We start from the raw sequence: 72,089 nt of genomic DNA on the forward strand, positions 1-72,089 counted from the left end.
CAGTTATAAAGAAAAGAAAATTAAACTCCTTTATAACAAGAAAGTGCAAAGCAAAAATCTTCCACCAAATTTTAACCAGCCGTACTATATTATTAATTCATTCATCAATGTCCTCATCATCTTGGCAAAAACTTCCACTATATTTTGGAAAAATTGCGACATGTCTTCGTCATAATTTTGAACCAAAAGATACAAAGTCGTACTAATATATTTCCTTTGTAACATTTTGGGGTAAAAAAAAGTTTGAATTAATAACTTTTACACTATTAGATTAATCGAGTGGTCTCAGTTGGAACTGGAATTATACGTGTTTATGAATTGAACGAGATTCAAGCTGAATAAATGATCGAGTCTTGTCAACCGTATAAAAAAAATAGCCAAATAGGAAAGATTGTTTTCTTTGGCAGCGATACTACTATTAGAGAAGGAGATCTTCACTCGTTAATTCACAAAAGCATTACTCAGCATGCAAAGGAAGATTTGGAAAACAGGTAACACGATAAGGTGTCACAGTCTATTTTTGGTATCCTTGGAAAGAAAATGAAAGGAAGCAGCGGAGTAGAAGCAAGGGCATGTGAATCTTAGTTAGGGGCTATTATCACATCTTTACTTTACTCAGCATGCATAAGCTAAGCTACAGTCTTGATAAATGATAGGAACTTCTTGGGAACATAATCAAATCCTATATCTATTGTTATGGGTGTTCAAACCGAATTGAAAAACCTCATCAAACCGATTTAAAAATACGATTAGATTTGGTTTGGTATTGAATAAAAAAAAATCGAACCAAACCGATATATAGATATATAATTTTAAGACTTTATATGAAATTTTCTTTAAAAAATATCTAGAAATATTTGAGATCCTCTCATAGAATGTAATATTTAATCGAACTATGAAGTACATTCAATTTTACTTACGGTAATTAATGGATTGTATTACTTTCTTGTCAAGTATTATCGAAATGCATCAATCATCTTTTCAATTTTGTTCTTCCATATTCATATGTCAAGATTTCTTATATCTTTTTCGAATTTGAAATTGTATTTCGATAATTTAAAATAAAATAGAACACATCATTATTTAGGTATCATATTGATTTTTATGTTTAATTTTTAAATTCGGTTAACCTTGAAAGCGTACATCAACAAAAAATTTATTGTTAGACAACTAAGAAAATAACTATCATGTGTTACCAAAAATATTCCCCCATAAGAATATATTAATAGATCATATATTTGTTAATCTTTTCAATTGTTGTTAAACATATATTCACTTATCAAAACTTTATCTATAACTTTAATAAAGTAGGATTGAAATAATATTCATGTAACAAAAATACTTGAAAACCCATAAAACCCGACAAACTGAATCAATCAAAACCGATATAATTGGTTTGATTTGATTTTGATAAAAATCGAACTAATCCGGTCCATATACACCCCTATCTATTGTAGTATATACTGAGCATTTGCCCATGTACCCTACTTTTGCAGAGCGCATATATTCTACTCAACTTTCACAATCTTGCAAATTTTTTGGGGGTCGTTTGGTAGGGTGCATAAGATAATGCTGAATATGGTGTATTAGTAATGTTAGTATTAGTTATGCTTGCATTAGTTATGTTGGCATTAATTATGCTGACATATTTCTTATCCATTGTTTGGTTTGATGTATTAAAGTATTGCACAATTTCTAAAAGAATTGTTTGCTTACAAAAATGCCCTCAAAACCAGTCCATCACTCTATCTTTTTAAAAGAAACATATGTTGGGAAATGTTTTTATATGAAAAGGTTTTTAAAAAATTATTTGATTTGTCTACCTATATTGTAGTATAGAACTAAATATTTATTTATAAAAAAAGAAATATGCTAAGTATTTATTTATTTACTAGGGATATAATTTTATTTCTCACTATTTGGATTATTTTAAACTTGCATTAATATAATAGCATACTTTAATCAAGTATAAATTGTAAAGGACAATTTTGTCTTTAACTAAGCAAATGCATGTATTAAAATCCATTGCATTCCTAATACTATGATTTTATATGCATTAGTTATGCATAGGATAATACCAAATATGGTGTATAACTAATGCTTGCATACCTAATGCATGTATTCAAAAAGTATACCAAAGAAGGTATTATTAATATACAAAGCTAATGCATGCATTATTTTATCTAATGCATCCTACCAAACGACCCCTGGTACAAACTAGATGAGGTGTGGCCCATGCTCATCATTGGCCCAACATGTAATTGTAAAATAATTTTTTAAGTGTAATATTGCAATTGTTCTCTAAAGAGCACTCATGGTCACTTAATTAATGGAACTTTTACATGCAGATTTATTCAGAGTTAACCATTTGATTTCATATTTAATTTATGCTGGAATTAACATCAATATTCAATTATCACTATATAAACTCCAAATAGTGAAGTTATTGTGTGTAAGTCTTGTTAAACTTGAATTCTTTATTTGATGTAACCTTTTTCATCCTTATCCATTCATATATCTCGAGTATTTTGAGTTATTAGTATTATTTTTTCGAACAACTTTATCTTTTCGCTTGCATTTTTACAAACTGGAGTATTGAAGTTGTATTTTGTTAATATTGTCTCATTTGCTGCAAATTAAACTTGTTCATTAATTCATGTATTAGTCTATCTAATATGTAGTTATTTAAGTTGTTTCTATGGCAATTCTTCATTCCTTGTTTGGTTTTAAGACAAAACAATCGAGCACCACTATTTGTCACAATTAAATTTTATAAATTCACAGTTTTATTGCATGAACGTAATTCAACCTAAATGTTATCCTTTATCATGCGTTTTTCATTGTAATGAAATTCATATTTTAAGCTTCATCTTCAAGTAGTTCAAAATCACAAAATACAATTCTAACATGTTAAATTTTAGCATGAATGTCAAATCTGCACAAAACTTAAAGGCAAATGTTGAACCCATATGAAAGCTAAAAAAAAATAAAAAAAAATAAAAAAAAAGACTTTTTTTTCATTTCCTCTTCATAATAACTTTTTCCTTATATTATGTACTCGTGAATCGTTATCAAGAAAAACTTTGGAAGAAGTAGGTTAAACAAAAATGAAAAATATAGAAAAAAAAAATTCTAAAGAAGTGCTAGGTCGACGCTATCTTTTTTCGCATTAAGTGCCTAAATTAAAACCGTATGTATTAATAAGTGCACCTACATTTTTTTGCCTGGCATCTAAAATTATCATGAGGATTCAATTGGTTTGAAATCCATACAAATACCTACGGATTTGGCATAAAAATTGAAATTGCATAGTAATATTTAAGGATTAGTTTTATGCAAATAACTTGTGGTTTAGTTACTTGTTTATAATAGTTAATATTTTGCTTGTTCTTACTTTTAATATTAAATAATAAATTAAGACAAAAAATGTTTACACATTTAAATGGTATATTGTATACGGTTGAATCCGAGCCCACCCGATTCTACTATTTGACCGAGACCGGGAGGTTGCATCGAATGACGGCCTCGTAACGGAATAGACTAAATCACGAGGATAAGGTACCGAGTTTAGAATCGAGGTACCTGTCGAGATCGAGGCTAGTAGCGATCGAAGCCAAATGAGACAGACATCGAGCAAGATCGAAGATAGCACAATAACAGAAAGGCGAGATATCCGTGACTGATCTAGGATCATTGCGTAAATCTCGGAACGGATCAAATCAGAAATGGTTTTTTTAGCTAATCATGTGATTTCCTTTTGTAATTAAAATTATACCATAAGTGGGATTCCTTTACTATATAAAGGGGGGTTCTAATCATTTGTAAAGAACATTGTTCACAGCTATAAAAGCAACATAATTCTCTTTCTCGTTTATACTATTTTTCATCAACTCGCTATATTTTAATTGTTCTTGCATCAACCAGTTCAAGGGTATCCAAACTCGAGGGTTGGGTTCCATTCTAACACCGGTTTGCTTTACTTTATAGTTTATTTTTGTTATTAATCTTCATATTTATCAATTGGTATTAAGTGAAATCACGTGTCCTTAGAACCTCATTATAAGTTTAATTGTTATCCAATTTTAAGGGTAAATAATTTGGTGCCCACCGTGAGGCCAAGGATAATAGTGATTGCTTAATACTGATTCCGATAACACACATTGCTTTACACTTGTTCTCGTAAGAATCTTTGTTTTCAGGATAAACATGCCAAACTCACAAGCAATGCCTACACATGGTGACAACAACCTCGGATTTCACGGGAAAAATGACAATATAGCCGCCCCAACAATCGAGGTGCCTCAGGCTGACCTCGAGGGAGCACCAATTGCAAATCCCGTCGATGTCAGTTCACATGTCGCCCTAAATGCAAATTTGGGCATTGATCCCGAAGGTAGTGTACGCATGGAAGTTCGATCAGGTGGTCGAGGTACGCAGGGGGGAGAAGATGATGGAGTTAGCCTCCAATTAATATGCGAAATGTTACAGGCTCAACAAGCCGCTATAGCACAACTACAAAATCAATACCGAATACTGAGTAGGATCAAACCAGAAGTCGTCCACAGGACCGAGCCTGTGCCTGAAAGGTCGAACCCCAACGAATCGGGGACTGACCCCGCCATTATAAAAATGCTCGAGGAGCTCACTAAACAGATTGAATTGGGAGAAAAGAAAATCAAGGCAAATGACAAGAAAGTAGAGACATACAACTTCCGGGTTGACCAAATACTGGGGGCACCACCGATTCTAAAGGGTATGGATTCAAATAAATTCATACAGAAGCCTTTCCCTCCAAGTGCGGCTCCGAAACCTATTCCGAAGAAATCCTGAATGCCAGAAATTCCTAAGTACAATAGGACCACCGACCCTAATGAGCATGCCACTTCTTATACATGCGCAATAAAAGGGAATGACTTGGAAGACGATGAGATTGAATCTGTTTTACTGAAGAAATTTGGAGAAACCTTTTCGAAAGGAGCAATGATATGATACCACAATTTGCCGCCTAATTCCATCGATTCCTTCGCCATGCTTGCAGACTCCTTCGTAAAGGCACATGTCGGAGCAATAAAGGTTATAGCTAGGAAGTCGGACCTCTTCAAGGTGAAACAAAAAGACAACGAAATATTGAGGGAATTTGTATCTCGATTCCAGATGGAACGCATGGAACTACCACCGGTCACAGACGATTGGGTTGTTCAAGCCTTTACTCGGGGATTGAACGAACGAAGTTCGATGGCATCACGACAGCTAAAGCAGAATTTAATTGAATATCCAGCGGTAACCTGGGCCGATGTACATAATCGGTACCAATCAAAGATCAGGGTCGGGGATGATCAATTGGGGACCCTTTCCGGTTCCGTTTATCCAAATAGGCACGTCGGCAAAACTCAAAGGGATATTGACAGAGAACCCCGGTCAAACATAGATCGGTATCAACCATACAACGCAGATCGTAGAAACAACGGCCCAGGACGCAATCCCATCCTAAATAATCGAAGGAACGATCGAGGACAGAGCTCTCGAGGGCTCATGAGCAAAAGTGGCTTTGATAAACATGTTGATCCCATAGAAGCACCACGATTATCAGAATACAACTTCAGCATGGATGCATCAGGTATTGTGTCAGCCATTGGGAGAATAAAAAATACTAGATGGCCCAGACCCCTACAAATCGATCCATCCCAAAGAAATACCAATCAAATATGCAAATACCATGGTACACACGGTCATAGAACCGAAGACTATAGAACACTAAGGGAGGAGGTGGCTCATCTATTCAACGAGGGTCACCTTCGAGAATTCTTGAGCGACCGAGCTAAAAACCATTTCAGAGACAGGGATACAAACAGGAAAAACGAGCAGGAAGAGCCATAACATGTGATTCACATGATCGTTAGTGGGGTCGATATTCCACAAGGGCCCGTGTTCAAACGCACTAAAGTATCAATCACCAGAGAAAAATAAACTCGAGACTATGTGCCAGAAGGCACTTTATCATCCAATGATGAGGAAGCAGAAGGGATCTCACAACCCCCACAATGATGCTTTGGTAATCTCTATCCTTATGAATAGAATTCAAGTTAAACGTGTTTTGATTGATCCAGGAAGCTCAGCCAATATTATTCGATCGAGGGTCGTGGAGCAGTTCGGCCTACAAGATTAGATCGTACCCGCAGCTCGGATTCTCAATGGCTTCAACATGGCAAGTGAAACAACTAAAGGTGAAATCATCCTACCAGTAAATGTAGCCAGAACTATTCAAGAAACAAAGTTCCATGTGATCAAGGGCGATATTAGATACAACGCATTACTCGGAAGACCCTGGATTCACAATATGAGGGCGGTCCCCTCAACCATTCACCAAATACTAAAGTTCCCAACACCAGATGGATTAAAAACGGTATATTAGGGAACAACATGCTGCCAAAGAGATGTTTGTAGTCGGCAAAGTAATACCGGTATCAGCGCTTTCGTCAACAAAGGGATCGGAGTTCAAAGGAAAACAGGAAGCTAAATAGCAACCACAGCCACCAGCCTCGACTCAGTCGGAGAAGCAGGGAACGGACGAGGATGGTGACTACTGGATCCTTCGATCCTTCATAATCACCGAGGATTCCGACGCCACCAAATCGACAGTCGAAGAGCTGGAGCAAGTCATACTGATCTAGAATCTACCCGATCGAAAGGTATACCTGGGTACGGGGTTAACCCCTGAGCTCAGGGAAAAACGCATTAAATTTCTTATCAATAATATGGATTATTTTGCTTGGTCCCACCTAGATATGACAGGGATCCCGCCAGAGATCACTACACATCAAGTGAGCTTGGACTCGAAGTTCCGTCCGGTAAAACAAAAAGAAGGCCCAGTCCGAGGTAAAACATGCATTCATCAAGGACAAGGTAGCCAAACTTCTCAAAATAGGATCCATTTGGGAAGTAAAATATCCTGAATGGTTAGCAAACATAGTCATAGTCCCTAAAAGGGAAATAAACTTAGAATGTGCGTAGACTATAAAGATTTAAACAAAGCATGTCCTAAAGACTCTTTTCCTCTGCCGAATATCGATCGCATGATCGATGCCACGGCCGGCTACGAGATCCTTAGTTTTCTATATGCCTACTCCGGGTACAATCAAATACAAATGAACCTAGAGGATTAGGAAAAAGACTACGTTCATCACTAAGTACGACACTTATTGTTATAATGTAATGCCATTTGGACTAAAAAATGTTGGTGCCACTTATTAACGCTTAGTAAATTGAATGTTCGAAGAACAAATAGGTAAATCAATGGAGGTTTATATTAACGATATGCTAGTTAAGTCCCTGCAAGTAGAGGACCATTTGACATATTTGGAGGAGACCTTCGATATACTAAGGAAACACTACATGAAACTCAACCCGGAGAAATGTGCATTCGGGGTCGGCTCGGGCAAGTTCCTCGGCTTTGTGGTATCAAATCAAGGTATCGAAATCAACCCCGATAAGGTCAAGGCAATCGAAGACATCACAGTCGTGAACAATGTTTAAGGTCGTACAAAGATTAACAGGGCGCATAGCTGCCCTAGGCCGATTCATCTCGAGGTCTTCGGATAGAAGTCACAGGTTCTTCTCACTGCTCAAAAAGAAGAACAATTTTGCATGGACCCCGGAATGCCAACAAGCATTGGAAGAATTAAAGCAGTACCTCTCGAGCCCGCCACTGCTTCATACTCCGAAAACGGACGAGCAACTCTACTTGTAGTTAGCAGTCTCGAAAATCGCGATAAGTGGGGTCCTAGTTCGAGAAGAGCAAGGTACGCAATTTTCTGTTTACTATGTTAGTCGAACATTAGGTGAGGCCGAGACCCGGTACCCACACTTAGAAAAATTAGCGCTTGCCCTAATAAGCGCCTCTAGGAAATTAAAATCATATTTTCAGTGCCACCCGATCTGTGTGGTGACTACTTATCCCCTTCGCAATATTTTGCATAAGCCCGAACTTTAGGGCCGATTGGCCAAATGGGCCGTCGAGATCAGTGGGTACTATATCGAGTATCGACCCTGAACGGCCATCAAGTCTCAAATCTTAGCGGACTTTGTGGTCGACTTTACGCCAGCCCTCGTACCCGAGGTCGAAAAGGAACTATTATTAAATTCAGGTACATCATCGGGGGTGCGGACCCTCTTCACAGACGGCGCTTCGAACGTGAAGGGGTCCGGGCTAGGCATCGTTTTGAAGTCACCCACGGGTAATACAATTAGACAAGCTATCAAAACTTTCAAGTTAACTAACAATGAGGCCGAGTATGAGGCCATGATTGCAGGTCTCGAGCTAGCTAAAGGTTTGGGAGTAGAGGTAATCGAGGCCAAATGTGACTCCCTACTTGTGGTAAACCAAGTCAATAGAACCTTCGAGGTTCGAAAAGATCGAATGCAGAGGTACTTGGACAAGCTACAGGTGACTCTACATTGGTTTAAAGAATGGACCCTACAACATGTGCCTCGAGAACAAAATAGCGAGGTCGATGCCCTTGCAAATTTGGGATCATCAGTCGAAGACAACGAGATTAGCTCGGGGACTGTCGTACAACTTTCAAGGTCAGTAATCGAAGAAGGCCATGCCGAAATCAACTCCACAAGTCTGACCTGGGATTGGAGGAACAAATATATCGAGTACCTAAAGAACAGGAAGCTTCCATCGGATCCTAAGGAATCGAGGACTCTACGTACGAAGGTCGCGCGATTCACATTGGCCGGAGATAGAACACTTTATAAAAGGATGTTCGATGGACCATTGGCAATATGTTTGTGTCACGACCCAACTGGAGGGTCATGACTAGCACCCGGGCCATACTTGCCGAGCACCAACGTACATTTTCTAACCTTCCTTATTATCTTTAAGGGCCGACAAGACCAATATAAATGAAAGACATGGATCATGAACATCCAACAATGAAAGATAATGTCATGAACATACGTAACATGGGACGACAAGACTGTCAAGAAACTATATATAAGGTACGAGCTACCATGGTGCCATGAAAGACTATACAACAAAAATCAGCCGACAAGGCATTCCAAACCATACATGAGTCGACACCTGTCTATGAGCCTCTAAAAGAACATAAGTGCTACAACATTGCCGGAACAGGGCCCCGACATACCCATAATGTCTATAACAAAAATGCATACCAAGACCACGGCAAGTCCGGAGAAAGGATCTTGCCAATAACGCTGAACCGGATAGCCTACTGTGATGGGGGAGCTGCGTCTACCCGTCTATCAGGACCTGCAGCACGACATGCAGCATCCACAAATAAAAAGGACGTCAGTACGAATAAAGTACTGAATATGTAAGGCAGAATAGCATAAGTAAGAACAATAATGTAAACAGTGATAGGGAATATACAACCTGTGACATCTGGGTACCTCTGAGGGCTACTGACATGAAATACATGATACATACATATATATATATATATATATATATATATATATACGTAAACGTTTAAAACATATGCCTTTGTGGGCATCATCATCATCATATCGTACCCGGCCATAATAGGCTCGGTAAAACGTACCCGGCCATCATAGGGCTCGGTAGAATCGTACCCGGCCACGTGGAGCTCGGTAAAACCCAACTGATCAGTGGTTGCACAATAGGTGCCATACCCGGCCGACTATAGCGCAGCTCGGTAGAGTAAAATAGATACATATATATATGATGCATGCTGGACTCGTTGGAATCATAATTTGAACCTTTCGGAGTGACGTAAGGTCGGTATCCTTCGTACACGTTATTAGGATTAACTCTTCATCAAGAATCTTATAAGAATCAGGAACTACCAACAACATTGATAATATAAGAATAAGAGAAGTAACATCAATATCAATCGTTTCATAAGAAGGGCAGCAATGTAAGTACTGCTAGCTTCTAAGAGTAGAGTATCTTTGGGAGCTCGTTCATTACATTATGTACAATTGGAGTCGTGCAAAAGAATGAAGGGGATAGCCTCACATACCTTGTATATACTGCCCAACCTCAAGCTATGCAAATGTCACGACTCCTTAGTCTATAATAAGAGAAATGACACTATCATTATCGTTTAAGCGTCGTAACTATTATGTATCGACCGCAACCTATTTTACGATGAAACGGACAGCACCTCCCCTATTTATATGACTTCCCACAAGTCAATACAATCACCAAACAGCCCAAACAACATCATTAATAATCATATTGAGTCTCCAAAACAGTCCACCAACTAACAACATTACTACCAAGCCTTTCGATATATATTTCACAAGTTCTAGCATCAACGACTTAGCCACAACTTGGATAATCTTAAATATATATAGAGTAAGAGGTTCATTACCTTTAAACAGAAAGAACAACTCCAATTTGACCTTAATTTTCCTCGAAATATCCCTTCAATTCTGCCACAAGAACAAGGAAGCGAAACTAGCAATTAATTCGGGTTTTTCGGCACTAGAATTACTTTAGAAGACTTGAAATCACCTAGGGTTGATATTAAAAACTTGAAGGTGTATTTAGAGAACATAAAGCACTTAAAACAACCTCCCACACGAGCTGGAACAACACAAAAATCAGCAACAACAAGAAAAACAAGAAACTTACTAGCACCACGGGATTTCCGACATTTGATTTGTGTTGTTTGCCCTTTGTTTGGGTCTTGGATCATGAGAGAACCTTGAGAGAATGTTTTTAGGGTTATAAGGTCTGAATATACTGAAAAATAATGACTTAAAACGGGGTTGAGTTATCTTATATATGTCCAAATGTCTTAAACCGCCTTTGTGGGCCCCATAGAGAGCAGCTTGGCGCACTCTCGCGAAAACGTGAATATCTCTCTATTCCGAGATCGTATCGATGAACGGTTTAATGCGTTGGAAACTAGACTCATAGATCTTCAATTTGATAGGTAGATCACCCCATAATTCCAAGCATATTGGGAGTAAAATGCAGTAACATTTGACCTAAAGTTTAAGTAAAATTATAAACCTAAGTTGCGACAACTTTTATCGACTTTTATTTCATAACTCGCTTGACTTCAAGACTTATGATGCGGATATTATATGATTCAAATACATTAAAACAAGACCTCTTGGGACAGTTAATCACCTCTAGTGTTATCCAAAAATACGGGTTACAACATCCTTGATTAGCTTAACTTCAAATACTTGTTAACCACTCTTATACACCCTTGTATCGTTTAAGACCAATAGGATTAACTTATTATCATCTCAAAGATAATCTCTTCTTGGATTTACGTCGACTACCTTATGGCATGATCTATGATATGCGAATTTGGGTTGTAACATCCTCTCCCCCTTAGGAACATTCGTCCTCGAATGTAAGGGTTTATTGGGTGTCTAACTCATCGTGGATTCCGACGGAGATTTCCGGCTGAGTTTCCCTTATAAAATGGACACTAGCCAAACTTGCAAGCAGTTAAACCCAACCTATGGCCATACAAGACTATACAAAGCATTATGGATATGTACATTATCTGCATATCACCATTTTGTATTAAAAAAAAGAGTATTCACAAGCTATTGCTTACCTCATAGAGCCGTTTCACCTTATAATGCGTCCTTTTTTCCCCCGGTATCCTCGTTATTTTCACTCTGGAATAGGTAAGGGTATTTAGACTTCATCTCCTCTTCTGCTTCCCATGTCATTTCTTCTATATTCTTGTTCCTCCATAATACTTTCATGGAAGCTACATCCTTTGTTCTCAGCTTGCGGACTTGTCGATCTAATATAGCCACTGGCAGTTCATCATATGATAGATCCTTTGTAACTTGTACATCTTTGATAGGGACGACCCGAGAAGGGTCTCCAATACATTTCCTCAACATAGATACATGGAATACCGGGTGGACAAATTCCAATTTAGATGGCAATTCTAACTCGTAAGCAACCTGTCCAATTCGTCGAAGAATTTTGTACGGCCCAATATACCGTGGACTCAACTTACCCTTCTTCCCAAAACGCATAACACCCTTCATCGGCGAGATCTTCAGGAAAACCCAATCACCAACCTCAAATTCCAGATCACGACGTCGGACATCGGAATAAGATTTTTGCCTGCTTTGTGCCGTCCTCAGCCGCTCTTGTATCAGTTTCACCTTCTCAATGGCTTGGTAAATCAAATCTGGCCCATATAATTCTGTCTCACCGACTTCGAACCATCCAACTGGTGATCTACATCTCCTCCCGTACAGTGCCTCATACGGGGCCATTTTAATACTGGAATGGTAGCTATTATTGTAGGCAAATTCTATAAGTGCCAGATGGTCATCCCAATTCCCCTTAAAATCTAGAACACATGCTCGTAGCATATCTTCCAGCGTCTGGATGGTACGTTCAGCCTGTCCGTCAGTCTGCGGATGGAATGCAGTGCTGAGATTTACTTGTGTGCCTAAACCCTTCTGAAAAGACCTCCAAAAGTTAGCCGTAAATTGAGCTCCTCGGTCTGATATAATAGATACCGGCACACCATGAAGCCTAACAATCTCCTTGATATACAACTTCGCATAATCTTCAGCCGTGTAAGTTGTCTTAACTGGTAGAAAATGGGCAGATTTTGTAAGTCGATCAACTATCACCCAAATGGAGTCAAACTTATGATAAGAGCGAGGTAATCCAATAATGAAGTCCATATTAATCACCTCCCATTTCCAGGTCGGAATCTCTATATTCTAAATCAATCCACTGGGTTTCTGATGCTCGATCTTTACTTGTTGACAATTAGGACACTGGGCTACAAATTCTGCAATAGACTTCTTCATGTTGTCCCACCAATACTGCTCCTTAACGTCATGATACATCTTTGTCGAGCCAGGATGGATAGAATATCGGGACTGATGAATCTCAATCATAATCTTCTCTCGCAACCCTGCCACACTAGGCACACATAATCGGCCCTGGTATCTCAGTGTCCCATCTCCTCCGATCTTGAAAGCTGTAATCTTACACTGCTGAATTCCCTCTCTCAATCTTACTAAGGTAGGATCTTCATATTGCCGTGCTTTTACCTCGGCTACCAAAGATGATTCTGCTGTATTCTGTACAGTAACACCTCCGTCATCAGAGTCCAACAATCTGATTCTCATATTGGCCAGCTGGTGAAGCTCTTTGGTCAACCCTTGTCTACCTGCCTCAATATGTATTAAGCTTCCCATTGACTTACGGCTGAGAGCGTCTGCCACAACATTGGCTTTACCAGGATGGTACAATATCTCGACGTCATAGTCTTTCAGTAATTCAAGCCACCTACGCTGCCTCAAATTCAACTCCTTCTGCTTGAAGATGTATTGTAAACTTTTGTGATCTGTGTAGATGTCAATATGGACGTCGTATAAGTAGTGCCGCCATATCTTCAAAGCATATATTACTGCAGCCAATTCCAAATCATGAGTCGGGTAATTCTTTTCATGCTTCTTCAATTGTCGTGATGCATAAGCAATCACCTTCCCACGTTGCATCAATACGCACCCCAAACCTATACCTGAGGCATCACAATATACCACATAACCTTCTGTTCCTTCTGGGAGAGTGAGCACTGGCGCAGATGTCAATCGATTCTTTAGCTCCTGAAAACTATGTTCACAAGAATCAGACCACTGGAACTTGGTAGCTTTCTGTGTTAACTTAGTCAATGGTGCTGATATAGAGGAAAACCCTTCTACAAACCGCCTATAATATCCTGCTAGCCCCAGGAAGCTGCGGACTTCTGACGGTGTTGTAGGTCTCGGCCAATTCTTCACTGCATCGATCTTCTGAGTGTCGACACTAATACCCTCATCAGATATCACATGGCCAAGGAATGCTACTTAGTTCAGCAAGAATTTACATTTAGAGAACTTAGCATATAACTTATGATCCTGAAGGGTCTGGGCATAAGCCTGAATACGGGAAATATCCATGCCCTCTACCAAGGAGGCTGTTGTGCACTCATTTATCAGATGTGGTCCCAACCCGTTCACGAACAGGTGCACCCTATCACTCATCTCGGCCACGATATGGGGAGTATACCTTGCTAAAGAATCAAACTGTATACTATACTCTCGTATACTCATATTACCCTGTCGAAGGTTTAAGAACTTATCAGCTCTAGCTCGTCGTATCTCAGCTGGCAAGTAGTGACGAAGAAAGGCCTCAGAAAATTCCTTCCACACGGCTGGAGGAGCGTTCGGACCCCTAGATCTCTCCTAACTATCATACCATAAAATTGCTAAATCCCGTAACCGATAAGAAGCCAACTCTACTGCCTCTGTATCACTAGCATGCATAACCCGCAATGTACAATGAACCTGATCAATAAATGTTTGCGGGTCCTCCTTGGGGTTTTATCCGGTAAACACTGGAGGGTCTAGATTAATAAAATCATGAACTCTCGCACTAACCGGTTTATCAGCAGCACCAGTATTCTACCTCTGAGCCTGAGCAGCTACTAATCTACTCAACAACTGCACCTCACTGCGCATATCGTGGTCTGTAGTGCCAGACGGAGGAACTGGATGTACTGGGTGCCTCCTAATATCCTCTGGAGGAGACAGAGAGGTATGAGACGGCATCTCACTCTGAGGCTCACTTTGGCCTGCTCTGGCTGGAGGCACCTGAATGTTACCCTCTCCCACAGTTGTATCAAGCCGTTTACTAATCTCTTTCTTCCTAGTCGAAGGCATCGCTAAAAGAAAACAAGGTGAATATTAGATATGAACACTTATGACTCAACTCTACGCACGATCTAGATTCAGGAAGAAAGTAACAACCCTAGATGTCACGTAGCCTCCTGATTATAAATGTGGCGCGCTACACATCCATAATCAAAACTCTACTAGACACGGCTCATAGACAACCCCTAGGACAGACTTGCTCTGATACCAAGTTTGTCACGACCCAACTGGAGGGTCATGACTAGCACCCGGGCCATACTTGCCGAGCACCAACGTACATTTTCTAACCTTCCTTATTATCTTTAAGGGCCGACAAGACCAATATAAATGAAAGACATGGATCATGAACATCCAACAATGAAAGATAATGTCATGAACATACGTAACATGGGACGACAAGACTGTCAAGAAACTATATATAAGGTACGAGCTACCATGGTGCCATGAAAGACTATACAACAAAAATCAGCCGACAAGGCATTCCAAACCATACATGAGTCGACACCTGTCTATGAGCCTCTAAAAGAACATAAGTGCTACAACATTGCCGGAACAGGGCCCCGACATACCCATAATGTCTATAACAAAAATGCATACCAAGACCACGGCAAGTCCGGAGAAAGGATCTTGCCAATAACGCTGAACCGGATAGCCTACTGTGATGGGGGAGCTGCGTCTACCCGTCTATCAGGACCTGTAGCACGACATGCAGCGTCCACAAATAAAAAGGACGTCAGTACGAATAAAGTACTGAATATGTAAGGCAGAATAGCATAAGTAAGAACAATAATGTAAACAGTGATAGGGAATATACAACCTGTGACATCTGGGTACCTCTGAGGGCTACTGACATGAAATACATGATACATACATATATATATATATACGTAAACGTTTAAAACATATGCCTTTGTGGGCATCATCATCATCATATCGTACCCGGCCATAATAGGCTCGGTAAAACGTACCCGGCCATCATAGGGCTCGGTAGAATCGTACCCGGCCACGTGGAGCTCGGTAAAACCCAACTGATCAGTGGTTGCACAATAGGTGCCATACCCGGCCGACTATAGCGCGGCTCGGTAGAGTAAAATAGATACATATATATGATGCATGCTGGACTCGTTGGAATCATAATTTGAACCTTTCGGAGTGACGTAAGGTCGGTATCCTTCGTACACGTTATTAGGATTAACTCTTCATCAAGAATCTTATAAGAATCAGGAACTACCAACAACATTGATAATATAAGAATAAGAGAAGTAACATCAATATCAATCGTTTCATAAGAAGGGCAGCAATGTAAGTACTGCTAGCTTCTAAGAGTAGAGTATCTTTGGGAGCTCGTTCATTACATTATGTACAATTGGAGTCGTGCAAAAGAATGAAGGGGATAGCCTCACATACCTTGTATATACTGCCCAACCTCAAGCTATGCAAATGTCACGACTCCTTAGTCTACAATAAGAGAAATGACACTATCATTATCGTTTAAGCGTCGTAACTATTATGTATCGACCGCAACCTATTTTACGATGAAACGGACAGCACCTCCCCTATTTATATGACTTCCCACAAGTCAATAAAATCACCAAACAGCCCAAACAACATCATTAATAATCATATTGAGTCTCCAAAACAGTCCACCAACTAACAACATTACTACCAAGCCTTTCGATATATATTTCACAAGTTCTAGCATTAACGACTTAGCCACAACTTGGATAATCTTAAATATATATAGAGTAAGAGGTTCATTACCTTTAAAAAGAAAGAACAACTCCAATTTGACCTTAATGTTCCTCGAAATATCCCTTCAATTCTGCCACAAGAACAAGGAAGCGAAACTAGCAATTAATTCGGGTTTTTCGGCACTAGAATTACTTTAGAAGACTTGAAATCACCTAGGGTTGATATTAAAAACTTGAAGGTGTATTTAGAGAACATAAAGAACTTAAAACAACCTCCCACACGATCTGGAACAACACAAAAATCAGCAACAACAAGAAAAACAAGAAACTTACTAGCACCACGGGATTCCCGACATTTGATTTGTGTTGTTTGCCCTTTGTTTGGGTCTTGGATCATGAGAGAACCTTGAGAGAATGTTTTTAGGGTTATAAGGTCTGAATATACTGAAAAATAATGACTTAAAACGGGGTTGAGTTATCTTATATATGTCCAAATGTCTTAAACCGCCTTTGTGGGCCCCATAGAGAGCAGCTTGGCGCACTCTCGCGAAAACGTGAATATCTCTCTATTCCGAGATCGTATCGATGAACGGTTTAATGCGTTGGAAACTAGACTCATAGATCTTCAATTTGATAGGTAGATCACCCCATAATTCCAAGCATATTGGGAGTAAAATGCAGTAACATTTGACCTAAAGTTTAAGTAAAATTATAAACCTAAGTTGCGACAACTTTTATCGACTTTTATTTCATAACTCGCTTGACTTCAAGACTTATGATGCGGATATTATATGATTCAAATACATTAAAACAAGACCTCTTGGGACAGTTAATCACCTCTAGTGTTATCCGAAAATACGGGTTACAACATCCTTGATTAGCTTAACTTCAAATACTTGTTAACCACTCTTATACACCCTTGTATCGTTTAAGACCAATAGGATTAACTTATTATCATCTCAAAGATAATCTCTTCTTGGATTTACGTCGACTACCTTATGGCATGATCTATGATATGCGAATTTGGGTTGTAACAGTTTGGGGCCAAAAGATACCGACTACGTCCTACGAGAAATTCACGAGGGCACCTGCGGAAATCATTCTAGTGCCGAATCATTGGTTCACAAAGTCATCAGAGCAGGATACTATTGGGCCGATATAGAAAATGATACAAAAGAGTTTGTTCGAAAGTGCGACAAATGTCAAAGGTATGCGCCGATGAATCACCAACCCGGAGAGCAACTCCACTCAGTCTTATCCCCATGGCCATTCACGAAATGGGGAATGGATATCGTCGGCCCTCTACCATCGGCCCCAGGTAAAACTAAATTTATTTTATTTATGATTGACTATTTCTCTAAATGGGTGGAAGCACAGGCTTTCGAGAAAATTAGAGAGAAAGAAGTCATAGACTTCATCTGGGACCACATTATATACCGATTCGGGATGTCTGCTGAGATCGTATGCGACAATGAAAAGCAATTCATCGGCAGCAAAGTGACAGTTTCTCGAAGATCACAAAATAAAAAGGATCATGTCGACTCCATATCATCCTAGTGGGAACGGACAGGCCGAATCGACAAACAAGAACATCATTCAAAATCTAAAGAAAAGATTGACGACGCTAAGGGAAAATGGAGAGAAATATTGTCCGAAGTCCTTTGGGCGTATCGAACAACGTCAAAATCCAGTACGGGGGCAACACCGTTCTCTTTAGTATATGGCGTTGAAGCTCTGATCCCGGTTGAAGTCGGGGAACCTAGCGTCAGGTTTTGATATGCAATGAAAGAGTCAAATCACGAGGCTATGAATACAAGCCTCAAATTGCTAGATGAAAAATGAGAAACTGCCCTCGTTCGAATGGCCGTACAGAAACAACGGATCGAAAGGTACTACAATCGAAGAGCCAATCTTTGACACTTTAGTATCGGGGACTTGGTTCTGAGGAAGGTCACCCTCAATACTCGAGACCCAAACGAAGGAAAACTAGGCCCGAACTGGGAGGGACCGTATCAGGTCCTCGATATCATCAGAAAGAGATCCTACAAACTTGGCACGATGAACGGCGAACAATTACCAAACAATTGAAACATATCACTCCTCAAACGATATTACTACTATGGTACGACCTTCTCCATTTTCGTTTATATTTTATACTAACCATTTATATGTGTTTAATCGAAGACAGCAAAGGATTCTTCAAACACAAAGTCCTCAGGTCTGAAAGCACGCATTGCACTCTTTTTTTCTTGGACCGATTTTTGTCCCAAATGGGTTTTTCCGACGAGGTTTTTAACGAGGCAACCATTGTCCGTGCTAACTTAGAGCAATTCAACAGTATCTGAGGCTCCTTTAAAATCAACCTCGAATACTGGGGGACATCACCCTCAGATAGTTACAAGGAAAATACTTTGTGTCGACAGGGTCTCGATAGGAAAATTTTATAAAGTATCGAACGGTCAAATGAACCGTGTCCATGTAGATTACTCGAGCCCTAATGGCAAAACATGTACGCGTGTATAATCTATTAAAAGAAGTATTTTTACTTACCAGATGCTCCATGCCCTAGAGAAATTTATACTTTACAATTTCATACTTATGATGTATTGTGGAAACTGGCTTAAGGGCCGATCACAACTGAAGTTCAAACAATTTACCCTGTACTCGGGGACTGTCGTCCAAAAAATTGACATGATAAAAGTACTAAACCTCGAAATCGTAAGACCTTAAAAAGGTAATCTTCGATTTTATAGGCCACGACCACCTCACTCGAGGACTGACACTCCGAACGAGTTCGAAGTATAGCAGGAAAACAAGCCTAAGGGGCAAATCCCAAACTGAAGGCTACGGCCAAATTAACACGGTTCGGAAACGTCCGAATTCTGTTATAAAACAGGCCTTCAAATATTCTCATAAACCGGTTAAAAAAGGCAACCCTCGGCTGAATTACTAAGGGTCTCGATAATATCGACCCTCGAAAAACCCTAAGGGATATCGAATTGTTCGAACTCTTAGATAATTTTGTGCTAAGACATAACAAAGCAAAGGATTTCGATAACACCAATCCTCGGAAAACCTAATGGGTACAAATTTTTATGATTAATATTTTCAAGCCGAAAAATGGGAAAAGCCATTCTTTTGAGGCCATATCGGCCTAATTCAAGAGCCTAAGGGCTATTTTATTTTTTGAGTTCGAGAAATCATCCTTACTCAACTAAAATCTAAGGGTCACTCTACTTCGAGTTCGAGCAAGTACTCACTCGATTTTAAAGACTACACTGGTCCGACTTCGGTCTAGTTGCCTAAAGTCCCAAACTTGTAAGCAAAATCTCCATAAGGCATGAAGGCATGAATGAAATTGAATTTTCACGAGGCAGAAAATAGAATAAAGACAAGTCAAAAATAAAAAAGATCTTTTATATATACAAAGATATTTACAAGGACCGATCAAGGTCCCGCACAAAAAAATCAAAAAAGAAAAAGCCTAAGATTCCTAATTTTTCTCAGGGGCAGCTTCTTCTCCATCGAGGTCCTCCCCATTCTCGGACCCGCTCTTGCTGCCATCATCATCATCATCATCATCATCGGAAGAGGCCAATGTTCCAGCATCAGCTTCATGCTCTCTAGCCTTTATTATCTCGTCGGTAAGATCGAAACCTCGAGCATGGATCTCCTCGAGGATTTCCCTCCGAGATTGGCATTTGGCGAGTTCAGCAATCCAATGTGCTTGAGTTTGAGCAGTCTCGGCTACCTTTCTCGCTTGGACTTGAGCGGCTTCAGCATCGGCCCGGTAGACGGCCACGATTGCCTCTGCCTCAGCATTTGCCTTTTCAGCATCAGATTTGGCCTTTGCAAGTTTAGAAGCTAACCGAGCCTTGAGCTCTTCTATTTTCTTTGCCTGAGCTGAGCTCTTCTCCTTCATTCCTCGAATCTGACTTTCGACCGATGACAATTGGACTCGAGCAACCTCTTTTTCAGCAGCAAAGCGGTCCATACTTTCTTTTCACCCTAAGGTCTCCGCCTTTATCATGTTGACCTCCTCGCGGAACTGCTCGATCCTCTCGACTTTCTGCTGCAGCTGTGAGATTGAAATGCTATCCACTGTTCCCGAATCGAGCCCATGAGCTTTTAAGATTTTCATTACCTACTCGATCAGGTCGGTCTGATCTTGGTGAGCCTTGGCCAACTTGGCTTGGAGGTCCTTGATCTCCTCTTCTTTTTGCCCACTGAGAAGTTTAAGGGCATTCCTCTCCTCCGTGAGCCCTCGGAGGTCAGCCTCACATTGGCTCAGCTCTGCTCGGGACTTTGAAAACGCCTCCTGATGGAGTGCCAAAGCCTATATGGAAAAAAGAAAGGAAATTAGACGTGAAGACAAGAAATAAACTAAGTATGATATCGACAAAGGGAGTTGAGACTCACCCGATTCAAGGCTTGTTGAGCCTCATCAAAGAGACTCGATGCTTCACTCAGGTCGGTGGAATCCTCGACCCCGATAAAGTAACCACGGAAGGGGTCCTCCCCTCCATGGGCCCCATCTACTTTGGGAGTCCTCGTAGCTTGGGCCTCCCGAATTGCCTCCTCGAAAAATGCAGGGAAAATCGGTGAGTCTCCAATATCTATTGCCCAAGTGAGCCACTTGGGGCGTTCTCCTCGCTGCGAAGGGCCTCAGAGCCGGCCCCTTCAGACATACCCATCTTTTGCTCATCTTGGCGGGAGGCATCTTCAATCTTCGACGACTCGGGTACTTTTCCCGAGCCCTTTTCCAAGACCCCCTCGGCTCGAGGCGGAATCTCCTTAACCACCACCGACTCGGCGGCCTTTGGGGCCTCGATGGTTTTCTTCACTCGGGCCACTAGTTCAGAGCCATCGTCTTCATCTTCTTCTTTTTCCTCCCTTAGATGTTGAATCACATCTACAGGCAGGGCAACTGTGTCTTTCTTTGACTTACAAACAGGATTCTTCTTAGGCTTTGGATCCTCGGAGGAAGAGGTCCTTTTCCTCTTCTTATCCTTCGCCGTCTTCTGAACTCGGGTCGAAGTCTCCTCCTCACCAGACGGGGGCCTCATGACCACATCCTTGCCCAGGCCTGTACATGAGAGAATTGAATAAGTAGAAGAAGGGCATCTTAATCAAATCATCAAATACACAAAAAGTGGGCTTACCATGATTCTTGCCCTCTTATCGGCCCTTTGCTAAATCACGCCATGAATGCTCGGCGTATGTAGAGGTCGAGGCCAGGTTCCGAACCCAGCTCTCAAGGTCGGGAATCACACGGGGCATCCAAGCGGCTGCTACATCATGGAAAAAGACATCAATAAGAAAAGACAAAGGAACAAATAATACATGGAAGCTAACAGTGAGACGGTACTTACGATTGATGTTCCATTTCTCAGGAAATAGCATCTTCTCGGCTGGGATTAGGTCGGAAGTCCTCACTCGAACGAACCGGCCCATCCAGCCTCGATCCGTGTCCCCATCTGTGCTCGAGAATAACACTTTGGTAGCCCGACGTTGGAGTTTTATTAACCCGCCTCAATAGAGGCAGGGGCTATATAGTCTGATAAGGTGATCGAGGGTGAAAGGAAGCCCCTCGACTTTGCTCACGAAGAATCGGAGCAGAATAACAATTCGCCAAAAGGAATGATAGATTTGGCCTAGGGTTATTTGATATTGATAGCAAAATCAACGATGACGGGGTCGAGGGAGCCTAGCGTGAAAGGGTAAGTGTAGACACTTAGAAACCCTTCCACATGAGTGGTGATGTCTTCTTCGGGGGTCGGGAACATCACCTCTTTGCCCTCCCAGTTGCAGTCTTTCTTTATCTGCTTAAGGTATCTCTTAGTTATCAAGCATATATACCTCGACATTAGCTCGCATCGACCAGGAATCGACGAGGCTTTATCGATCTTGAAATCGGAGTTTAGCGCGCACCCCCAGGAATGCATTCCTCAGGATGGGGTTCCACCGGCATTTTCTCGCCTGCCGGTTGATAAGATGAAGCAGCTTCTTTTTGTGGTACCGTTTTCGATGTTTTTGTCATTTTTGTATGAGTTTGAAGAAGAGGGAGATAATAGGACTTGACATTTGAGAAAGGATTAACAGCAAAACCTGAAGATTTGTAGAAGGGAAGAACTTAAGAGATATAAAAGCTTTAGAGATTAGAAGGAAGTGAAAGTAAAGTTTGAATTAATGAGAAAGAGGTCTATTTATTGGATTCACGGAGACGGTTCAAAGGCACTAGTGGCCGACCGCTAACTGACACTCATTAATGACTTGAAAAACTGTACCGACGGGACGTTTCGGTCACTTCCGTCGCTTACGTCACGGGGATGACGTCATGACAGGTCGAGGTAAAAAATCGAAAGCTCAATTCATTTTCTTGTCATTACACTTCAAAAATGAGGGGACTATCTGTATACGGTTGAATTCGGGCCCACCCGATTTTACTATTTGACTGAGACCGGGAGGTTGCATCGAAGGACGGCCTCGTAACGAAATAGATTAAATCACGAGGATAAGGTACTGAGTTCAGAATCGAGGTACTTGTCGAAATCGAGGCTAGTAGCGATCGAAGCCAAATGACACAGGCATCGAGCAAGATCGAAGATAGCACAATAACATAAAGGCAAGATATCCGTGACTGGTCTAGGATCATGGCGTAAATCTCGAAAAAGATCAAATCAGAAACAGTTAATTAGCTAATCATGAGATTTCCTTCTGTAATTAGAATTATACCATAAGTGAGATTCCTCTACTATATAAAGAGAGTTTTAATCATTTGTAAAGAACATTGTTCACAGATATAAAAGCAATATAATTTTCTTTCTCGTTTATAATAATGTTCATCAGCTCGTTATAGTTTAATTATTCTTGCATCAACCAGTTCAAGGGTATCCAAACTCGAAGACTGAGTTCCATTCTAACACTGATTTGCTTTACTTTATAGTTTATTTCTGTTATTAATCTTCATATTTATCAACTGGTATTAAGTGAAATCACGTATTCTTAAAACCCCATTATTAGTTTAATTGTTATCCAATTTTAAGCGTAAACATATATCTATCTCCAAACACTTCCAAAATTATATAATGAATTTTTATAAAGTGAATCACGCAGTTAGACAATATGCTCGTTATGTGACTTATGCTTTCTAATTTTGTTAATTTTACTGAGTACTTTGTTAATTTTAATGTACAACATTTTACTCTAAAATTTTTGTAATGAAAAAAAGTGAAGACTCCTCGGGAAAGCAAGCTATGTTAATGGTAATGCAGGAGAAAGAAAATTGAACATTATTACTGTAGCATTGTCACAGCTGACGTATGCCACGTGCCATAAAGTTGGGATGAACCTGTGGGTTCTTCACATGTCCCCCTGACGTCACAAAAGAGTATTCGGTTGTTGGCCTAAAATGTTAGGAGGGAGTTCAAACAGGCTAGCTTACTGTACTTCCAGGAGGAAGCACAAATTAAACCAAAAAGACATTAATGCCCCCCTAAATCCTAAACACACATGTCGTCCAGCTGTCTGCTAACTCTCTCTTATTAGATAGTTAAAATACCATAAAGCTCACCCCCGCATTATGTAAATTAAGACGGAACTGATGAGCTAACCTACAAACTCATATATTATCCTCGCGCTAGGGTGTACATGAGTCGTGTTGATTCCGTTTTTATTAAAATTAAATTAAATTAATTATATCGGTTTGGATTGGTTCAATTTTGTTGGGAGGTTTTGTTTTTGGATTTTTCTGATTTTTTTCGTTACATAAATATTATTTCAATCTTATTTTGTTAAAATTATAGATAGAATTTTGATAAGTGAATATGTTTGGTAAAAATTAAAAAAATTGACAAACACGATCTATTAAAATATTCTTATGAGTGTATTTTTTTTTAGTAATACATGATAGTTATTTTCTTAGTCGTCTAACAATAATTTTCGTTGATGTATGCTTTCAAGGTTAACCGAATTTAATAATTAAACACAAAAATCGATATGAAACCTAAATAATGATATGCTCTATTTAATTCTAAAATTATCAATAAAATGTCATTTCAAATTCGAAAAGAGATATAAGAACTTAATAGATCTTGACATATGAATATGGAATTAAGAACAAAGAAATTGATACATTTCAATAATACTTGATAAGATAGTAGTGATACAAACCATTATTTAAAGTAAATAACAGTAGATGCACTTCATAGTTCTATTAAATATAACATCCCATGAGAGGATCACAAATATTTCTAGAAAATTTTATATAAGTCTTAAAAGTATACATTAAAATTATATATTTATATGTCGGTTTGGTTCGGATTTCTTTACTCAATACCAAACCAAATCAAACCAAACCTACTAGGATTTTTTAATCGATTTGGTTTGACTTTTCGGTTTGGTGCGATTTTCCGGTTCGGTTTGAACACCTTTACTCATGGCGATTTAAACAATCGTTTGAGTCAGTGGCAGAAACAGAATTTTCAGTAAAGAGATTTAAAAGTTTTTAAAAGTGAAAACGTCAAGGGAATTCATCATGTAACATGTAATATATATATATTTCGATTAAGGAGATTTCAGATGAACCCTGATTCGAAGTTTCAACAGCATAGAATGGGAACCAAAACATATATACAAATGAAAAGGAGAACATTTACAAGTAAGGGGGAATTTAGACTAGAGGTAAAAACTGACTTAGAATATCTCATTGACAATCACCCCGAGTCTAAAATTCTTGAAGAAAATGGAAAATCAAGTTTAAAAATGTGCATGTAAATCTTATCCTTATCTTCTTATTTATTTTGTGCCTTTGTTTGCAAATCTGAATTATTATTAGTTATGCCAAGTTCTAACAAATCACCATTATCCTTGGCTATAAATTGGAATCAACAAAAAAGAAGAAAAAGAATTAAAGGCTATCTTAACTGATATTACATGTGTGAACTTCCCATCTAGAAAGTGTAATGAGAGGGATAGATTCTTCACGTAGATTATGAGTTGCTACTAGATAATGTTGATCTACTTTTAAGTAATGATAATAAGTGTCTTTCACCAAAATATAGAGCCCCATGATTGATGCTACCAAAATTTAAGAACATCTTTTAGGAATATATATATATATATATAGACAATTGTTGCTTATGTAGATGGACTCGGGACCAATCCATCAGAAAAATAATGTATATACTGAGATACACAGACTGAAGAGAATTAATTTATTCTTCAATTCATTCAAACTGTAGAATTATATAACTTATCTTTTAGTACATAAGTTAGGCAGCCATTTTAGTGTATCAATAGACCAGCAAGAAGAAACATAATGGCTTTTGCTACATTTTGATGATCTTTTCACATACCAGAAATTAAAGTTCTTAAATGTAACTGTAGAACTCATTCGGAGGCTTGAGTTCATCAAGAATATGTAGCTGCAAGATCAGGATGAACCTCTTGGAAAACCTCGATACCAAATACCCAGCCTTTATATCAAGAAAATCAAATGATCTTTCAGCTGTTCAAAACTTGATCTTCTCCAATTGATGTCTCACTTATCTGCAGAGCAGAACTCGAGCCATTAGCTTCAGGGGCACCACCAGATTCGGAGATTCTAGTTACCCTCTGCAACTCATCCGTTATCTCTGATGAACGAGCCATCAACTGATCATCAGTCAATTGTTCATTCTGAAACATAGGCTTTTTAGGTTGGCGAATGGCTGCAGCTGCTTCTGCCATTGCGACTGGAGGAGGCTGGGGAGGAACCCAGGATCTCTGAATTGGTCGTTCCTGGACTGGTGCAGCTGGAGAACCAAAGTTTTGTTCACCTTCAGTTTCGATTTCAGTTATCCTGGCATTCTTGCGCTGCCACCAAGATGCTGAACTATCTCCATTAGTCAGATTGTCTTGGTAACCGTAATTTAAGCCATCGCCACTCCCTTGAGATTGAAGCAAATTAGTTGAATTACTTTGAATCTGGCCAACTTCCCAAGGCTGTTGACAAGCAGAAATTAGTATATGGAGAAAATCTCAAGTTTAAACCTCATATTACCCCTCTACCTCCACCTTTACCCCAGACAAACCAAAAACAAAAACTAAAACGTACTGAATAGAAAGTTCTATCTAGAAAAGATAATAGAAAACCATAGTCCTTGTATCCTAACCAAAGTGACAGGTTTTCATAGAATTTAATCCATACGATGGCAGGGACATATTCTTAAATATCCTTAGTTGCAGTGATTAATTCATCAAAAAGCAGCAATTTCATAGGATCATAGATTCGATTAGTTAATCTTATTTTTTCACGTCCAGCTGCCAGAATGTCCATGCATGGCTCTTAAAGTCAAACTAACAGAGACTAACTAGAAAGAACATTAAATAGCAGAATTTAAAAGAACAATAAATTTGTAGTTACTATGTCTACACAGCTAAATTGACCTAATTCCGACCTTTAAATTTGACCCAGTTGAGACATTGTCAGTAGAAGAAACAAAAGGAGGGAAACAAAACCTTGGGCTTTGGAACAACACGAGGATCAGGTACAGGCTGGTTAGGATTTGGTGGCTGATCATTTATATCCTGCATCAAAAGATGGATGTACAAACATTCAACAAAACTTTATATTTCAAGATAAAAGTATGTCAACCACTGGTGAGAACCCTGGGCTTACTCGGATGTTGGAAGGCTTCTCTCCTCTTTGAACCATAGCCATAATCTGCAAAATGATTATGAAGTTAGAACTTAGAAGAGACGATTACCTAATTCTTCCAGCAAACATCTGACCCGTTTTACTAGCATCTTCATTGAAGAGAAAGAAAGTTCAACCAGTGCTACTCATTGATTTGTTCAAAGGCAGATAGAAGTATCTCATAAGTTGTGACTGCTTACAACCATATGCATATAGCACCTCTATTAGAATTTCAAATAAAAATTCTCTCTTTCCAGCTTGGAAGAAGAGAAGCCTGACAGTTTTACATGATTAAAGCAGCTTATCATATGAGAGTACGAATGAAAATAAAGAGGATTGAACGAGGAGAAAAAGATCCCCGATAATTGGTCGGCTGAAGATACTGTCCAGCCGCCCACTCTCCTCTTCCATTACATAGTGTTCCATATCTATCCAAGCAGAAATATTTTTAAAAAAAAGTTGATTTGAAAAACTCCACGGTGAAACTCAAAAGGTAACTAAGAAATGTTTTAACTGATTGTTGACCAGCCAGAAAGTTGCATGCTTTCCCTTCTTAGATTGGTAAATCATAAGATGAAATTACTAACGGATGAGCTGGTAGTTAGGAGAAACACTAATAAGCCAAAGAGTATAAGAGTCACCTCCATATAAGACTTTGGATGGGGTGCAACAGATGGTTCCACAGATGCAGGTGGCGACAAAGATCTCACTGCACAAAATAAACCAATCATGTAGCATTAGTATTTAAAGAATCAGTAAAAACCGATTGAACAAAATTTGGCAGCTAGAAACAGAAAGTAGAACCTGAACGTGCATCACCATCCACTTTTCCATTTAAATAAGACTGCTGGACCATAAAAGCAAATCAGAAACTGTATCTTAAAAGCCAACAGAGATATCAATTATAAGATCCAGACTTCTGTGTTGCTATACAACTTACCCTAGATTGAGTAACTGAAATTCTGCGATCATCTAGTTCTGTAATTGGTATTCTTCCAGAAGTATTACTTTGCCCTGCATGTATAGAGCAACTACAATCAGGTACCACGTCCTGTCTGAGGATGACTTGGATCCCTTTATCTCCTTTTTTTTCTTTGAAGGTGGGCCACCCGCCACGTAACGGCAGGGGGTGCATGGTATATAAAATTTAAACTATTCATGATGAAATCTAAAGAACCTGGCATTTACTTTATGACTGCTAAAATTCCAGGGCAATGACAACATTATAACGAGAACAAAGCTAGTATATATAAAAGGGAACACTGATGGAATGGAGAAAGAACTTAGACAGAACTGCGGGGACCAAGAACTGAAACCTTTAGGAAAGAACTAAAGAAACAAAGTCATGCTATAATGCATTTAAGAGACATAGAGGCCAATAGCCGGCCTGGTCCACTGATGGTCAAAAGCCAGGAAGATCGTCCTTATGGAAGTTTCAGATGATTCTTTGAACACGTTCACGAGTCAGTTTTTGTAGCTTAACAGTACAGGCACCATGAAAATCTCTCATTAAAACAATGTTCAATGACATTCGAACACCAAGGTTATCAGGCCAAAAATATCTAGAGCCGAAAAGTACCAGCCTCAACTGAAGGTGGAATCAGCAAACTAACAATGCACAGTTTATGCACAATTTATTATCACTATCTTCCCCATTGCTTTTTCAATTATGAACGCTCATATAACTCTTTACTTCTCAATAGTATTGCTAAAGTTTACCTCTTTTCTAGCCCCCTATTATTTCATAATACGTCCCTTTTAATTTACATGACTTTACTAAAAGGAAAAAAAGGTCAAAACACAAAAAGCCTATAGCGTAAGAAGAGACTTTCCACTTTAATAGTGAATGAAATGTAAAAGGAAAAAGGTGAGAGAGTGGGTACAGAAGTACGTCATGAAAAGCAAATGTATTACTACCTTCCAATTTCTCTACAGCACTTGTCATCGATTTCATCTCACGTACTTGGTAGTTTAACAGACTTGTCAGCTCCTCAAAATACCTTTTCTCTGTGGAGGAACACAAGTTAAATCACCATGATATCATTAATGGTAACAGGTTAAGCACTGGAGACAAAAGAGAATGAAAGAGTTCAGTCACCAATGCTGAAACAATTTTTCAGTTCATTTTATTTCATATCCAGTTCTTAACTTGTTACTATTATGAGATTTTACATTAACCAACCTTCGGATTTTGATGCCAACATCTCCTGGCTTGTTCGGGCTACATCAGCAGCAGCGGCTGCAGCAGCTTTCGCAGCAACAGCAGCTTCTTCTGCCAAACTTGGTTTTCCCTTTACAATATCTCTTTCATCTTCTTCATCCATTACAACTTTGCGTATCCAAGACTTCAATCGGGGAATAATAGATTTCTGCAAAAGCACATGTCACTTAACAGTGGGATGATAATTATATATATTGGGTCATGACCAAAGTTTCCAATTAGATCGTGATAAGCAGCAATATCCTAGTTTAGAGACGAATCCAATAAAAATAAGGCATTGGAGGAGTCCGAATAAATCTGAAGAAAATATTCACAACAGGGTTTCTTAAGAATAAGTAAAAAGAAAATGAAATCAGAACTAGGTTTTACTTCATTCTTTTATTTTGGATCGGTTCTATAAGAAATAACTAATCACCAAGCTACTACCAAGTAAAACTAGCACAAGTGAAAGTTTGAGATGTCTCGCATGTGAAAAAGAAACCCACACCCAACTAATGGAGAATAGAATTTTGGTTTTAAAACCTAAACCAATATATGCAATCAAAAAGTAACAAGTGTACCAAGAGAATTATGAGCTAAAGGAAACGTACATTAAGAAATAATTAACCACCAGTATCTTTTTCCACTTTGATTAACAAAGAATATGTATGGAAAGTCTCCTTTTCTGGTGGAATTAAAGCACAAGAGGTCAAGCTGTCCGCAAATTTACATTTGAAAGGAAAGCTCCTTCCGAGTCTCATTGAGATATTAAGTGATTCGTGGAATAAGCTGTTGGACTTGCAGCATCGAGAAGCCAACAACACTGTTTTCGTAACAAGAAAAAGTTGTGTTTGGTACTAGGTTAATCACAAAGAAATTATAGAAGCTACATCCTTGTTCAAAGGAAAAACTTGAGTTTGGTGTAGAGCATTCCGCATTTGATGAGGATCTTGTACTTTACGTTGAAGGATCTCGGATTACTTTTCTAAGGCCATTTATTAAGTTGGACAGTATGCGATAGCAAGATGCTCATCTTCCAATAAAGGTCCTGCCTAGCAATTCTAAAAAAGTTTGAATGTGCATCACATCACATTGTAAGATTGAACAGCGAAAGAGAGGATTCAGGCTAAATTCTCATTCAGAATATCCACATATATATTAAAATTGATAGAATGGCTTTCAAATGTGTGATTCTACTAATAGTCCATAAGCAGTACTTCTCCAGCTTTTCTCTTATTCTTCTTGTCGTTTACAAAAGGGGTAAAATGATCTAATTGACAAATATTTTGCATCATACAGTAATTGGATACACTAAAAATGGCTGATATAGGATAGACAGTACAGATGTGATACCAACTAGCATGGCAAATTGGAGGTTCTTTACTATGCATTACCTTGAAGAGTACGGCTGTTCCAGCTCCAGAAGCAGCAAGTAAACCTACAGCAATAACTGCATGAGTCCAACGGAAATGAGAGAGATACCCCATTTTGGTCATGCTATTGCTCGGTGTAGCTGATGCAGGCTGCATATTTTGTAATGCAGCCTGTGGTGGACTAGTTGATGAAGGCTTCAGCTTCCCATCTGCCATCAAAATATCAGAAGAGCAACATGACAAGTATAGGATCCAAACATTATCAATCTCAAAAAATGAATAAAAGGCCAAACACAAATTTCATTTCGAGGACGATATAAACTACCTTCATTTGCAGCAACTGGCTGTGTGCTAGTAACAGTTGGGGTAGGATCCTGTAATTTAGACAAGATCAATATATATCTTAAATTTCATGTGGATGTTTCGATTACATTTAAGTCAAAATCAACTTTAAGAGATCTAAAAGTGGCCTACAGGAACTCGACGAAAGGCTTCGTCTATTTCCTCCTTCGTGAGACCCTTTCTCTCGAGAAAAGAACGCCTATACATGACTGGAGATCCCCTAACTTTTGGATGTGAAAGAAACTTCATAGCATTTTGGACTTGCTCCTCCCGAATTGGTTCGGAATTTACAAACACAGAAGTCGGAGAGCTCCCATTTGTAGCCTCAGGCTTGGAATCTTGATGATCTTCAGCTGCTGGTTGTGAAGCTGTTGCTTCATGAAATTAAAGTTTGTATTATAATATAGCAAGACTTCTATTTAACTCAAAAATTTAGCACGTCACTGTTAAATATAAAATTCAGCGATGGACTGCATAGAGCAAAGTAGGAGAGTGCTGAGTAGATAAGTTAATAAACAATTGGCTGCAGTGCACGACAACTATTAGATCTCAACTATGACAGAAGTTTGCAGTAAGCAGTTCTCAGAATACAAGAAATTTAGAGCCATTTGGAGTACCACATATTCTAATATCTTGTCATTTTTCTTCGTGCATAACATATGTGCACTTTCGTTTTATCAGCAACATATATGCACTTTCAAGATGCATATTGATAATTGCTGTTAAGAAGTCTGTGCTGCATTTAGTGGTTGAAGAAGATATAGCCCATGAAACCCAACATGTTGAAGTAATGAAGAAGAGAACATGACAACAAAAAGTTAATATCAAATGGACATGCTCCGCAACTCAGTTTACCTACATGCTAGCAGCTCAGTTAGGTATTTATGCTACAGATACCTTCTCTCCAATCAAGAGTCAATTTAGCTTTAAATGCAAGACAGGCTGGAAAAACAGAAGATCACAAGGGAACCAATATTTTTAAAGTAACCTCTGAGTTCCACTAGATCCTTCTGTTTGCACCATATGTACAGATATTACCTAAAATCTTACTTATGTATATATAATATGCATAATGGAGATGGTTGTTACTTCAGACTGCATAATGTATGCACTGGATAATGAGATAATCAGCTATATGTTGCTCCCAATTCCATGGAGTCTTGAGATTAACAAAACCTCGTTTGAAAGTGGTCATGGAAATTGCATGCTTTCCGTCTACCTCGGAAGTTCATTATTTGACCAAAACAAGACAGTATTCTTGATTTTGATATCAAAAGCAAAACTACTTTGTCTTTTGTGGCAACTCCAACTATCAACCCATGTGTATGCAGATATCTAAATTCAGCTAGTTGTAGTTCACTATTTCCCCAGGTACAACAACAACAACAACCCAGTGTAATCCCACTAGTGGGGTCTAGGGAGGGTAGAATGTACGCAGACCTTACTCTAACCGAAGAAGGTAGAGAGGTTATTTCCGGAAGACCCTCGGCTCAGGAAAGAGTAACAGCAAGCAACAACACCAGCAGACCAAACAGAAAACGAAGCGAGAGAATCAGTAAGCAATAACAGAAATCTAATAATAAGAAAATACAAGACTTACACGGAGGGATGTATTAAAACTACTTGAACGAGCAAGGATACCGCTCGGCTACCTAGCCTACTATCTTAATTCTCGACCTCCACACCTTCCTATCCTGGGTCATGTTCTTAGTAAGCTGGAGAATCGCCATGTCTTGCCTAATCACCTCTCCCCAATACTTCTTCGGCCTACCTCTGCCTCTCCTTAGGCCCTCCAAGACCAACCTCTCACACCTCCTAACTGGAGCATCTGTACCTCTCCTTTTCACATACCCGAACTATCTAAGTCTCGCTTCCCGCATCTTGTCCTCCACAGAGACCATACCCATCTTGTTCCGAATAACTTCATTCCTAGTTCTATCTAACCTGATATGCCCACACATCCATCTCAACATCCTCATTTCTGCTACCTTCATCTTCTGGACATGAGAGTTTTTGACTGGCCAACACTCAACCCCATACAACATAATCGGTCTAACCACCGCTCTATATAACTTAGCTTTAAGTTTTAGTGGCATATTCTTATCACACAAAACACCGGAAGCGAACCTCCATTTCATCCACCCCGCTCCAATACGATATGTGACATCCTCGTCAATCTCCCCATTCCCTTATACAATTGATCCAAGGTACTTGAAACTATCCTTCCTATGGATAACTTGTGAATCAAGCCTCACGTCTTCGTCCACTTCCTGAGTCGTTCCACTGAACTTGCACTCCAGATATTCTGTCTTGGTCCTGCTCAACTTGAAAATATCTCAGCAGCATTTTATAATTTCTATAGGATGAGAAAGCTTTCACTTAACAGAGTGTATTGTCCTCAGTCTCATATTTTCCTCTCCTAGTAATAAACTGTAATTTAGTACTCCTACTACCCATTCATTCTTGGGCCACAGAATTTGTTGGGTTTTTCATAACACTTCATATCTCTTATTGACAGGGTTTGCTGGTGCGGTCTAATCGCGAAGCCTCATATTAAAAAATAAATTATCTAGTTAATGAACCTAGTACCATCAGAATCCTCATACTGAAAACAAAACTATCTAGTTATCGAATATGCACAGTATTATGTCCAGCTAATTAATATTAAATCAGTCCATTCATATGAGAAATTAGGTTAATATATTCCATTAGTTGCTAAAGCAATTTTTCAAGAATACAGAAAAAGACCTCATTAATTTCAGGGATTTGCGATTGCTCGAACCCAAAATCTTGCAGCTTCTACAACAACATAAGTTCCAGTTTTTTAGATTCAGCAAAAGATTCGTCCAATGTTCTCAATTCAATAAATGGCAATTAAATGTAATACTATCAAGTGACTATTTCATTGCTTAACAAACTAAATATGGCAACCAACCATAAAAGAAAAAGAAGCAGAATAACATACTCCTATCGAGTTAAAGATAAAGGGCACAAACTTCATAAAGTACAAAAAGATCAAATTTTTTTGGAATAATTTCAGTAAAGAATTAAGAATGAAGAGCAATCAAAAGGGTACCTGGATTCTGGTTATTCTCGTCTGATTGAGACGCCATGTTAACCAACTCCTATGAACTGAATTTCAAGGGAAAGCAAAGGAAAAAAAAACATAGCAAATTTAGAGGAGAAAAAGAGGAAACAACATTTTTGAAGTTGTTACTCCATTTAATAGGAGTGGTGGGCACCGAATTACCTATGATTATTGATGATGATAGAATGTCAGAACGCACAAGTGGTTTTTGCTCATCTCAAGAAGCAAATATTACTACCTTTTTCTCTGTGGGTAATTATTGATTGATAATATAAAGTTATAAACTACTAGTACGGTACCAGACAAAATCTTTGCAGATAACATGACCTCAAGGGCCTCTCTTTATTTTATTTTTTTCGTTTTCTTCTTCTTTTTTTCTTTGGTTCTTTCTTAACTCTTGCTCGCAACAACTAGATAAAAAAGGACTATAATTGTCTGGTTCTTACCTGCAAATTTATTGGAAGATGTAAAACAATTTACTAATCATTTGACAAGATGGGTTGTTCTAATGGTAAGCGTCATTCACTTCCAAACAAGAGGTTATGAGTTCGAGTCACTCCAAAAGCAAGTTGGAAGTTCTTGGAGAGAAGCATACCAAGGGTGTATTGGAAAGAAGCATACCAAGAATGTATTGGAAACAGCTTTTCTACCCCAGGGTAGAGGTAGAGAGTCACCCCAAGAGCAAGGTGGGAGTTCTTGGAGAGAAGGTTGTCAAGAGGTTGTGAGTTCAAGTCACTCCAAGAGCAAGGTGGAAGTTCTTGGAGAGAAGGATACCAAGGGTCTATTGGAAACAGCCTCTCTACCCAAGGTAGGGGTAAGGTCTGTGTACACACTACCCTCCCCAGACCCCACTAGTGAGATTATATTGGGTTGTTGTTGTATTTGAAAAAATATTAAAACTAGAGAGAGTTAAGAAAAATCAATTGGTTGGAATATCACAAAAGGGATTAATTATATGATAATTTGGATTTGGGATGCGTTTGGTATAACGGAAAATGTTTTCCGTAGAAAATATTTTCTTGGAAAACAAGTAGTAATTTTACTCATTTTCCGGTGTTTGGTACGCAAATTAAGGAAAATAACTTCTCAAGAGTATTCATAGATAATTTAGATACAATAAACATGAAGCCATATACTTTCGAACCAACAATCTTACTAACCCATAAATTTGATAAACTTCTGAACCGCTAAACTTTCGAACCTGCAAACTTTTGAACCCGTAAACTCTATAATTTCTCTAAACTCTATAATTTCTAAACTCGCAAACTTCCAAACACATAAACCTTTGAACTCATAACTTTGGAACTTGCAAAATTTTGAACTTGTAAACCGAAAAAATGAAAAAACCAACACTGAAAATATTTAAAAAAAAAAAAATTACCACGTGGGGGGTTGGGGAAGGGGGGTGACGGAAAAGAAAAGAAACTGAAATCTGAAAAGAAAAAAAAACTTTTTGGAGAGGGGATTGGGGTAGGCGAGAGAAGGGGGAGGGGGTTGGGGTTAGAGTAGGTGGAATTTTTGGAAAATGTTTTCCTAACTTTTTCTAGGGAAATCATTTTCCTCCAATTTCAGGAAAATGTGATATCTAGAAAAATATTTTTCAAACTATTTTGTGCAACCAAACAGTGAAAAATGGAAAAATATTTTCCGAAAATTATTTTTCGTTTACCAAACACACCCTTGGTGTAACAATAACAAGTTACTCATTACAAGGTATAGATGCTAGATTCAAATGTAGTAAATTTAGTCTAAAGTATTATAATATATTTTTATTATTTTGTACAAAGAAAATTATACTTCTCATAAAGTTTATATTTATATATATCGGAATAAGAGTAAATTTTATTAATTATTTTGATTAACTCGAAGAACTGAATACTCCTTACTAACTGCACACATGAATTTGATTTAGTGGTAAAAGCATAGTGCGTGATGTATGAATGTTAAACCACGTCATCCGTTCAAAGTTCAAACCATGCTGCAAATAAAAGTCTAATTATTTAAGTTGGTGAAGGATAGATGACAAATCCATTATCTATCAAATTTCGGTTACAGAGGGACAAATCCATTATTTATTAAATTTCGTGCACCACTATACCTCAAAGATTTCTCAATTATATATCTAGGACTAGGTTAGGGGCTTTGACGCATTATAATAGTCTGTGATAATCTTGATTGCCGTTACATATCACCCATTTTTCATTTCTTAAAGTCATCGTGAAGCTGGTTTGCTGGGCAAAACTTTGTGCCTAGTCATTTGGACAAAAGAAAACTGAGTTGGAGATGCTAATCCACGAAAAAATGATATGAGAAATCGTTACAACTTATATAAGGAAATGGAGCGACCCATGTCGTGAAAAGGGATAATTCATATTGCAAAACTGAGCAGTCACAAATTCAAGTCATTTATATCTGTTGGATGATGGAAAAAAGATTGGTATTGGTATATGAAGAACAAATACAACCATAGACATTCGTCTCTAAACATCGAATCGAATTATACTCATAAAGTTACACCCTTTGGTTATAATCTCACCGCAGTGCAGTTACATGAGTGAAGAATTGGGAGGAAGAAGCTAAATTTTACTTTTGGCTTCACATTATACATGAATTCATTTGGCTGGTAGAAGCTACATGGTCAAAGTGCTGAATCGAGTTCAATTTACTCTATCAAGTAGCCTCTCCACCATGATCTTTTGCTGCACTGGAGTCAAGGACTCAGAGTTCATTATTGCGTTTGCAACAAGAATGATTGTGGATTGGTGCTCAGCATTTACCTATAGCAGAATAAATGTCTAAATTGAAAAAGGAAGCACTAATTGACAATTTGAAAGAGATGAACCAACCAACCGCAACAAAAAAGAGTGAACTAATTTCATACCCACACACGGCCATTTAAACCAACAGCTATCTCAAAAGCTAGCTTCTTTCCAAGACCCTCAAGAACTGGACATGTTGGTGAACTCAGCAACCTAAGAAGAAAATACAAAATGATGAACATGTAGCTAAGGGAATAGCTTAAGCCTGAATAGCATGCAACAAGACCTTCACCCTTTTTCTTGTCTCTTTTCTGATCAGCAAGTTTACAGTATAACCTAAGAAAAGATCTGTGTTGCAAGTTAAAGCCAAAACAGAATCTTACATCCGTGATAAACCAGTTGACGATTCAAACATGTAGCCATCCTTGATGAGGCCAAACTCGCCAGCTTTTCCAGAAGCTGTATTGAATAAGATAATTATTTGAAAATTAGGAATAAAAGCAGATAGATTATGATATACAAAAAATCCTGTTGCAAATTAATTAGGAAGGTACCAACCATCCATGCAAGATAACTCAGGGTTCATTCCAGGGTTGGCCTTGACTACACGGGCATAAATTAGAGTACCTACCTGAAAGAACATGATAACTTATAAGAAAATAGGTCCTGATATACACATGATAAAAAAAATTTATTAAGATAAATCATATGGTTTATTCGAATTTAATATGGGGACATGACATTAATTTGGTGTTCCGGTAGGCAAATAGTCCTTTTCTTTAATTAGTACAATATCAATTTATTGTTGAAAGAAAGAAAGTCATTTTATTGCACAATAGTAATAAGATGGTGCCGGCATGTTTACAAGCAGAAACTCAGCCTGACAATGATACATGAAAAGCTATATACTGGATAACTTCTTTTTTGTGTGTGGAATAATAGTTAGTTCACCTATCAAGTTGTTTTTATTTCCCTTTTCTTATTTTAAGCTCACTGGAGCAATTTCAACCTTTAAGTAGATAAACAAATTGGACCAAATCTAATTCATGGTTCTGATCAGACAAACTCACATAAAAATTTCATGTCATAAGACTTCCTTTCATGCGGTCGAGATTTAATCTAATCATCATTTTTTTGTCCAGGTAATCACAAACTTTACATTGAGGTTAAAAGGTAAATCCAAAATCCAGTGTTATTAAAAGCGATTGCTTCATCGCTTAAAGAGATGCAGCAATGTGAAGAGAAGGGTCCTCGCTTGAATTTGACATCTTTTGAATTTGACGTAAAAAGATGGAGGGAGAGAGAGAGAGAGAGAGAGAGAGAGAGAGAGAGAGAAAGAGAGAGAGAGAGAGAGAGAGAGAGAGAGAGAGAGAGAGAGAGGGAGGGAGGGAGGGAGAGATAGAATAAAGGATAAATAGAATTGAGTATTGGGATTCCTCTCCATATATGCTTGAGCATTCTCTCTATGGCTTTTGTCTTGTTCCTTTTCTCTGGTTTGCAACGGCTAAGACTCTACTATCTTTGCTTTTCCCTTTTGTTCTTTCTTTATTGTTTTTCTTCTTCAAGATGAGTTTTTGTTCTTTTTCTTCTTTGTGCAAGTCGTCTTCTGCAAATTCTCCTTTGAGCTTCTTTTCTGCTTCTTCATTCATTCTTCTTTTCTCGTTTATTTCTATTTCATTTCTATTCTCCACTTCTCGGCTAATAATCCCAGGAATCAACTCATTTTTCCAACTGAATATTTCTGAAAGGATAGCTATAGAACTGTACGTGTTTTATCCAGGCATATTGGACGTGAATACCATATAAAGCTATCGATACAAGTGAACAAGTAATGTGAAGGCCAGTTACTGAGAGGCACTCACATTAATTTATGAGTTAAGTAGTCGAGTAATTTGTTTGCCACCATGGAGGAAAGCACTGCTCTCAAAGGCATTTGGCACAATATCTCCTTTTACATTGAGTAGGAATACTAATAATCTTGAGCCATTATGATCGTACAACACTGCTGGCAGCACTATTAGTTTTTTTCTGAATCTTATTTTACATTTTAAACAATGGGAATGCATAACAATAAATTTAAGAGATAATATCCTCCATTTGAAAATCAAATTCTTCTTATGATATTTTTGAGGTGCAATCAGATAAAAGTGCAAGAAGCATCTCTAAATTCCATGACATTTGCTCATACTTGCACAATTACTTATCATAAAAAAAGAAAATCAGAGGAGAAAAGAACAAAAAATATGAGCAAATATCATGGAATTTAGGATTGCACCTCAAATTTGGGTATGTTTCTCCTAGTCCCTCCTTCAAATGCTAGCACTGGCAAGAATGCCACCATTGGCCCTTTTATGTCCACAAAAAAGTTCTGCCAGAAAACTCAAAAGTGAATTTGAAGTGTACAAAGAAAATTCATAGATCTTAATAACATCAACTATAGTTTCAGATAAGAATCAAAATAAGCTTTCAGATTTTATGCGTTTTCTGCATGGACCATCATTATATCTGTGATGAATGTTGACGACTTCATGAAAATGACAGGAAAATAGACAAACGACCGGAAACCTATCATCAAAAGTACTAGAAAATAGAGGAAAATATTTTTGGACCAACCTTTTACCTCAATGAAAGTAATTTTGTATGGTCAATTATCAACATATACTCCCCATGACAGTAATATGAATGTAATTTTATATGGTCAATGATCAACACACTCCAAAGAAAAACTTTTTCCCCAGCAGACTTGGATCATTACCCTTCCCTTTTTGCGCAACATCCGCTGATATGTCCTTAGTGGTGGTTTAGAACCTAAAACCCTACAGTTGGTTTCAACAAAACTTTAACAAATTACACTAAATATCCAAAAACACATCATAAACCTCCTCAAATATTAGGGGGCAAAATTCATGCATTGGTTGTTCATTATGTTTTAGATAAGTGCACCACAGATCTGATTCTACACTAGATCAAAAACAGGAAGCAGAAGAAACAAACTACACAAAAGCAAAAAATCCAATGCAGCAGGAAGCTCCTAGTTAAAGCATCGATTACACAGCTAGGACCAAAGTAATTATAACTATTCAAAAGAAATCAGAAATAAGGAACTCACAATAAGCAGGGATATTACTTATAAATAAGAAGAATAAGCAGCCGTTTTAAAATAATTAAAAATGCTTACATCCGCTCTTGTGTCCACCACAATTCCAAGAACAGTATCCCCCACGGTAGGTATATACTGTAAATATATTACAGTGGGTCAGCAAATGAAAGAAAGTTCAACTCGATTAGAAGAGAGCATCCTAATCTACTTTCTCAAGAAAAAGAGATCATCCTAATCTAATGTCAAAAACAGATGAAGACGGTTAAAACTACAGTAGAAATCAAGTATCACTGATGGTATCATTTAGTACTATGGCTCCCTTTTCAGTCCATGGTTCAACACAATATGTTTAACTTTGTAATTTCATTCTTTTTTCCTTTATAAAGTTTTTTCCCGAGTTAAATGAGTACAAGAAAAAACACAAAAGACTCCGATAATTCTGAATTGGATAATCTTGCTTCATCTCTTAGACATAGTAATATTAACGGACTTGTGCAAATAGTTGATTTAAGAGATTAAATTTTAAGAGATTAAATTTTGGAGATCCAGCCATAATGCACATTGGCTTAGAAACATAAAACCCTATATGAGATTTTCATTTTACCAACAGAGCAACTTATATATTACAGCTATTTAGACTATAGTATGACCTCAAAGCTGATGAGTTACATCAATTTCCAAAATTCAACCTAAACAATGAATAAGTGCTACATTATTTTACTTAGTACTCATCCCCTGTGTGTTTCCCTGTAAGAAAATCCAATGCCCAGTTTACCATCAATCATCAGAAGAATGCAGTAGTGAAAAGAAATAGTTTTCAGGTTACTTTAAATGTATTAAGATATTGGTCAACCACCTGAAGTTTCGAAGGTTGTGGTTGTACCTAAGGGTTGGCCCCAGAGGGATTTCTCGTCAGCAAAAAAAAAAATCTAAAAAGATAGCACTGCACTCACTCTCTTCTGTGAGCTTTCAATCCAGTATTTGTTTGGCTTTGAAAACCTCAAAATACCAGCTTTGACGACAGTTATAGCGTCATGGTCCTGCCAAAGCGGGAAAAATATGTATAGAAGATCAGAGATATTTATCTTGACGGCAGTTAGAAAATCTAAGATACTGCTGTATTGCCTCATTGTATTTTGAGCATACTAGAAGTAGGATAGAAATTTCTCAAGTACCAATATTCAAACCATAACTCAAATAATGCAAAAATCGATTACTATCATCCACAGAGGAAAATAACATATATAAAGGAAATGTCCCGGAACAGAACAGTGGGGGAAGCAACCACAAGTTGGAGATCTCAGAGGATCAGTGTCTAGCTTGAATACATTACCTATGTATCTCTTTTTGGTACATATGGAATGAAAGAAATAGAAGATTTTCCCAAAATAGCAAGAAAGGTATCTTCAAATTTGAGTTCGTGGTGTAAAGTCAAGTATATAAATGATCCAGAATCACTGATAGATTTGGCGGACACCCTGAATTTGAGAAGAACTAAAGCATTATAAATGTACATAGTTTTTAGCATTTGGTTGCATTAAGTAGTGAAATCCCAACTTGCTGAAGGAAAAAATGGCAAGAGCGATGTATAAAGTATAAACGGAACCTTTTTTTATATGTATTTTTTTGTGCAGGGAGATAAGACCGTGTTCTATAGAAAGCTGGACAAACTTTAGATGACTCTTGTTGACACGAGTTGAGTCATATACACAATTTGAACATAATCTTCCAACAATCTTGGTGTTATATTAATGAAATTGTTTGAGCTATATAAAAGGGAACCATATACAGGGAAAATGGTGGAAGAAAATTAGTTCTTTTACTCATTGCTAATAAGTGTTGAACAAAAAAACAAAAATGTATCAAAACCCATGTGCCACAACAAGCAGAGTTCAGAAAATCACAGTAGCTACACGAAAAATAATCAAAGCATCTATATGAAATTAACCCTACTGAAACAAAACCTGTTGGAGGCCGCCACCCAGCTTAATGGTTTGGTCAGTCAACTTAGAAAGATCCAAAATCACATCACCAGGAACCTGATTAAAATCAAAAATACAATCTTTTTTGCATTGAATATACATGCGTGAATTTCATGACATAAATATCTTGGCACATAAAAAAGAAGAAAAAAATAAGTGGGGAAAAAGTGGATACTTACTACATGTTTATCAATGAAGGTTGAACGAGTAGGTAAGGGCTTTGAAGCCATTGTCTTTCTTGGTTTTAATTCTGTTTACAAACTTACGGCTGTTTTAACTCTGTTTTAACTCAGAGCAGCTGGGACGGTAACCTGTTGTAGGAGAAGAAAAGGAAACGGCGTAAGAGAAGAGGTATATATTGCTTGTTTTCCTTATTTTTTAAGTCGTTAAAAGTTGTACTCCATACATGTGATAAAAATGTTATTTGATAAATCAACGGATTTTTTACTATGAATATATAAATTTTAGTTTAAATAGTTTATGTTTAAATTTACATTAAAAAATTAAACAATTAGGCCCTTGTCACTACTAAAAAAAATATTAATTTGTGATTGAATTTTCCGACTGAAAATTATGCAGTCGCTAATGAGACTATTTTTGCGACTGTTGTAGTCGGAAACAGACTGAATTTTTATTTACTTTTTTAAAAAGAAATTCGACTATTATTCCGACGAAAATAATATGAAATAGTGTGCTAATTTCCCGCCTTTTCTTTAGCGACCGATTCAGTCGGCCAATAAAAAGTTAAAAATATTAGTTGACCAACAAAGCCATTGGGTCGGTCACAAAGTCAATATTAAAATGGTAAAATAATATTTAAGTGGTTTTGCGACGTAGTCACAAATCTAAATTTAATATTTCAGCCAAAACCCTATTTCCCCAAATTCGGCGCCGTCTTTTTCCCCGATTTCCCTCCGCCCCCCTTTCTCTCTCCGTATCTTTTTTCTTCTTGATTTTCTATTCCAATTTCATCTGTGCGGCTGACAGAGGCAAACGGCTGAAGGAGGCAAAGGCTGACAGAGGCAAACGGCTGAAATCTTACGGTAAGTAAAGAAAATAGTTGTAGTACTTTCGGTAGGAATTACTTACGTAATACTGTAGCTGTAGTAATTTTGTAAAATAGTTGACGATACAATACTGTAGCTGTAGTAATTTTGTGTTTTGAACCGGAGGGGATATTAATTAAACGGGAGGAAAACTAACTAATGATTTCAAAAGTATTAATCATTGGCGTAAATACTTGTTTAGCATGTGGTTTTAGTTTCTCGCACAATCATTCACAAGCGACCTGGAATTTTGAGAGTGAATAGAAACTCACCAACTCAAATGCTTTGTCCTTGGTCCATTTAGTGTTCGATCTTTGAGAACTACTTCAAATTAAAAAGGTCAAATCATGTGAAATTTCGTTGTTTGTTTAAAAGTCATCTGTGCAGCTGTAATTAGTTTTGTTTGCCGATTGAAAGCTTATATGCGTGTTTTTCATGTATAGATTCCATATATGAATTTCTGATTCTAGTTTAGCCTTCCTAAAAGATATTTTAGGTACTAAAAGAAAACCTATGAACTTGACTGATCACTTGGAAAATATAAAGTTCATATGATTGGCAATAAACAATATAGGTAAGGGTACGGTGTGCTTGAGGAGGGAGGTTGTCAAACTCAGTTAGGTCCTAGGATGATTTGATTTTGTCTCGTTGTCTTAAGATAGGCTTCTCAATTTTGACCAATAATTTAAGGAGTCATCTATATATATATTTTCTCTAGTTGGTTATGGAAACAAAAAGTAATTAAGTAACAAAAAGTAATTAAGTAGATGATGGTAGGTTCATGGCTATGTGTAATTTATATTGATTGCCTGAAATTGCATGCACTAGAACTTTAGAAATTATCCTATATCACTGATAAAATAAAAAATCATGTATTAGACAATTTCTTGTTCCCTGGTATTCATGTTCATATCATATAGGCTCCTGGAGTAAATCCTGAAGCTAGTGGAGTTTGAGACTTTAATATTAAATTTAGTCGGTCATAATCGTGTTGTAGATCCTTGTGCATATGCGATGTATTGGGTCAGTAATATGCTATAGCATTTCCAGTGAAGAATGGAAATTTTAACAGCACCTTGATGCTTCTGTTCTCACTCCAGAACAGTAGTTCAGTCTGAGTTCTATATATTGGTGTACTCCTATATGATTATCATTTGCTAAGAAGTCCCGTGCTTCTTGTTCTTACAATGCCTTGTACTAAGAATGGAATGTATCCAGATCAAATGTTTACTTAAATATGTCGAAGGATTAGTAGGCTGTAGTCAAGAAATGTACATTATATGTGACAACCAGTGTATTGTTGTATGTCTATGTGAAAAACTTAAGTTAATAGTGGTCATGGTTGTAGAATCTTGAGAGAAATTCTCATAAGGGGTATTTGCTAGTTCAAAATGATCTGTTTGTTTGAAAGGGATGTTTAAGGTTTCTCTATGTATACAACCTTTCTGTTTTACGAGCTTTTTGTATTTTTGGTATCCATGTAGAATGAAATGATATTGAGTGGCTGAGTGGGAATATTAGGAAGCTGAGGCAGAGTGAAAAGAACAAATAAAAGCCATATTTGGTGATTCCCTCATGTTTCAATCTTAAAAGCTCATTTCAACGTCTTGAAAATCATACTGCTCTTAGTGAACCCTTTAAGACTTCATTCTTAGTTTGTTGAATTTGGTTCTGACTGGTAGAGGTGCTGTATTTACAATTGAAGTAGAAGAGCCCTATGGAAATCAAGACTAGAACTCCAAATGTTTAGCTGCTTTTCTAGTACACTATCTGCCATTTTCTTTGAGTGGTTTGGACCACCACTTTGCTTCAATTGGACAAATATGCCTGTTAATCGACTCTTTCACAGGGCAAACTAATCTTCTAAGAGGTTTATATATGTTTCCCATGTAGTGAATGTGGTGAAGGAAGCATATAATTGCAAATTTTTATGCGACTTGGCTGATAGTCCAGTACACTCGGAAGGCATATACTATACATAAAACATATCTTTACACTTATTATTATTATTAGCTTTTTCTACTTACCAGACCTTGAAGCTTGGTATCTCTATCTTTACACTTAGTTATTACTGTCACGTGCGACCTCCATAATTTTTAACAGCCCAACGATGACATAGTTGTGCACTCGATACAAAAGATTCTTGAAACAATGTTAATAATAGAAGTACAAGCTAGGCTCGAGTGAAAGTATATGTCTTGTTTTCCATATTCATGTTGGTTGGAACAGAGTGTAGTTGTGAAGGTTTATTATTACCATTTATAGCACATTTCTTAGATCTATGTGCTGCTATGGTCCCATACAGAAAAGGGAAAGATAGAGCAATGATTGATTAAAGCATTTCATGGGAGATTACCATATAATGCTGGAATTTTCTTGAGAAGGGAAGTATAAAACTTTTTAACTGCAAAAGTTATACCAGCTCTATGATAGTGCAGATCTGTACAAAATTGGGATTCCATGTACTGAAATAATTCAATCTGATAAAGAGCAATAAATCTACCATTTACTCTTCTCCACATAATCATATAATGCTGGATTTTATTACCATGTAACCTACGTTTGGTTGTTGTTATGCTCTCGTGGAGGTTAACTATTGGTCTCTTCTGTCCCTAATGCCATTATGTTGTATCTTATGTGTCTTGTACCATGTAGTTGCTTCGTATTTTGATGGGAACCGTCCATTCTCTGTTTCATTGGTTGTATATGGTATGTTACCACAATACGTTTGCTAGGAATTATTCCTGCCGATTCTGCAAGATGGAACGATTCCCAGAGTCTCTGCTAACAATCTGATATTGGAGAAATCCAAGAAATGGATGCTTCATTTGGCATCGCCCTCTTTGTCTTAGGACGTTGTTCGTGTCATTAATAACTAATTTAAGTTGATAAGAGATCTGTAGGCTTGCATTCTTTGTTCTGCTGTTATAACATAATTTAATGCTTAACATTTTAATTCCAGGAAGCCTATCAAAAACGTTTCAAGGAATGGCGTCAAAGTTAACCTGATACCGAGGATGGTAGCTCAACCCAAGTGTCACTCAATGATGTAGCTTCAATATGGACGCAGGTGGTTGGTGGCGCAAAGAAAGGTAGAACTTACGGTCTTGGATAACAACATTCCGTAGGTCGTTCTATGACATTGTTGTCTGGTGATGCTAGTTATTCGCAGAATCACGAAGAGGTGGAAGCATTACGAAAAGAAGTTGAAGAGTTGAAGGAGGAACGGAAAGAAGATCGCGCAAATTTTAACAAATTGCAGAGTCTAGTGGAGAAATTTATGAGCAAATGTCCATTGGATCCTTTGAATGAAGAGGATGACAGAGATGATGAGTTTTAGTTTGTTGTGGTTGTGATGTTTGAGACATTATTTTTTGTTGTGGTTGGATGTTTAGACTTAGTAATGTTTAAACTTGACTATGATTGTAATGTTTTAGACTAGATTGAATGGTGCTTCAATGTTTAACTTGTGTTTGGATGTTTTAGTTACAAATATTTATGTTTTATATAATTGTTTGCATTTTATGGATTTGATTAGTTGAAATAGTGGATTAATTTGTTGGAATGATGGATTGGTTGGTTGGCATGCTGGATTAATTGTTTAGTTCTTGTATATTTAAATTGGCAGGTGGTAATGCTTTAAAACAGCTGGAATTTGTCAAAAAGTTCCCAGTTTTCTAACCACAGTAGTCGCAAAGTGCTTCAAAATTTTTCAGATTCAAAAACATCTGAGGCTGCTGTAGTAGGAAAATTAAATTAAAAAATAATATTAAATTAGATTTGCGACTACAGTAGTGGGAAATGTAAATAAATAAATAATATTAAATTAATTTTACGACCACACTAGTGGGAAAACTCAAATAAAATAAAAATACTTTATATTATTTGTGACCACTACGGTGGGAAAAATTGAATAAAATTATAATTAAATATATCGTTTGCGACCTAAGTAGTGGAAAAGTTAATAAAAAATTTAAATTTAATTTAAATTATTTGCGACCGCGTCAGTCGGACAATTGGCGTCATTTATTAGTCGTTTTTCTTTTCAAATTACAGACAGATTCGGTCGCTAACCTTTTCAGACTAGCTATTTTGCGACTACGATATGTCGGTCGGAATGTAGTCGGTTCTGACCGCATTCCGACCATTTTGGCAGTCGGAAAATAGCTATTTTCTAGTAGTGCGTGTCATATAGTAACTAGTAATAATACTTTTTCAGAGAGAAAAAGAAAAAAATGGAGCCATTTTTTAAGGTGTGTGATTGCAAACAACAAGGTTGGTTCAATTTAGATATTTTATCGTATGATGAAATTGACTAAAGTGATGAAGAGGACAAAAGGGATTACTTGACACTGGAATTTGAGCAGGGTTGAGATCCTTTTTGGAGGTAAAATTGGGTTGTAGAGATGGTTGGTGTTATCCTAGATTCTCTCCTTCCGTCGGGGAAATGGCACCATTTAGTCACTTTTAAATATTGTTTTAAATATATCTACAGTTTATAATGTATTTAAAGATTGGCTAATTTCGCTCAAATTTCAGGACACAACATCCTAGAGTTTAAACCTCAAGTTCAAACTTCAGGATATCGTGTCCTAAAAATCGAAAATTTTGTCCACAAGTTCGAATGTTACGTCCTGAATTTTAAATTAGTAATACAAAAATTCAAGATACTTAGTCCTGAATTTTAAATTAGCACATCGAAAATTCAGGATACTAAGTCTTGAATTTCCAAATTCAGGATACTTAGTCCTAAAGTTTGAGTGAATTGGCTAATCATTAAATACATTATAAAGTGTGGATATATTTTAGGCAAAATGGCCTCACATCCACCTAAACTTGTATTGATTTTTCAAGCTGGTTAACAAACTTACGAATTTTTCATTTTGACACTTATACTTCACAAAATAGTTATTAATGAACATCTCTGATTGAGCGTGTTATGCAATCTCCATGACGTGGATAACATGTCATATGCTTAGCTTGTTGTTATCTGACACATGTAATTTGTGGATCCCAACCTTTTCAATTTATAAAATTTATTTTTTCTTTTTTCTTTCTCTTTCTTCTTCATAGGTTAAGACCAGTTCCACCATCACTAATACCATTCCACCAGACTAATCACCAAAAAAAGTTTCTCAAGTGCCATATTTCTTCTTCAAAATATCAACTTTATTTTCCTTTCATTCTTTTTCTTAAAACCATTTTTAAGAGACTTCCAAAATCTATCACTTTCAGATCAAATCAAACTCCACTCATCCGACAACAGAAATCCATTTCCTATCTCCCCCGGCTTCATAAAGAAATTATCACTTTATTGAAGAGACATTTTTCACTTCTTGGAGCCAAATCAAATGTCCTCACTAGTGGGAGAAGCCCAACATTTCTATAAACATTCCCTTTTCCGATTTTTTCAACTTGCAGTCAACGGTCATATAACAGTCAAAATTAGGGAAAAATGCGGCCAATCTTTTCCGTCAGGATAGTTTCCGGACCGCCTCTGGCTCCTCTGGACTCAATCAACAGAAAAAATAGTGTCTTTCCTCCATTAATCCCTTCATTCCCTACTATATTCCATCCTAATCAAGTTGTTACCCAAACTCTTTCACCTCAAATTGAAGTTCCTCCGGTCATCAGAAATACACTGGTAGGAGATAAATCCTATCATTATGCTACGGCACTTGGAGTTTGCAGCACCAATGGCAACACAACAAAGAAAAATATTCAACTCAAACATAGGCCATACGAGATTGTCGAAGGAAAACTAGTGGTGAGTTTTACAAAGGAAGAACACGATTTATTGGATGAAACTTGTCGTCTCACTATTGTGAGCATTTTTCCAAGATCTAAACCATCTATCGAAAAGATACGGAGAGAGTTTCTGAGAACCATTCCTCTCAAAGGTACTGACAAAATAGGAGCTTACAATCTCAAGAATGTGTTCATCGATTTTGGCTTGGAGGAAGATCAAAAAAGTGTTTATGGCAGGTCTCCTCTCGTAATTGGTGGTATGCAAATGAAATTGCAAAAATGGACTGCAGATTTTAAACTTGGAGTTGAAACTACTATGGCTCCGGTATGGATTAACCTTCATGAGTTGAGGTGGCATTTTTTTGAATGAGTTGCTCTTTGTCGAATTGTCGAGCCCATTGGAATCCTTATCATTTGTGATAAATCCACTTTATAAAAAACAAGGCCTACAACGGCTAAAATTAAGATTGAAATTGACATTACCAAACCTCTTTTAAAAGAGGTTCTGATTGACATTCTCAATGAGGCAGGCCAAAAGGAAATTGTTGTTCAAAAGATAGAATATGAAACTATTATGGGATATTGTTATCATTGCAAAATGTAAGGTCATAGTGATCTAAAATATGGTATTCAACACCCTGAACTTAGGCAACCTGCTACAATCTTCGAAAACAAAGGTAATAAAGCACCCATTTAGGAGAACAAGATCATAGAAATTACTAGTGAAAATGTAAGTAATGAAACAGAAGTGGATAAAAGGGCTAACATTAGTGAAATCAACAAAGAGCAAACAACATCCACTATGAAAATGGAGAATAGAGATGAGGAGGAAGGGTTGACCACTATGAAAAATAGTAAGGGAAAAAAGAAAGTGAGGAACAATACTAATAAGGTTCAATCCACACAGGTGACTAGAGATAACCAAAATACTTCAAAGAAGATACAAAAGGGTATGAATAAAAGGACTGTGTCCTCTTCAAAATGTATTATCAATGAACCAAAGGAGTTGACTAAAGTGAAGGATCATAATGTGAGTACTTACTTCATGGAACAAAAACCAAATCTTCCCAAGATAGTACCTATTAAGTCTCAAGCTGAAAGCAACACTACTAGAAAGATCAAACAACCAAAAAATATCTCTTCTTTTGGAAAAATTGGTCCCCCATATGAGAGGAATAAAAATCAGTAGAGATTTGAAAATAGAGAAAATAATGACAAATCCAATGATGAAGAAATTTGGAAATTAGAAATAGAGAAAATTCAACAATCAATGAAGAATGCCTCTCAAGCTCATAACTTGTAGGGGATAATTGGGACCCTAAGACCACCAGAGGATCCGGATGGGTATCATATTTTGGTAGATTTTAGTGAAAAGGATAAGGTTGTGGCTATGAATAACATAGCAATAGAAATAAATTCACAAGATGAGGACAATGGAGTTGATGATTACTCTCACTTTGAAACAGATTCAGAGGAGGAGGTTGAAGAAACTCAATTCCAAAAAGAACAAGCCTCATTATGAGAAGGAGAGGCTAGCAATACTGGCAAAAATAATATGGACGACATGGACTTTGAGACGGGGAAGGTTTTAACTCAGAATCAAAAATTGATTTCTGATGTGAACAATCTCTCTCCGAGGGGATTAGACGGTAATCAAAATATTTGGTCTAATTCCCAGAAGACTAAATTTATAAAGAAGTCAAACAAAGTTCTTTCTCCAATTATTTCTGATGATTAATACACTATCTTGGAATATTAGGAGTATAAGAACTCAAAGTGCTTTTGAGCGACTCAAAACTCTCAAGCTTCAATATAATATATCCCTCATTGTTTGCAAGAACCTAAGGTGAAATGGATAAAAATGAATCAACACATGAAACAACTTGTTATGAACTACTGTTACTCTATATCAATAATAAAATTTGGATTTTTTGGTCCAGAGATTTAGATGTTAACATAGTTAATGATACTGATCAAATTGTATCATGTAAGGTCCACCATATCATATCTAATATAAAGTTTCACTTTTCCACCGTGTATGCTAAATGTCGATCCAATTTGAGAAAAGAATTATGGGCTAACTTAGTTATCTTTTTTGTTTATATTATGGGACCATGGGCTATTGTAGGTGACTTTAATGTCATCTCTGATCCTAAGAAAAAAATTGGAGGAAATCCTTATAGAATTGACAAAAGTTTTGATTTTTTGGAATGTTTGATAGAATATGGTTTGCAGGATGCAGGTTTTCTGGGGAATATTATTATATGGTGCAACAACAGAGGAGCTCGTGATACTGTTTGGAAGAGATTGGATAGGATGGTGTACAACTCTGAGTGGTTTAACCTGTTTGGTAGAACTACTATTACACATTTGGCCAATACTTGCTCTGATCATGTGCCACTCTTAGCTCAATTCTGCCATACCGAGGAGACATGTTAAATACTCCAAATTTCTCAATTTCTGTACTGAGCATGTGGATTTTCTTGATGTGGTTAAAAGCACATGGGAATAAGAATGCCAAAGCATTCTTTTATGGATCTTGCATCAGAAGTTGAAGAAGACGGCATTGAGACTTAGTTTTTGGTCTAGGGAGGCTTATGGATATATTCATGAAGAATCTTAAAGATTGGAATTGGAAATCTCCAATCTTGAAATTCTTACCATAAATGATAACAGTGATGTTAATAGAACCAACTTGAACAAAATCAGGGCAGAGTACATCAAATATCTCAAGATCCAGGATTCTATTTAAGACAAAACACTAGATTTAAATGGCTAGCTGATGGTAATTCTAACACTGCCTACTTCCACAATGTCATCAAAGATAAGAGAAGGAGATTGAGAATTAACAATATCCAGAATGAATTTTTTCAATGGGTGAGAGGGACTAAGGATGTCTCAGAAACTGCAGTGAGATATTTTCAAGGAATCTTCTCCCAAAAACATGAGCATAATGATTTCTTTGATTTGGATATTATAGAACCTGCTATTTCAGAGGATGTTAATCACAAGTTGATTGCGTTGTCTACTGAAGAGGAATTGAAATTTTGTATCCTTTCAATGGATCCAGATAATTCACTCAGCCCCGATGGCTTTACTGCTAAATTTTTTCAAACATGTTGGTCCATTATTGCTTCTGATATTGTTCAATCATTTAGTAATATTTTGTGAAGCAGAACTTCCTAGGTGGTTTACACATACATGCATGGTCATGCTTCCCAAAGTCCCCTCTCCCCAATATTTTAATGGCATAATACCTATTATCCAGTGCAATGTTATTAGTAAACTCTTTGCTAAGTTACTTAATTCCATATTGAGCATTATTTTACCTGATTTGATTGGCTGGAATCAAAGTGGCTTTGTAAAGGGTAGAGCCATTACAGAAAATATGTTACTTGCACAATAAATCATTCAAGATATTTGAACACCAAATGAGAAAGAAAATGTTGTTTTGAAACTAGATATGGCCAAGGCATATGATAGGGTGTCATGGTAATATCTATGTATTCTTATGCGATAACTTAGCTTTTGTGAGACTTGGATTGATATTATTTTTAGACATATCTCTAGTAACTGGTATTCTTTACTTGTTAATGATACTAGACAAGCTTTTTTTAAATCTGAAAGAGATCTAAAACAAGGACATCCCATCTCTCCTTCTCTCTTTGTCATATGTGTTGAATATTTTTCCAGAAAATTAAATCTTATTACTTCTCTTAATCATTTTAAAGATTTTCATATGAATAAGAATGGACACTTAATTAATCATCTTGCCTTTGCAGATGATATCATTCTTTTTTCTAGTGGTTGCAAGAAATCGTTGGTACTTTTGATAGACGATCTTACTGGATATGAGAAAATCTCAAGACAATTGGTCAATAAGCAAAAGTCATGTGTTATCCTTGCTTCCAACACACCACCAGATGAGATCTCAAGGGTGGAAGGGATCACTCAGATGGAGCATAAAGTTTTACGTATGAAATACTTGGGATGTCCGATATATGTTGGGAGGAAAAGGATTTCCATATTCTCTGAAATGATAACCAAAGTTATCAACAGAATCTCAGGGTGGCATTCAAAATTTCTTTCCATTAGTGGTAGGGCAGTATTAATCAGACATATGCTGATGGCATTACCAACTCAACTTCTAGCCGCAATCCATCCCCCAAAAGGTGTTCTTAACCAGATAGAAAGATTGTTGAATAGATTGTTTTGGGTAGGTTCAGCAGAATAGAAAAGATATCACCGAGCTTTGTGGGATAATCTTTATTTTTCGTATGAAGAGGGAGGTACTAATTTTAGAAAACTTCAGGACATTTATAATACATTCACAACAAAACAATGGTGGAACTTTAGAACATGCCAGTATTTGTGGAAGAGTTTTCTTATGGCCAAATATTGTCTCCATTCTTTAGTCAAGCGATGGTATTCTGGCCAATCTCAGTCTTGAAATGCTATGTTCAAGATCAAAAAGATTGTTGACAAACAAATTTTTATGAAGATTGGAAGAGGTAATGTATCTTTTTGGTTTGATAACTGATCAGAGTTGGGTTCCTTGTGTAACTTCTTACCTATGAACCATAAACCAAAGAATGTGAAGCTTTCTGATATATTTTTTAACATCCAAATTAATTGGGAAGTTCTGGATCTTCTGCTTCCTCAACATGTTGAGGATAAAAATAATAACTTACAAATTAGTTTGAATCTTGCAACTCCTGATGATCCAAAATGGATAGCTGACAACAATGAAACCTTTTCTGTGGCCTCAACTTGGCAGTTATTTAGGAAAAAGAAACAGAAATCTTGGGTGAATATTATGAATTGGCAAAACGGTGTTCCCTTCAAGATGAATTTTATTGTTTGGAGGGCCTTGAGGGACAAGATTCCTACTGATACAAGAGTGACCAGGTTGGGATACTCTATATCTCCCAGATATTGTTGTTGTGGTTCTCCGAGTGTAGAAACTGTGGATCATTTATTTTGCAATGGCTTATTTGCGAAAGAGTTATGGAAAATTTTATGTGGACCTATGGGCATTGCATTCTCAGACATTCCATATAGATAATTGTAACGACTCAGCCGGTTATTTTGAGTATTTCAGCTTCGTTCCCCTATTTACTGCTCAATTTGTGCTTTACAGTTGTTGTGTGACTTGTCAGGGTAATTAGTTTGGGTCCGGTGAAGTTTCAGAATGAATGGAGACACTTAGTCTCAAAGATGAAAACTTAAGTTGAAAAGGTTGACTGAATGTTGACTTATGTGTAAACGACCCCGAAATAGAGTTTTGATTATTTCAATAGCTCTGTATGGTGATTTTTGACTTAGGAGCATGTCCGAAAAATTATTTGCAAGTCCGTAGTGAAATTAGGCATGAAATGGCTAAAATAGAAATTTAAGTTGAAAGTTTGACCGGGGAGTTGAATTTTTGATATTGGGGTCGGAATCCGATTCTGGAAATTAGAATAGGTCTGTTATGTCATTTATGACTTGTGTGCAAAATTTGAGGTCAATCGAACTTGATTTGATAAGTTTCGGCATCAAATATAGAATGTTCCGACGTCGTTTCTTCAATATTAAGTGGTATTACATTAAGCAAATGAGATAAAAATTCCGTTTTTATTAAAGCATTAGATCCGTATTGAAATTTCAGAGCCATAGCAAAAAGAATCGTCAAATTCGGACATCATATGAGAGAGTTATGCCCATTTCCGTGTCGGAAAATATTTCCTGTCAACGTCCAAGGTAGCGTGGGACGCTATCCCTGGCGCTGGAACTTCTGGAGTTCTGGAAACGGCGCCACAGGCAGCTCCCCACGTCACCTGTGGCGCCCGAATACTAAGTATCCCTATAAACAGAAGGTTTTTGCCATTTTTGACGAACACAGAGTTGGGGAGCTCGGTTTTGGCGATTTTCAAAGGAAATTTCACCATACATCTTGGGGTAAGTGTTATTGACTCCCTTGTGATTATATTCCATGAATTAATCTTCGTTTTCGGCGTTAGATTATTGATTTTTCGAGAGAAATCGGAGAAATTTTCTACAATTTCATAAAATGAATTTTCGAGATTTGAACATCGATTCAGAGTCGGATTTGAGTAAAATTAGTATGGTTGGACTTGTAATTGAATGGGTTGTCGGATTTTTTGAGTTTCATCGGATTTCGAGATATAGGCCCCACTATTGATTTTTGAATTAATTTCGGATTTTTATTGTGAAATTTAGCATTTTCATATGGGATTGATTCCTATACCTCGTGTTGATTGTATCGAATTATTTTGACTAAGATTTGAGGTGTTCAGAGGCGAATCGTGAGGAAAAGGTTTATTGGAATAAGGAATTGCTCGGATTGAGGTAAGTAACACTTCTAAACTTGGTTCTAAGGGTATAAATCCACGAATTACGTATTATGTGAATTATATGAAGGTGACGCACATGCTAGGTGGCATGCGTGTGGGCGTGCACCATAAAAATTGTGACTTAATTGATTTCGTGGAGTTGCATAATCAAATAATCATGTCATTATCCACATATCCTCCACGTGTTAGAGGAAATTGAGTTGAGACTCATATTAAAGATCATGTTTAGGCTACGTGCTGATATTTTGGGATCTACAGAGATCTTATTGCTATTGAATTACTTGTTTGAATTGTAATTTTGTACTCAGTCACATCTATCATTTATATATTAAGGGATGGATCTTCCGCTGGGCTGAATTGGCCTTATACAGTACTGAGTGACTGATTATCAGTAATGTGTGTGTGTGTGTGTGTATGTGTGTGTGTATATATATGTATATATATATATATATATATGGGATGGATCTTCCCTGGGCTGGATTGGCCATATACAGTGCTGAGTGATTGAGTATTCTGAGAGTGTGAGTACACGAGGTTTCCATTGTGGTACATCACATACAACATATACTTTGGCATGTAGATATTGAGATGTCATATTCCTCATATCATGCATGTTTTATCTATTTTTCATGTACTGAGTTTAACTGTTGAACTGGAAAGCATGCCTACATATATGTATTGTTATTTCTGTACTAGACTATACCTGTTGAGCTTGTCACTACTTTCAGCCCAGAGGTTAGTCTTGTTACTTATTGAGTTGGTTGTACTCATACTACACTCTGCACCTCGTGTGCAGATACATGTACTTCCGAATATGGCGGTCGCCAGATTTGAGGATTTATCTGTTAGAGACTATCAAGGTAGATTCTTGGTGTCCGCAGACCTTGACTCTCTTTCATTTCAGTTATTGTACTATTCTATATTGTTAGACATTCTTCTTATCAGTCAGACTTTGTTATTATTTAGATGCTCATGTACTCAATGACACCGGATTTTGGGAGTGTTTTGTATCTGAAATTGTGAGGGTTTCTATGGAATTCAAATATTATATTTTCAAACTTAAGAGATTATTGTGATTAATTGAGGTTATCGGCTTGCTTAGTAATGAGATATGCACCATCACGACATGTTAGAATTTTGGGTCGTGACAAGTTGGTATCAGAGCCTAGGTTACATAGGTCTCATGAGTCATGAGCAGGTTTAGTAGAGTCTTGCGGATCGGTATGGAGATGTTTGTACTTATCTTCGAGAGGTTGCCGAATCCTTAGGAAATTTCACTCTCTTGTATTCTATCGTGTGACATTGATTCAGCTTGAAACATAACTCTTTGAATCCCTTCCACGCATTCGTGTGCTCATGTGAGCGCTCCGTATCGTCTATGTATCGCTAGCTTTTGATTCCATGAACGAGGTTTGAGATAAGTATTCGGTGTTTTGGTGATGGTCCAGTCTGGAGGACTTGAGGCCGGGGTTAGACTGCAACTTAAGCTTGGTAGTTTAAGTTGTGAGAACATGTGCGTTTGGACTTATGCGTTTGGTAGTATCCCTATGAGTGGAATTTGTGGCTCGATGATGGGTTGAATGACTATATGATGAGTATGATATGAATGCGGGATGTGTTTAGATGGGTTGAATGAGACAAATAAAGTTTACTTGTGACTCAAGAGTTTGTTATTGGGTACTTGATTCCTGTTTTGATGTAACGTACAATTTTGAGTTGTGAGTGTGTTGAGGGATCTGTCATGCTGTTTAATTGTAGAGCAAAGTAGATTTTTTATGTCGTGTTGATGAGTTGAAACTCAGAAATATTAAGTGATTCCGTAGTAATTGTGGCTGCGAAAGGGTATAGAAAGATGTCAATTTGAGGCTAAGCAGGTGTGTTATCTCCTACAGAGTAATCTACATATGTGTGTTCCTTATAATGTTGAGTGAAGGGTTTCTTTTCTACCAACAGGGTATATGTGTTGAGATTTGTGTTTGGATTAGTTGAGAAAGTTGACTTGATTGTCACCTGGATGAAGGCGAGCTTAGTAGATGATTTAAGGTATTTTATGGTTTGTGTTACCTGAGCTTGTGAAGAATTTTTGTGGAATTTACTGCGGGATTATGACAATAGTAGAGTATGGGTATGGTGAGTTATCAGATGTTTTGTCATATGGCATTGAGCCAAGTGGGGGAGTCTGCTATCTAGAATTTAATTGCACGTTTATGTGCGGTATTGGTTTTGGTCCGAGGCATACTTGTTGATTAGTTATGACTTGCAGAGGTTGAGATCGGGGATGACTCGAGTAAGAAAATTTCTTGAATGCGGGTTATATTGCACTTTATGAAAATATGACAAATCATGAAATGATTAAATTGTTATTTTGAAGGATGTAGTGCATGCGCACGGAGTCTGAATTTGATTGGTGGTATTAAGCTAGGGTTACTTCTTTGGGGGTTGTTATGCTAATGGGGCTTGTGTCTTTCGGCCCGTTTGGGCATGGCAATTTAGATTTGAGCATAGTGGGTAACTTTCGAAAGGGTTCTAATGGATTCAAAATGTATATGTGTCAATTGAATTTTTTCAGAATTTGTATATCGGCAGAATCAGTTATTTACACTGGATGGTATCGGGATTTGCGATAATTCTGTATGACTCTAGATTCTACATTTAGTGCAAGAAAGGTAAAAAAGGAACAATTTTAAGTCCACATAAGGTCTTTTTACTGTGGGGGTCTCGGTTATGGTATTTTTGTAGTGCTTAAGAAGAATATAGTGGCTTATGGGCCTTCGGGCGGTATGGTTTTATGTTAGGATGTCTTGTAGTGAGCTTTGGGTAAGGATCGTAGTGTTCTGACAAGTAGAAGTGTCAACTTGAGGGTAATTCAGAAGAAACTCTAAGTAACTAGGACAACTGGGTAGTAGGCTAGACCAATATGGTAATGGTATGCTCAGTTCTTTTGGGTAATTATGATGTGGTGAGACTATACATATGTTTTGGTGGCAATATTCTTGGGTTTGGTGACTTGCGTGGCTTGGTAAAGTTAGAGGAATTCAGTTCTGATAGCTTGGTTATGTGAAATTGGATTTCAAAGTGTTCTAGATGGTTTCTACCATGGTTTGAGCCGGATATTTTCTATCGGTGTGTGGAACGTGCTGTATATTGTGATTTCCTCCTAGAATGAATCAAGAGAGAGGTTTCTAACTGAACAGTATGTAATTTGTTAGTGACTCAGAGTTGAGAATTAGATTCTCGTACTTGTCACATGATGACATGATAGATGTGGTGTGTTGTGCGGGATTAAGATTTACATGTACAAGGCGGCAGTTTATTCTTGAAGGGAAGGTCACGAATTCTGGACAGAATGGCCAGTTTCAGATATTTAGATTAATGGTCATGAATTCTGGACAGAATGGTCAGTTTCAGATATTTAGATTAATATTATAATTGCTCGATAATCCCTGAGAAGGGTGCGTATTTCAGAAGGCGCATTGTGTTTTGACTTACGAATGTTCATTGGTATTGTGGTACTCACTTGGGTGATAGACTGTTGATACTCCAATTATCTCTATGCGACATGAAAGAATTATGGAAGTATTCCTAGTGGGATGATCGTGCATGAAGGATGAGATAGTCATTCGAGTGCTGGAGTTGTGATCAGTTATGGTGGTTCATGTGTTATATGAATTTGGGGGACTGGGAGTTCTCATAAGCAAATTGTTTCAGGGTTGCGACCTAGTTGAGGTGAGTATTTTATTCGAAATCAGTGGAGGCACTAATTGCGTTAATTATTTGTGGTAGTTGCACGCCACAAGTGCGTACATATGTGAGGTTTGAGCCATGTACGGGCATCGGGGCAAGTATTCATACTCGGAAGAATGCTTAGGCAAAGATATGCCTAGAGTTGACTGTTAAGCATAAATTTATAACGTTTCTCATATCCGTACCTTTGTCGAGAACTATCTAGACTACACTTGAGGTTACAAAGAGGCTAATTCCCTAAATAAATTGGGTAGTTACTATTTCTGCGTTAACTTGCCGATTTGAGTGGTGATAGCACACTTTGCACCTGCCTACTCTATGGCATGTTATTTATACCAATCCAGGAGCATGAGAATTTTAATTCATTTATCATATACATGTGTACTTATTTGATTGCTCATGTATGATACACTTGAACTGGAGGCCTGTGATAATGTCAGGCGGATTATATTATTGGCACGTGAGTTGTCCGTGCGGATCCATATACTGATATTATTGGCACGTGAGTTGTCTGTGCGGGTCCAGATATTAATATTATAGCATGTGAGTTGTCTATGCTAGTGATGTTAATGTGAGCTCTAGAAGAGTTGGTTACTGTTATTAAATTTGTAACTTGGTTCTGTTATATATAATGAGCTTATAGCATTGCGTTTGTGGTGGTGCTTGTTGAACTCGCAATACGGTTCTCTTCTTTGAGATATTTTCCATTTTTGGGTACACAGATTGCGCAGTTGTCGCTTGAGTTATATATGTGTGGCATGTCTGTGGGATAATTGCGTTTAATAATATAAGGTCATTGGGCCTATAATGTGTACTATCAGATTTAATTACGGTATATTTGGGAGGATGACATCGAAAGTCGGCTTAGAAAGTGATTATGGTTCGGGTTGGGGCGAGAGAGCTACATGACTTATTGATCTAATAAGTGGTTATAAGATTCGGCGTGTTTCTTATAATATCAAAAGGTTTTGGAACGAGGTTTGGCTTGATATGGGGTTTAATACTAGTACCGGGTTAGTTTGGAGTAGTTACTATGATTGAGAATGGGGCTGCGAGCATGCGAGTTGTGTATTATGTTACATGATTATATTTGGGATTATGGTTATGGATTGATACAGCTTGTCCAGACTCATACAGTGTGTCGATGTGAGATTCGGGTCTTGAAAAGAAATTCTGAATGATGAAAATTGAATTCCAAGGTTTATGGGCTAAGGTTGAAGTAATGATCTTTAATTACATGGTATTAATAAGCCTATATGGAATAGGGTGGCGTGGGATCACCCCCGGGTATGTGCATGGTAAGATGGAATAGTGATGTAATGGCTTGAAAATAACTTTTGGCACGTTCGAGGATGAACGTATGTTTAAGTAGGAAAGAATGTAATGACCCAGCCGGTTGTTTTGAGTATTCCAGCCTCAGTTCCCCATTTACTGCTTAATTTTTGCTTTACAGTTGTTGTGTGACTTGCCGGGGTAATTGGTTCGGGTTCGGTGAGGTTTCAGAATGAATTGAGACACTTAGTCTCAAAGATGAAAACTTAAGTTGAAAAGGTTGACCGGATATTGACTTATGTATAAACGATCCTGAAATAGAGTTTTGATGATTCCAATAGCTCCGTATAGTGATTTTGGACGTAGGAGCATGCCTGTAAAAATATTTGGATGTCCGTAGTTAAATTAGGCTTGAAATGGCTAAAATAGAATTTTAAGTTGGAAGTTTGACCAGGGAGTTGATTTTTAATATCGGGGTCGGAATCCGATTTTGAAAATTAGAATAGGTCCGTTATGTCATTTATGACTTGTGTGCTAAATTTGAGGTCAATCGGGCTTGATTTGCTAAGTTTCGACATTGAATGTAGAATGTTTTGACGTCATTTCTTCAAGATTAAGTGGTATCACATTAAGCAAATGAGTTTCAAATTCAGTTTTGATTGAAGCATTAGATCCATATTGAAATTTCGAAGCCATAGCAAAAAGAATCGTCAAATCCAGACATCGTATGAGAGAGTTATGCTCATTTTCGTGTCGAAAAATATTTTTCGTCGTCGTCAGCGTCCAGGGTAGCGTGGGGTGCTATCCCTGGTGCTGGAACTTTTGGAGTTCTGGAAACAGCGCCACAGGCAGCTCCCCACACCACCGTGGCGCCCGAACACTAAAAATCCCTATAAATGGGAGGTTTTTGCCATTTGTGACAAAAACAGAGTTAGGGAGCTCGGCTTGGGCGATTTTCAGAGGAAAATTTCACCGCACAACTTGGGGTAAGTGTTGTTTACTCCCTTGTGATTATAATCCATGAATTAATCTTCGTTTTCAGTGTTAGATTATTGATTTTTTCAAAAGAAATCAGAGGAAGTTTCTACAATTTCATAAAATGATTTTTCGAGATTTAAACATCGATTCGGAGTCAGATTTGAGTAAAATTAGTATGGTTAGACTCATAATTGAATGGTTTGTTGAATTTTGTAAGTTTCGTTGGATTCCGAGATGTGGGCCACACTGTTGGTTTTTGAATTAATTTCGGATTTTTATTGTGAAATTTAGCATTTTCATATGGAATTGATTCCTATACCTCGTGTTGATTGTATCGAATTATTTTGACTAAGATTCAAGGCGTTCGGAGGCCGAATCGCGAGAAAAAGGTTTATTGGAATAAGGAATTGCTCGGATTGAGGTTAGTAACACTTCTAAATTTGGTTCTGAGGGTATAAATCCCCGAATTACGTATTATGTAAATTGTATGGAGGTGATGCACATGCTAGGTGACGGCCGTATGTGCGTGCACCATAGAAATTATGACTTAATTGTTTCTGTGGAGTTGCATAATCAAATAATCATGTCATTATCCACTAATCCTCCATATGTTAGAGGAAATTGAGTGGAGACTCATGTTAAACTCTTAAAGATCATGTTTAGGTTACATGCCGATATTTTGGGATCTATAGAGGTCTTATTGCTATTGAATTACTTGTTTGAATTTTAATTTTGTACTCAGTCACATCTGTCATTTGCCTATCATATCTCAGTCTCTGTTGTCATTCATTGATACATCATATCATCATGTCGGGTTGATTTTCATGTCATTGAGAGCCCGAGAGACTGAAGATTTTGAGTGATATTTATGGGATTGGGCTGCACGCCGCATCATTGTTTATGTATTTATGCTTGGATCTGGCTATTATAGCGCTTGGGCTGAAGGAGCCCCTCCGGAGTCTGCACCCCCCACAATGAGTGCGGTTGATTTATATTGAAGAATGGATCTTCCCTGGGCATGGATCTTGCCCGAAGCATTTATATTGAGGGATGGATTTTCCCTGGACATGGATTTTGTCCGAAGCATTTATATTGAGGGATGGATTTTCCTCGGACATAGATCTTGTTCGAATCATTTACATTGAGGGATGGATTTTCCCTAGACATAGATCTTGTCCGAATCATTTATATTAAGGGATGGATCTTCCCTAGACGTGGATCTTGTCCGAATCATTTATATTTGGGGATGGACCTTCCCCTAGGCTGGATTGGCCTTATACAGTACTAAGTGACTGATTGTCAGTTGATGTGTGTGTGTGTGTATGTGTGTGTGTGTGTATATATATATATATATATATATATATATATATATATATATATATATATGGGATGGATCTTCCTTGGGCTGGATTGGCCATATACAATGCTGAGTGATTGAGTATTATGAGAGTGTGAGTACACGAGGTTTCCATTGTGGTACATCACATAAAACATATACTTTGGCATGTAGATATAGAGATGTCATATTTCTCATATCATGCAGATTTTATCTATTTTTCCTGTACTGAGTTTAACTGTTGAACTGGAAAATATGCCTACATTTATGTACTGTTATTTCTATACTAGACTGTACTTGTTGATGTTGTCACTACTTTCAGCCCAAAGGTTAGTCTTGTTACTTATTGAGTTGGTTGTACTCATACTACACTCTACACCTCGCGTGCAGATCCAGGTACTTCTGGGTACGGCAGTCGCCAGATTTGAGGATTTATCTATTGGAGACTATCAAGGTAGCTGCTTGGTGTCCGCAGACCTTGACTCTCTTTTCTTTCAGTTATTGTACTGTTCTATATTGTTAGACAGTGTTCTTATCAGTCAGACTTTATTATTATTTAGATGCTTATGTACTCAGTGACACCAGATTTTGGGAGTGTTTTGTATCTGAAATTGTGAGGTTTTCTATGGAATTCAAATATTATATTTTCAAACTTAAGAGATTATTGTGATTTATTGAGGTTATCGGTTTGTCTAGTATTGAGATTGGCGTCATCATGATAGGTTAGGATTTTGGGTCGTGACAATAATTAATGGTGAATTGGTGGAGGTGCAAGGTTAGAAATCTAGTCCATACATTCATTGTTAGATGTCTGCATGTTATTGCCTCTTGGTAAATTTGGAGAGCAAGGTGTAAGGCCAAATATGACTATGTTCGAGCAAATGTGAGGAGATCCCTTTCTTTAATACTTTTCTCTGTAACTCAACTTGTTAATAGTCAATTTCAGTAGGTTCAATTGTCTCCTAACTGGGATGACTTTAGCAAGCTTATGAGAAGCACAATTCTCTTTGAAAAATCCATTATTGTTAAATGGACCACGCCTACTCTTCAATTTGTCAAACTAAATTCCGATGGTTGTTGTAAAGATGGGAATTGTGGTGGTGGAGGTGTGATCGGAGACAAAGATGGCTACCTTATTTTTGCATACTCCCTATCTCTCGGCACGGGTACCAGTAACTGGGCAGAGGCCTCTACTCTGCATTATGGCATTAATTATTGCTTGTCAAATGGGTTGCAATATATTATTGCTGAAAGTGATTCAAAGTTGCTTGTAGAGTGCGTAAATGGTCGATATACAACTCCTTGGAGGATCTCAAAAGAAGTAGAGGAGCTTAAAGAATTCACGGCTCAGTCAAGATTCACCCTTAAACACTCCTACAAAGAGAGTAATCAAGTTGCTGATAAGCTCGCCAGTCTCAGTCATATTCTTACTCACGCTCAAGTGTTTTATGATTTTGCTGATCTACCACCTCAAGTTAGAGGTTTGATGAATATGGATAGGTGTAATATTCCTATTCTTTGAAGGTCCAAATTGAAGAAATCAAACATAGCCTTTGAACCACTATGATCATCATTTTTTGTACATGTGTAGGGGTACTAACTATTAGAGGACCTTATTGTATATGTTGGAGTCCTCATTTTCTTTTTTTACAATATTCTTGCTTCCCCCTTCCAAATGCATTTACCTCATCTCAAAATGTTATAAGATAGTTGATTCTATCTTACAAGATGAACTAGGGAGGAGATAAAATATTTTGACCCCCTCAGCTCAATGTACCTCTTTTTTTTAAAAATAAATAAAATGCTCAGTTTCTATTAAAAAATAAAAATAAAAATAAAAAATGGTTGGAGCCTGATTGATTGATTCGAAGAATCAGACCCAATAAATAGGAAAATAAAATTCTTTATGACCGATTTGACCCAACTTGTTTTTTAAGCAACTATACCACTCGGCAGCACTTGCCTAGAGGCTAATATATAAATAAAATCCCAAAATGGGTCCAAAGCTTACAAGATGTCCAAACCAAAATAGAGGTTGCATGAAGCTACTAGATATTAAAAAGATAGAAAAGCTAAAATCTAATGAGCTAGCTATTACAACATAATAAGTTGAATGCTTCCTTCTCCTATCAGTGTATGTGAATCCAATTGTCATTGGCAAATACCAAGCAACACCTATCAAGCTCTCACCAGGCGCCAGGGTATACTGTCCATAGACTAAATGAATTTCAAATATCTCCACCACAGAGTTGAAGCCAGCATAGTCTTCCAAGTGTAGCTACTATATGATCTCCATATGTAGTGGACTGATTTTGTCCAAGTATTAATTATGTGCTCACTCATCAAAATTAATATGTAGAAGAGGAGCCTGGCTTTAGGTAGGCTTTGCAAGGCAAAAGCCAGGCTTGAGTTGGCTTTAGGCAGGCTTTGCAGGGCAAAAACCAGGCTTGAGCTGGCTTTAGGCAGGCTTTGCAAGGCAAAAGCCAGGCATGAGCTGGCTTTATCCAGGCTTTGCAAGGCAAAAGTCAGGCATGAGCTGGCTTTAGGCCGGCTTTGTAAGGCAAAAGCCAGGAATGAGCTGGCTTTAAGCAGGCTTTGCAAGGCAAAGGCCAGGCTTTGAAACTGTGCCTTTTTGTGATCTTGTAAGCTCAGATCCTTCCCTACTAGAACCTTTAATGTAGACATCATTCTAAACATTGCTAAACCATCTTCAGATTGAGCATGAAAGCATACTAATACCACTGAGAAATGATTCAACAATCTCCAAAAATACCATATGATGGGTTCAACATTTTCCTTAGCATTTGGACATATCAGAAGTAGGATAAATTGTACCATCCCACACCTGTCTATCACATTTTCTCTGTACACTATCAAAGCACCCCCAGAATGAGCATGGGACCATGCTAATACCATTGGAAAGTACCTTAATAGCATACTGAATGAGACAAAGAGCCATGCAGGTTTGTGCAGAGTCTAATCCTGTGAAGCCATCAGTCTGGGGTTCTTCTCTTTGCTATCCTAACCCTAAAGTTAGGTGATTGAGATTTGTCTAGATTGATCAACCTCCTCCCTGCACTAGGCAGTTCAGAGAATGAATGAAACTCAGATGTACCTGCAAAAGAAAACACAATGTTAGCTATAAAATCAGCCACTTAGTTGCCTTCTCTGAACACATGTTGAAAGATCACATTGAAGTTGTCCTTCATCTCTATAATTTTCTTCACATCCTGTGAAATTACCCAAGGAGGATCCCATTCCCTTTCTATCACCTTCTTTATCACCAATGAATCAGTCTCCAATATGAGAGGGTGAAGATCATGCTCCACACAGTATTCCAATCCTTGAAGAATAGCCTTAGCTTCAGCTACCACATTAGTTGTCACTCCCAGGTCTACTGCCCTAGCATACACTACATCACCTTCATCATCCCTCACACAAAAGCCTAGGGAGCTAGGTCCAGGATTTCCCTTTGAGGCTCCATCAGTATTGCATTTGTACCAACCATGAAAACGAAGCTGCCATGTTACTCTTGTAGTGATCAATATAGGTTTATATCCTTTAAAGTATTGAATCATGTCTGGCCATAACAATGGAATATTAGGCATCCAAGCATACCTCACCCTTGCCAGTTGATGCAATGTCCTATTTATCTCATGAATCACCCTATTTGTGGACATTGAACCCCTATGTTTACCTGCATTTCTTCTCTTCCAAAGCTCCCAAGTGATGATAGCTGGTACTGCTTGAAATAGTGGCTTTAATTTTGGACAACACTGAGTATACCACCAATGCCTTATAATCTGCTTCAATTGAATCAATTGCACAGTAATTCCAGCAGCCCCCATGAATAAGTTACATACCATAGAGATAGTAGAATTTGTGACAAATATATGCTCAATGGATTCCTCTTGGGGCTGCTGACAACACCAACACCTAGACATCACCATTTGCCCTTGCCTCCTCCACATGTCATCAGTGGCTATTTTCTGCCTCCACAATCTCCACAAGAAGAAGGATATCTTGAATGGCAACCCTTTAATCCATATTAACTTGAATTCCTGATTAGGATCAGCCCTATGCCTTAATATTTGCCAAGCACTACTAACACTGAACTTGCCTGAAGGAGTTGGCATCCAGTATGGCCTATCCCAATATCTCTCACTGCCTTCATAATGCACATTTAGCCTTATATGTTCTGTAATTTCCTCATTAAAAGTTTGATCTAGCAGCTGATCATCCCATGCTTCCCCTTGCCGCAGTTCTGCCACCTCTTGAAGATCTTCATTGATTGGAAAGTCTTCAGGTAATACGTGATAAAGTGCACCTAATCCAGTCTAATTTTCATGCCAAATATTAGTGGTTCCACTCTTCAATTCCCATATAATCTCATGTTCTACTTCTTCCCTAGCATTCAGCATTTGTCTCCAAACATGAGACCCTCCCCTAAAATGTACCATTGTTGGTAGCTCTTTCTCACAATACTTATTCCACATGAAATTAGACCAAAAAGATTTTGTGGTCCTAAACCTCCACCATAGTTTAGCAAACAGTGCCCTTGAGACATCATGTAAGGACCTAAAACCTAGGCCCCCTTCCTATTTAGGAAGGCAAAGATTTTGCCATGAAGCCCAGTGTCTGCTTCTCCCTTCTTCCTTTGTGCTCCAAAAGAACCTAGCAAAAGTCTTATGTATATGCTCTAGGATGTTGTTTGGTGGATCAACGATTGATAACATGTGAACTGGCATACTTTGCAACATACTAGAGATGAGTGTTGCCTTTCCTCCAAATGACAGCAGCTTTCCTTTCCATGAATGCAATTTAGCCTTCACCTTCTTGATAAGATCCTCGTAATAGTCCTTCCTCCTTTTAGTATAAAAAATAGGACACCCTAGATATGTGAAGGGGAATTTACCTCTTGCAAATCCTATAATAGATCCACCTGCCCGAAACAATCCATTAGCAACCTTTGAATTCATGTAGCATGAACTCTTATATTTGTTGATCATTTGACCTGATATCTTCTCATAGTTCCTTAACACTGCCATAATCTTGCTCAAGGAAGGAGGATGAGCAGATGCAAAGATTATCGTATCATCAGCATATGCCAAGTGGTTTAAAGGATCAGACCACTTAGGTATTCCAAATCCCACAAATGACTTGTCTTCAAAGAGCTTATTCAAAGACCTGGAAAGTACCTCAGCTGACAGAATGAACAATGCTGGAGATAGGGGATCCCCTTGTTTCACACCCCTTGTAGACTTAAAGAACCCTGAGGACTGCCCATTCATCAATACTGAATACCAGTTATTTGACATCAAGTTCCACACCATATTGATGAAGTGCTAAGAAAATCCCATCTTCCTTAGCACATGCAATAAGTACTTCCATGAAACCCTATCATAGGCCTTAGCCATATCAAGCTCGATCACCACATTAGCTGGCTTTCCCTTTAACCTTATATCAGTGACAATTTCTTGAGTCAATAAGATGTTTTCAAATATACTCCTACCCTTTACAAATCCAGATTGATTAGGAGATATTAGAGATGGAAAAAACTCTCCAATCTGTCATGTAACACCCTAGACAAGACCTTGTTGATGAAGTTGTTCAAACTAATAGGTCTTAAGTCAGAGAAGGTTGCAACTCTAGGTTTCTTGGGCAGCAACACTAGATTGGTGTGAGTGATGGATTTAGGCAATGTAGCTCCTCCATAAAAGTGTAGCACCATGTTGTGTATATCAGCACCAATAACATCCCAGCATGTTTGATAAAACAGGCCAGTGAATCCATCAGGACCACTAGTACTCTCCCCACTAAGCTCAAAAACTGTTGCCCTTACTTCTTCAATTGTTGGCAATCTGCTAAGTTCCAAATTCTGATCCATAGTGACCATTGTTGAGTAAGAAAAATTCAGAAGCATCACCTTCATTTGTGAATTGTTTTTGATAGAAGTCCACTGTAGTTGTAGCCAATTGCTCCTGGTCTTCAATCCATACCCCACTGCCACTTTTAATCCTCTTCAGTTGCAATTTCTTTCTTTCGCTATTGACATGATTGTGAAAGAAACTTGTATTCCTATCTCCTTCAGTAAACCAAATCATCCCAGCTTTTTGCTTCCAATACAGCTCCTCAATACTCAAATATTTCTTCAATTCAGATTGAGCCTTTTGAAGTACAATCCTATTCTTAATTGTAGGCTCTTCTTCAAACAACATCTCTTTCACCCTAAAACTGTCCTCCAAAATAGCCAATTGCTTGAAGATATCACCAAATGTTTCCTTACTCCATTTTGAAAGTGCTGCCTTCACCCTCTTGATATTCTGCTTGAACATCAAAAATGGATAACCTATGAAATCATCTTCCCAATTCTGCCTCACCACATCCATGAATGTAGCATGCTTTGTCCAAAAGTTCAAGAACCTGAAAGGCTTGACAAAATAGTTGTCTGCTCCCCACATGTCATTAGCAATAGTGCATGATCTGATCCAGTTCTGATTAGATGCTCAACTTCAATAGTTGGCAACGTGTTCTGAAATGGCAAATTCACAAAAATCTTATCCAATCTCTTGAATATACACTCAGCATTGGATCTCCCATTCCACCATGTGAATGGACTTCCTTTGTACCCTTGCTCAAACAAACCACAAGAGTTTACACAAAATGCAAAATCCTCATATTCAGGAGGGTGCACTGGAAGTCCCCCTATTTTCTCATCTTCATGCAATACCACATTAAAATCCCCTCCTACCAACCATGGTAATTCCATATCACTTGCTAAGTAATACAAGTGATCCCACAATTCCATCCTCTCCATTGCTGAACATTTTGCATAAACAAATGTCATATCATATGCTACCCCAGGTCATGGTGAAACACTCTCACATTCACCTGTTGCTCAGTATCCTCCACTAATTCCCATTCCACCACTGCATCGAAGAACAACCATATTTGTCCATTAATATTTGCATAAGAAGTCTCCATATTCAACCTCCTTCTATATCTATCAATGAGTCCCTTCTTTTGAAAAGTCTCCATCAATGCAATTACACAAAAATTATGCTCCCCATTTATGTTGATCACCCTAGGAAAGGCCTGTTGTGTATTCACAGACCTTATGTTCCATATTAATGTTTTTATCATCATCATTTATATAGAGAAGTTGCCCTCCTAGGCATTATTCTTGAAGGTTGTGATGGATCTTTACTCTGATTCTTCTTAGTTTTCTTACCTCGTTTAGCACTAGCTATGGGTGATAAATCCCCTTCTCTAGCCACTTATTTTAAGTTTTCTGCAGTTGATTCATCATCTCTTTCATCCTCCCTTGGATTTTGTCTCAATAAGTCTACATCAATTGGTGTCACATTGTGTGTAACTAAATCATGTAGATGTTGTAGAGGAGTCTTAAGTGGAACATTAAGATGTAGCTACATAATTTGATCAGTGCCAGATTCCATAGGCACTTCCTCTATTTCCCCAGATGCTCTTGGAACAATTGCTCGCTCAACAGCCTGTTCATACTCCTTGAATTGTAGCTCATAGACACTGCCTAGCCCAGGAGTTACTGAAGCAGTCTGCTCTGAAAGCACTGTTCTAGTGAGATCACCACCCTTCCTATTGCATGATATTTGGTCTGAACCTACTATATCATCCCTAATCTTCACATCAACATCTCTGTCAAATTTTTCTCTGATGCATACACCGGAACACCATCTATATAGGCCAAAATCTCTCCTGTTGCACGAAGGTTGGGGTTTACTGTAGCTGCCTCATCAGGTGAACCTGGCTTTAGGCCTGGCATCGCCATCCTAATGCTAGGGGAGCCTGGCTTTAGGCCTGGCATCGCCAGCCTAACACCTGGTGAGCCTGGCTTTGGGAGGCCTGGCGTCGCCAGCCTAACGCTTGGTGAGCCTGGCTTTAGGCCTGGCGTTGCCAGCCTATCGCCAGGTGAGCTTGACTTGTTGTCCTTATTCACCTTATCTTTTGTTGTCTTTGTTTTGCCCAGCTGATCATCCTTAACCTCAAGTGCATCGCTCCATAAGACCTTTGTAGAGTTTACGTCATCAAGATCCTTAATCTGCCTAGACTCTTTAAATGTTTGAGATGAAATCTCATGACAAGATTGGTTTGTGGTCACATTGAGTTGTTTTGGCTCCTCTTTGCTAGTCCCAAACCTTCTATGAACCCAGTCGATTGTGGACTGAATCCTAGAAGGAGTAGGACCATCTTTAGAACTGAAGACTGTTTTTTCCCCCACCAAAACTAGTTGGTTGTTCTCATTTATATCACTTTGTTCCTCCTCTAATACTGCAAATTTATTCCTTGCTTGAACCTTGTTTGTCTGATCTTCTTTGACCTCCACCAGTGCAAAGTTATTTGTAGTGTGCACCTGTTGTACACCAGCATTCACTGGCACGATTGCATTGCCAGTTTGCCCTTGTACCTGGGTTTTGTTATTTTTGTTGGTTCCCCGATTATCCCAAACTTCCTTCTACTATTCACCTACGTTCTCGACTACTTTTCCACTCATGAGAATCATTAAAGGGGTAGTGTGATTTTTGGTTTTTCCTTGTTCATCAGCAGCAGTATTCCAGTTGTTCGACTTAGCAAGATCATTCCTTTTCTCGCTGCTTCAATTCTCAATAATCTTGGGGTGCAAACTCCAATATTCAATTTCATCATGTCCTTGTAGTTTACACTCCTTACAATATTTTGGTAGCATGTCATACTGAATTCTCACCCATTCTGTTCGAACACCACCAGAAGCTTCATCATCAATATCCAATCGCAGCTTTTTAGGTAGTTCGGCCAACAAATCGACAAGAACCTTTACTATTGCGCAGCTCGGCCTAGTTTTGTTTGTAGTTGCCGCATCAAGACACACTGGCCTTCCCACATCTGTAGCCAAAGAAAACAGAGTTTCTTTTACAAAAAAAGTAGGCAGCAGTCCAGGAAAAGAAATCCACGCCATCGCCATCGGAGTTTCTTCACCCGCCTTAAATTTTGCATCGTAGATAAAAGTATGCAATTGGTATTTGTACCCATCTTTGGCTTTGATGTAGTACGTACTCTTCGATATGAAATCGAGGAAGTATTGCCATAGAGTTAGTCTAATTAACACATGATGATCTCTAAGGAATCCGATATTACACTCACCTTTGATACCACATTGAGATAGAATTATTCGGCGAAGCTCGTGAATCTCCGGAGATCCATATGAAAGCTTGCCAACGACAGTATATTAGAGGCCTTCAATCACATTCATTGCATCTACTTCTGCCTCTGTGAATTTAACCACTGGTTGGCCATTCAAATACACTGCTCGTCGCAATGGAATGGGTTGAACTGAAGCTACAGCAGTAGCCATCGTTGGAGGATTTAAAGTATTTGGTTTCAAAATCTTAGAGTAATCTAGAGGAGCTGTGTTGGATTTAGTTATTGTATGTTGTTGTGTAACACTGGGGGAGGGCAGACCAGCCGAAAAATATGGCTGGTCGCCGGCCATTGTGGCCATTGAAGCCTAAAGATTTGACCCAATTTCAAATCTCAGAAAGCCGATTATTTTTTCTCCGGCAACTTCTCCGGTGATTTACTTCCTATAAAGTTGTGGGTTATATTCTATATCTTTTTTCCTCCTCTCTAAATTCTTATACTCAGTAGAAGAAGAAAAGACCCTAAATTCGTTTTAAATAGAGAACAATAATG

General features: G+C 37.9%; 3 protein-coding genes and 1 long non-coding RNA gene across 11 annotated transcripts; 1 reads left to right on the top strand and 3 right to left on the bottom strand.

The window, feature by feature from the left end:
- Nucleotides 1-19,875: 19,875 nt before the first annotated feature.
- On the bottom strand, nucleotides 19,876-20,376 carry LOC138894218 (uncharacterized). The gene has a single exon (XM_070178900.1). The coding sequence runs from the start codon at nucleotides 20,374-20,376 to the stop codon at nucleotides 19,876-19,878; it is 501 nt and encodes a 166-aa protein (XP_070035001.1).
- Nucleotides 20,377-25,583: 5,207 nt separating this feature from the next.
- Nucleotides 25,584-34,369, bottom strand: LOC104119658 (peroxisomal membrane protein PEX14-like). 7 transcript variants are annotated; one of them, XM_070177483.1, is made up of 14 exons: nucleotides 34,349-34,369; nucleotides 34,226-34,307; nucleotides 34,052-34,107; nucleotides 31,108-31,343; nucleotides 30,959-31,007; nucleotides 30,655-30,842; nucleotides 29,243-29,429; nucleotides 28,978-29,067; nucleotides 28,001-28,074; nucleotides 27,865-27,904; nucleotides 27,702-27,769; nucleotides 27,043-27,087; nucleotides 26,883-26,951; nucleotides 25,584-26,366 (listed from the first exon to the last, which is right to left on the bottom strand). In XM_070177483.1, the coding sequence occupies exons 3-14, from the start codon at nucleotides 34,086-34,088 to the stop codon at nucleotides 25,887-25,889; spliced, it is 1,563 nt and encodes a 520-aa protein (XP_070033584.1). In that variant the 5' UTR covers nucleotides 34,089-34,107; nucleotides 34,226-34,307; nucleotides 34,349-34,369; the 3' UTR covers nucleotides 25,584-25,886. The 7 variants fall into 7 exon arrangements, with proteins under 7 accessions (XP_070033584.1, XP_070033583.1, XP_070033582.1 ...); XM_070177482.1 differs by having other exon boundaries at nucleotides 27,865-27,907; XM_070177481.1 differs by having other exon boundaries at nucleotides 31,108-31,349.
- Nucleotides 34,370-36,483: 2,114 nt separating this feature from the next.
- LOC104088112 (uncharacterized) lies at nucleotides 36,484-42,239 on the bottom strand. 2 transcript variants are annotated; one of them, XM_033653950.2, is made up of 9 exons: nucleotides 42,084-42,239; nucleotides 41,887-41,961; nucleotides 40,876-40,962; nucleotides 40,001-40,057; nucleotides 39,098-39,190; nucleotides 37,381-37,453; nucleotides 37,206-37,281; nucleotides 36,945-37,035; nucleotides 36,484-36,840 (listed from the first exon to the last, which is right to left on the bottom strand). In XM_033653950.2, the coding sequence occupies exons 1-9, from the start codon at nucleotides 42,132-42,134 to the stop codon at nucleotides 36,721-36,723; spliced, it is 723 nt and encodes a 240-aa protein (XP_033509841.1). In that variant the 5' UTR covers nucleotides 42,135-42,239; the 3' UTR covers nucleotides 36,484-36,720. The 2 variants fall into 2 exon arrangements, with proteins under 2 accessions (XP_033509841.1, XP_033509842.1); XM_033653951.2 differs by lacking the exon at nucleotides 39,098-39,190.
- Nucleotides 42,240-42,669: 430 nt separating this feature from the next.
- On the top strand, nucleotides 42,670-46,479 carry LOC104088111 (uncharacterized). The gene is made up of 2 exons (XR_684476.4): nucleotides 42,670-42,947; nucleotides 45,913-46,479. It is a non-coding gene; the product is annotated as an uncharacterized lncRNA (long non-coding RNA).
- Nucleotides 46,480-72,089: the final 25,610 nt, after the last annotated feature.

This window comes from Nicotiana tomentosiformis, chromosome 6 (assembly GCF_000390325.3).
Source record: "Nicotiana tomentosiformis chromosome 6, ASM39032v3, whole genome shotgun sequence".
Classification (NCBI taxonomy): domain Eukaryota; kingdom Viridiplantae; phylum Streptophyta; class Magnoliopsida; order Solanales; family Solanaceae; genus Nicotiana; species Nicotiana tomentosiformis.

Coding starts and splice junctions, on each gene's coding strand:
- LOC138894218 (XM_070178900.1), bottom strand. CDS start 20,376: ATGGACCGCTTTGCTGCTGAAAAAGAGGTTGCTCGAGTCCAATTGTCA.
- LOC104119658 (XM_070177480.1), bottom strand. CDS start 34,088: ATGGCGTCTCAATCAGACGAGAATAACCAGAATCCAG. Junction 29,430..30,654: donor GAACAGCCGTACTCTTCAAG/GTAATGCATAGT, acceptor GTGCTTTTGCAG/AAATCTATTATTCCCCGATT. Junction 27,770..27,864: donor GGATGGTGATGCACGTTCAG/GTTCTACTTTCT, acceptor TATTTTGTGCAG/TGAGATCTTTGTCGCCACCT.
- LOC104088112 (XM_033653950.2), bottom strand. CDS start 42,134: ATGGCTTCAAAGCCCTTACCTACTCGTTCAACCTTCATTGATAAACAT. Junction 41,962..42,083: donor CCTTCATTGATAAACATGTA/GTAAGTATCCAC, acceptor GATTTTAATCAG/GTTCCTGGTGATGTGATTTT. Junction 37,282..37,380: donor TGAGTTATCTTGCATGGATG/GTTGGTACCTTC, acceptor TATTCAATACAG/CTTCTGGAAAAGCTGGCGAG.